The following is a 56,188-nucleotide window of genomic DNA, read 5'->3' as shown; positions in this document are numbered from 1 at the left end:
TTAGGCTGTTTCTTAGTCATCCAGCTTGGTGCCAGCATGTGGATGCGTGGGCAGCACTGGGCTGCCTCACCTTGGCCATGGCTGCTTGGGCAGGAAAAAACACTCCACAAGGATGGGCTCCCCTCAGAGGCTTGCATCTTCCATTAGTTGCTTCACAGCTTTGTTTCCTTGATGGCTCACAAGGAGCTCCAGTAGGGCAGCTCCAGGTCCATCAGCACTACACACAGCTGTGCAAGAACCAACAGGTATTGCACTCTTGGGGCAGAACATGGACCTCTGCCATCAGAGCAGCTCCTCCGTGTCATGCTCATGCTGTGGTGGTGCTGCTAGTCCCAGCAGAGCCAGAAGAACATCACACCAGACATTAACATGAAGCCAGCACATCTGCCCTGTCAACTGCCCAAGGATGAGGCCTAGAAGGACCTGCAGCTTGCCTCAGGAGGTCTGAGGAAGTGTGAAACCTGGAATGCAGCTTGAGAGCAGGCAGAGATCTTAGAGAACATCCATGATCCACTGCCTGCTGGCTTGGGCACCTGCTCCGAGTCTGGGGTCAGTGTCAGTCAGAAAGCTCTTACTCAACCTGGAGTCACTGCTCCAGCAAGAAATGTTCCATGGCCAGGGTCTTGCTGGTGGGGACAGCAGCTGAGGGAGCACCAGGAAGGCTCTGCAGCCTCTTGCCCCTCTTGTCAAAAGGCTATTTTCTTTCTGCTGAGCCCCAAGGTGGAGAATCCTCCTCCCTTGGAGATGCACCCCTGGAGACAGCCTTGAGCAGTCTCCAGCACTGGGGTGAACTCTGCTTGGAGCAGGAGCTCAGATAATAGACTTCTGGAGCTCCCTTTGCACTCAACACCCGTCTGAATCCAGAGCCTTGCTGAAGCCCAAGGAACTGTAATTTCTGTGGAGTGATGAGAAGGACCAGCACCACCTCCAGCACCCTCAGCCTGCCTGAGACATTGCTGCCTGCCCAGGGCACAGGTACTTTGGGGAGCCCAGGCCTCCTGCTGTGCTGAGCCTTAGGAAGGTCATAGGAACACAGAATCATGGAATGGTTTGGGTGGGAAGAGACCTTGCAAGGCCACCCAGTCCACCCCCTGCAGCCAGCAGGGACATCTGCAGCCAGAGCACATTGCTCACAGCCACAACCAACCTGACCTGCAGTGGTGCCAGCCATGGGGCAGCTCCCACCTCTCTGGGCAGCCTGGGCCAGGCTCTCCCCACCCTCAGTGTCAAACATTTCTCCCTTCTCTCCACCCTAGACATGAGGTCACAGAGCAGAAGGCTGTCCATCATCTGCCCTCCAGGACACACACAGTGAAGCAGGAAACTGGTTGTTGCCTGAGCCACCTCCCCACCTCAGGTGGCAGTGAGCCTGTGTCTCACTGGCCTTGCCAGGCCAGAGCTCAGGGGTGTCCTGGTGAGGCTCAGCAGAGGTCGGAGGGAGAGGATGTTCAATTAAAAGCTGCTTAGAGAAGAAATCCAACTTCCATCTGCCTCCCTGGGGGGACACCGGCCCCAGGCCAAGTGCGGTCGGGCAGCCAGGCTGCGGCCCAGTGTGGTCCCTGCCACAGAGGTGACTCCAGCTCAGCTGTCCCTGCTGCGTCCAGTCCCTGGGGATTGAGGTTGCCCCTTGGTGCTTCCTGATGGGAAGCTGGACATTTGGCTGGGCAGAAATCCCCACGGGAGCTCAGATGGCATCTAGCCCTGTGACACTGTGTCCTCCAGGCCACTCCTGCTCCTGGAGCTGGGGTGCGGGCTGCTCTGCCTGGCCAGGCTGCTGCCTGGGTGTGCTTCTCCATAGGGACACCAGCCTGGAATGGTGGCCCTGGGGACAATGGGAGGGAAAGGAGCCAGCACAGCTTCAGCCTCTTCTGTTGGAGAAACCCAAGTTTGTGCCCATGGAGGAGTTGGTCCTTGGCTGATACCTTCACTAGGAGGAATTTTGCCCAGGCAAAGAGATGAAGGATTCAGGCATGGTGTGGCTGGGAGGTTGCCCCTTGTGTCACTGTGCCTTGTGTGCCATCCCCCTCACACAGCTCCCCAGAACAGTGTCACCAACTGCTACCAGCTGCCCAGGCACCTCCCTGGTTCCTTCTCGCAACCGCAAAAAGCAAATCCAAACCTCAGCCCAACCTTGCCCAGCCTCCATCCCCTCGGGGTTTAATAGCTCAGGTTTGTGTCTCGGCAAAGAGAGAGGAGATAATGTCCGCAGAGCTCTTAATCTGCCGCCCAAAGAATAGCAGAGAGCAAATTAGGATCCACTCCAATTAATTTGCCTTGATGGGCAGAGCCTGGAGAGCAGCCACAGCTGGGGATTAGGAACAAAGGCGGTGCTGCAAAGTAGGTCGCTGCGGTTTCATAACCCCAGAAGAGGGCTCTGCCCGGCACCATGGGGGCTCCGAGGCACCCGGGGCCACCAGTCCCTGTACCCCACACAGGTTCAGCCTGATTTCAGCCTGGGAAGTTGCTTCAAGATCCAGGAGCAGCTGGAGAGCTGCCAAACGGAGAGGGACCTGGGGGTGCTGATTGACACCCGCCTAAACATGAGCCAGCAGTGTGCCCAGGTGGCCAAGAAGGCCAATGACATCCTGGCCTGTATTAGGAATAGTGTGGCCAGCAGGAGCAGGGAGGTCATTGTGCCCCTGTACTCTGCATTGGTTAGGCCACACCTTGAGTACTGTGTCCAGTTCTGGGCCCCTCAGTTTAGGAAGGACATCGAGACACTTGAACGTGTCCAGAGAAGGGCAACAAGGCTGGGGAGAGGCCTTGAGTACAAGCCCTATGAGGAGAGGCTGAGGGAGCTGGGATTGTTTAGCCTGGAGAAGAGAAGGATCAGAGGCGACCTCATTGCCCTCTACAACTACCTGAAGGGTGGTTGTAGCCAGGTGGGGGTTGGTCTCTTCTCCCAGGCAACCAGCACCAGAACAAGGGGACACAGTCTCAAGTTGTGTCAGGGGAGGTTTAGACTCGAGGTGAGGAAAAAGTTCTTCACTGAGCGAGTCATTCGTCATTGGAATGGGCTGCCCAGGGAGGTGGTGGAGTCGCCGTCCCTGGAGGTGTTCAAGGGGAGATTGGACGTGGCGCTTGGTGCTATGATCTAGTTGTGAGGTCTGTTGGAACAGGTTGGACTTGATGATCCTTGGGGTCTCTTCCAACCTTAGTTACTGTGATACTGTGATACTGTGATACTGTTCAGTTTAGGAGAAGAGACAAGGACGTCGTCCCTTCCTGTGGTGGGAAGGAATCCTCCCTCCAAGGACACTGAGGGGCTGGAGAAGGTCCAGAGAAGGGCAACAAAACTGGGGAAGGGTCTGGAGAACAGGGCTGGGGAGGAACAGCTGAGGGAGCTGGGGGTGTTTAGTGTGGAGAAGAGGATGCAGAGGGGAGACCTCATTGCTCTCTGCAACTCCCTGAAAGGAGGCTGGAGCCAGGTGGGGTTTGGTCTCTCCTCTAGTGACAGGCCAAGAGGAAACAGCCTCAAGCTGTGCCAGGGGAGGTGTTCAAAGCCAGGTTGGAGTTCAGTTGAGAAGCATCCCTGCCCATGGTGGGGAGGTTGGAGTAGATGATCTCTAAGGTTCCTTCCAACCTGAGCCTTCTGTGATTAGGACAATTTTCTTCACCAGAAGGGTTCTCAGGCACTGGCCCAGGCTGCCCAGGGATGTGGTGGAGTCACCATCCCTGGAGGGGTTTAAAAGACATTTGGATGAGGAGCTCAGGGCTATGGTCTAACAGCTGCACACAGGGAGATGTTAGGTCATGGTTGGACTCAGTGATCTCCAGGTGTTTTCCAACCAGGTGATTCTAATCTAGGTGATTCTATTCCAGGCCCTAACATCTTGTGATCCTGTGGCTGCAGGACCATCCCAAACCCTTGCCACAAAGCCTTGAACCCAGCAGTGGTGGGTGGCCATCAGCTGCTTGTCCCAGTTCTGGAACACCCCAAGAGCTTTCCCAGGGATTTGTGTCACATCCTTGCTGTCACACAGCCACTCTTGGCCTTGAGGATACCTCTTCGAAGGAGGGTTAGGGGCAGTGTGGTGGCAGTGGGTTTAGGGCAGTGTTCTGCTATAGCCACTTGCACCAAACAGCAGTCACTGGCAGCCCCACCGTAGCCCCGCACCCCCAGATCCTAGCCCTGGCTAGCCCTAGCCACTGCACAGGCTGTGCAGTGACACACTCTGGTGTCACCTACGTGGACTAGCCACAGGATGTGGTGACATAGCCAAGGGTGCAGGCCATGTGTGGTGACATGTGCTGGTGTGCAGTGCACATGGTGACACAGCCAAGGGTGTGGGGCACTTGGTGACTCCTGAGGCGTGGGACACACAGGGTCAGGCACCAGCACGTGGGGTAGGTGGCTGTGAGCACTCCCAGCTGGGAAGCTGGTTGCATGCCAACAGCACCATCACAGTGGCTTTAGTGCCCTTCAACACCTCAAGCCCACTAGTGCCAGCTCACAGAGGTGCCGGCAGGCTCTGCAGGGTCACTGCCTGGCTGGTGCTGATCCTCTTAGGCAGTGCCCAGCCACAGCTCTAATTCACCCTTAAAGACAGCTCTGGGGGGCAGGGACCGATTATCTCAGTGCCCAGCCCAGGCAGGGGCAGCTGCGGGCCAAGAAGGGCAGGGGCTATGCTTACCACATGTCCTGTGGGGCACCTGGGGTCCCCCCACATGGCTGAGGGAGGAGCAGCAGCCACTCTGCCCCCTTGGGATGCTCCTTGGCACAGTGCTCCAGGTGGCACTTCCCAGCCCTGGATGCTGGCTGGGGACCTCAACAGCCAAGTTGACATCCCAGATGACAGGGCTCAGGCACTGCCCCTCGCAGGGAGAGGCTGTGCAGTGAAGCAGGCCCTTGTTTGCCCCAGCATGAGGGCAGTGAGGGCCGACCTTCTCCCTTGCAGCTGAAGGCTTGCAGCCATGCAAAGGTGTCCCCAGGTCAAACCCACAGCCAGGGCCCATGAGCAGCCACAGGTATGCTTTGGGGACATCTTTGAAGTCACCCCAGGATCCAAGGGCACTGCAGGACCGGCTGCTCATGCAGCTTCTTTTTCTCCTCACTGCTGCCCACAGCTGAGTCTTGCTTGGCCTGTGGCAGGGTGGCACCTATGCTGGCCACAGGATGCTGGCATCGAGGTGCTGTTGACCGCTGCAGCAGGAGGGCTTCCCACTCACCAGCCAGACCTGCCTGCTGGTGGGGGCCTCGGGGACATGCTAGTGAGGGGCTGTTGTTCTGAGCAGTAGCTAGGGTGTCCCTCTTGCAGTTTCAATGTCCCTTTAGATGACAGGCAGGAGGTGATGGCTGCTCCATTCTGGAGAAGGGTGAGGTCACTTCATCAAGCCATGCTTAGGGGAGCTGTTTGCCATGATGAATTTTAGAGTGCTAGGAGAAGAAACTCTGAAGTTTGTAGTACAACAGCAGGAGGGATGGGAACAACAGCCACAAGCCCAACCAAACTGACCCCAGCACATCATCTTGGGTCAAGTCCAGCAAGTCCCACTGGGACCTGGTTGAGAGCTTCTGCTCCATTCTTTCACCTCTGTCACCTCAGCTCAAAACCCTTCTCTCTTCCCTGCAAACCCTCATTTTCTCCAGGGCCATCATAGGTCAGGTGCTGCTCCCCAGTGTCCTCCAATGGGGTGGTGGGAGGTGGCCAGGGAGCTGGAAAGGCACTGAAGTGGTGCTGTGCCAGGTCCTCACTGTGGTGGTGACATCACCAAACTGTGCCACCTCGATGCAGCCAGGAGCTCATGGGGACCTGGGCAACCCCACAGGCAGCCCCAGCTTGATCCTGCACACAGAGAGGCGGTGCACATGCCTTGTGCCCTGGAAGATGCCACAACAAATCCCATGTCCTTGGCTATGCCACCATGTGTCATAGAATCATAGAATAGAATCAATAAGGTTGGAAAAGACCTCAAAGATCATCAAATCCAACCTGTCACCCAACACCTCCTGACTACTAAACCGTGGCACCAAGTGCCACGTCCAATCCCCTCCTGAACACCTCCAGGGATGAGGACTCCACCACCTCCCTGGGCAGCACATTCCAATGCCTAACAACTCTCTCTGTTAAGAACTTTCTCCTCACCCCCAGCCTAAACTTCCCCTGGTGCAGCTTGAGACTGTGTCCTCTTGTTGTGGTGCTGATTGCCTGGGAGAAGAGACCAACTCCCTCCTGGCTACAACCTCCCTTCAGGTAGTTGTAGAGAGCAATGAGGTCTCCCCTGAGCCTCCTCTTCTCCAGGCTAAGCAACCCCAGCTCCCTCAGCCTCTCCCCATAGGGCTTGTGCTTGAGGCCTCTCCCCAGCCTCATTGCCATTCTCTGGATACGTTCAAGTGTCTCAATGTCCTTCTTAAACTGAGGGGCCCAGAACTGGACACAGGACTCAAGAGGCCTAACCAGTGCTGAGTCCAGGGGCACAATGACTTCCCTGTTCCTGCTGGCCACACTATTCTTGATGCAGGCCAGGATGCCATTGGCCTTCTTGGCCACCTGGGCACACTGCTGGCTTATGTAAGCTGCTGTCAATCAGCACCCCCAGGTCCCTTTCTGCCTGGCTGCTCTCCAGCCACTCTGACCCCAACCTGTAGCACTGCATGGGGTTGTTGTGACCAAAGTGCAGCACCCAGCACTTGGACTTGTTGGATGCCATCATGTTGGCCTCTGCCCATCTGTCCAGCCTGTCAAGGTCCCTCTGCAGAGCCCTTCAGCCCTCTAACAGACCAGCACCTGCTCCCAGCTTGGTGTCATCTGCAAATTTACTGATGATGGACTCAATGCCCTCATCCAGATCATCAGTAAAGATCTTGAACAGGATGGAGCCCAGCACTGGTCCCTGAGGGACACCACTAGTGACTGGCCTGCAGCTGCCTGTGGCACCATTCACCACCACTCTCTGGGCTCGGCCCTCCAGCCAGTTCCTAACCCAGCACAGAGTGTTGCTGTCCAAACCACAAGCTGACAGCTTAGCCAGCAGTTTGCTGTGGGGGACGGTGTCAAAGGCCTTGCTGCATGCTTAAAGGGAATGTCCTTTGTGCCCAGACCCCAGAAGCCACTGCCAGGCAGCAGCAGGGTGTTGGAATCCCCAGCACAACCCCCTCAGGGCTGTCATGGTCCCATGGGCTGCCAAGCGTGGCCGTGGGCAATGTGCTGGGGTGGGACAGAGCCACAGCACCCTGCTCCAGGGAGCATCTCCTCTCCCCTCCCTGGAGCAAATGTGGCACTTGGGAGTGGTGCAATTGGCATCCCACGGCAGAGAGCCAGAAGAAGTGTAAAAGTGTCTTTTAATATAAATATAAATTCATCTGGAGGGCTGCAGGAGAGGCTGATGCCCTGCAAGGGATGCCCAGGGGGAGGTGGACATGGTGGGGACCACGGGCACCTGTGCCAGGCCAAAGCTGGGGGAGTGAGCTGGGCAGCTGGCGGGCAGGGCTAGAGCCAAGGCAGCAGCAGCGGCAGGACCAGCAGGGCCAGCAGCTGGCGGCGCAGGGGTGCGGCTGAGCCCCGCAGCGTAGCCTGGTTGGTCTCGGCGGGCGGTGAGCCGCGGGCGCTGGCCAGGCGGCTGCGGGTGCTGCACAGCTCCTGCAGGTTGCCCTCGAACTGGATCTTGCGGGACTCCTGCCGCAGCGACTCCCAGATGGCCGCGGCATCTTCGGGGCAGCTCGACAGCGCCTCGTTGGCGCAGGCATGGAAGTCGTCCCAGGACCTGGGGAGAGGGGCGGGAGCTGGGGGTACCGTTAGTGGCACCACCCCGGCAGCTCCCCCAGGGAGGGGACACTCACCTGCAGATGTTGTCCAGCTCCTGAGCCCCTTCGTCTCCCTCTTCCCGCTGCTGCCGGACGCTCTGGGCCATGCTCTCCCCCAGGCTGAGGAGGCAGCTGGCGAAGCCCTTGTAGATGGTGTCACACTTCCCGGCCATGCTGACGGGCTCCTGGCTCACGACTGCGAGGCAGAGACAGAGCTGGGACTCCGTGCACCAGCCGTTAGTCATCGGCCGCCTCGCCCGGGGCAGCTGTCACCAGACAGGGGTGACACTGGGCTCTGAAAGGTGGTGTGGGGCTGGCAACCTGTTCTGCACCCACACCGGAGCCTGGCATCTTCCCGTCAGGCTCTTGGAGTGAACCTCCACTCCTGGCCCAGAGGAGTGGTGCACGGTGTGACACCCCCAACAGTGTTGCCACGGAGCACAGGGCAGGGGCAGCACTGTGGCAGACACGCAGACACTTCTCCCCATCGCTCCTGGGCTGTCCCTGGAGCCATCTGTCCCGGCCCTGATCCCCTGGCAGCACAGATTAATCCCTGACCACAACGGGGAAAAAACAAAGGCAAAGGCTCATCAAGCTGGGGTGGGGGAGAGAGGGGAGCTGGGGCAGGGCAAGGGGCAGGAGAGAGAAAGGGGCTGGAGAGAGAAAGGGGAAGAGGCAAGCCATGGGAAGTGTGGGACTTGTGGGAGGGCTGTGGGTGTACTCCCTGGTGCTGTCGGTGTTGAGGAGATGCTAAAAAAGCGTGAGGAGAGTCCCAACGGGGGTCCCCCTGCTGGGAAGCAGCCGAAAATTGCCCAGGGGTTGCTGAGGCAGCCAGGATGTCTCCAGGGAGCCCTGTGCCCTGCCGCTGGCATCCTGCAGCTATGCCCCTGGAACAAGGCCCTGAGCAAGGCGACTGCAGCCAAGGCTAGCAGCAGAGTGAGTCCAGAGCCCGGTGGAACACAGAGGATGTTCGGGGAGAGAAAGCCCCAGGGCTGCTCCGAGGAAAGTACCAGACTCACGCCAACCACGTGGGTCACAAACACCTTAGGTGTCAACGGGGAAAGGGGAAGCTGCTGCTCCTCATTCGAGCCGGCTGAACAAGGGCGTCTGCCAGCAGCCCAGGGACACACCAGCTAGAAGGGCCAGCAGATGCCTTCCCCCGGCTGGCTGATCCCTGCTGCGGTCTGGGTTTTGGCCTCCTGGGCTCCTCTAACGCCCAGCATGAACCCTCAGCTCCCTCAGTACGAAGCTGGACCGGTCAGATAGAACAACAGAATAGAATAGACCAGGTTGGAAGAGACCTTCAAGATCATCGCGTCCAACCCATCAACCAATCCAACACCACCTAAACAACTAACCCATAGCACCAAGCACCCCATCAAGTCTCCTCCTGAACACCTCCAGCAATGAGACAGGAGAAACCAGGAAAGGAAATCATCTCTGCTACCCCACTGCAAGTCCATGGGGAAAAGTCCTGTCCCTGGCTCCACTGGGAAGGGAGTCCCAGAGGACACCAGGGAGAGAGGTTCCCAGGGTGCAGTGGAGCATCCCTGGCTCCAAGGTGTTCCAGTAGTCGTCCTGATTCTGGGGAAGAGCCTGAATTATCCACCCTCCAAGGCTGAAAGCTGCCCCAGGCTTGGTGGTCCCTGTTCTCTAGCCCGAGCAGCGCTGGGACAGGTAAGCCCTGGGTTCCTGCAACCCTTCTCCAAGACACGGGTGCTACCGGGTACCAGTGCCTGGAGCCCAATGATGTCCTCCCCCTCGGCTCTGGGAGGAGCAGATGAGCAGGCGCGATAGTAGAGGTGCGGTGCTAGAGCACCGTTCCCAGCGGACAGGGAACCTTCGGGCCCCAGGTGAGGGTGGCAGACGGGGCAGGGCGGGGAGGGGCAGGCAGGGCTGGTTGCGTGGACTGGTCCGGGCTGGAGAGCCAGACCCGAGCACCTTCCCTGCCTGGGCAGAGGGAGCCCAGGCAGAGCCGCTTTGCTTGTTGGCCGGCAGCGGGGGTCCTGCTCCCATCCTTCAGCATCCCCCAGCCCCGACGGGAACATCCCAGGAGCTCCCGACCCGCAGGAGCACGGAGCTGCCTCCGGCTCCCGCCCCCTGCCCGTCCCGGGCACTCACCGAGCTGCAGGAGCAGCGGGCAGACGAGACCCAGCAGCCGCCAGCAGCCGCAGCCCATGGTGCGGACCCCACCGTGTGCTCCGCGCTCCGCCGCCCCCGGCAGCCCCAGCCCGGCCGCACCGCCCCCGGCCCGCCCCGGCCCCGCCCGGGCGGGTGGAGGCGCCCCACGGGGCCGGACTTCGGGCCCAGGAGGGAGGAGCAGAAGGGAATTGGTCTTTTCGCCGTGTGAAGCGGTACGGTAGCTCCTGCCTGGGGGAGCAGACAACCACCAGCACCGGCACCAGCACCAACGGAGCCCCCGGGCTCCCGTGGGAAGGAAAAGGAGCTGCACACTGCTGGACCTGCCCAGCAAAGCTCAGGCACAGACTCTGGGGCAGAGCTGGAAAGAGAAAGAGCAGCCAGCCCCTCAGCTCCAGCCTGAAGGTGGCCCCTCCAAGATGCTTCATGTCCTTCAGGACTGCTTCCAGGCCAAGCTTTCCCACCACAGGCCAAGAGAAAGAGGGCCCCGTTTTGGTTTTGTTTTTCCTCAAAAAGTTGTTTATTGAATTGTTCTTAATGTTATTCCAAAAACCCAAACCAAAACAACCAACAAAACAAACCTTCAGAATCTAGATAAAAAGAAAACCCCTGGTGTAAAGCCAAACTCAACATCTGACCCATGAACATGCTCCAAAACACAACAGAACCAATGGCCCCTAGGGTGCCTGCCCCTGACAACCCCCAGCACCTCCCCAGACCTGCCAGCACCCTGACCAGCGTGGGCTGGGAGGTGAAGACACCACAGAGCCTTCCCAGCTACTCCCCGTGCCAGGGAGGAGGAGCTGGAGTCCTTGACCAAAGTATGGCTGCTGGGTTCCGATCAAGGAGGAGACATGGGAGCAGCCCCCATGCTGGGGGCTGAGTGAGCACCTCCCTGCTCCTGTGCTCACTGACAGGGGCAGGAAGCCACTGTGCTCAGGGACAGAGGGGCAGGTGCAGGACACAGCCCACCATTGAGACTGCTGCGGAACATCAGCCAGGGGAGCGCTCGGGGACTCTGAACTATACACAGGGTGGCCTTGGAGACATCACACACAGCTGGATCGGGTTCCTGGCAAGAGCTCTTACCACACACCGCACGTGGTTAGTAACTAACTGCAGCTGCTGGGGGGCTCCCACGCAGCCCCCCACGGAAGCCAGGGTCTCCTAGGTCATGCCAGGGGTGACCAGGCCCTGCAGCATGATCATGAGGCGCCGTGCAGGCTTGCTCAGCGTGTTGTGGGGCTCCACCTGCAGGAACTGGAACAGCTTCTGCCGCACCTGGTTCATGACAGACCCCATGTGGTCTCGGGTGATGGGGTCACTGTGGTCCAGGTGCATCACCGCTTCCTCCAAGTAACTGAAAGGGGGAGAGTAGTGTTAGAGCCAACCCAAACATTGGATCCCAACTGGATTTCAGTCATTTCAGTACTGAAGGTGCACAGCTCTGCTCCCCCAGTCACCCAAGCTCAGTGCAGGGCATTGCTGCTACCAACTGCAGCAGAGTCCCCCCCAGCTCCTCTGCAGCATGCAGGGGCAGCCTCAGAATATGCTGCAGAGCCCAGCTGCACAGGACATCCCTGCAGAGCTGGAGGTAGCACTTGGCCACAGGCCATGCCTGGTTGCAGCTCTGTGGATGCCGCCTTTGATGTTTTTTTAGCATGAGGCAGAATTAGAATCACAGAATAGCCTGGGATCATCCAGCCCCACCATGGCCCCAAGTGCCACGAACACAGGGTTCTGGAACACCTCCAGGGATGGGGACTCCACCACCTCCCTGGGCAGCCTGTTCCAGTCCCTGACCACTCTTGCAGCAAAAAATTGTTCCTAATCTCCAACCTAAGCCTCCCCTGGCACAATTTGAGGACATTTCTCTCCTCCTATGACTGAGACGAGAGAAGAGCCCAACCCCATCTCACTGCAGCCTCCTTTCAGGAGGAAGGAAACATCCTCAGCAGTGAGGCTTACTTCATGTAGGGGGATGTTGAAGGCCTTCCAATGAGTCTGACCAGGAAGGGAAGGCAGAGAAGGAATTTTACCACTCAGCCTTTCTGATGTTCAAACAAACCATGAGTGTAGGACACCATGGCAATTGCAAATGCTTTTCACCAGCAGACCAGCCTCAGCTTCAGCTCCAAGTAGCAGCTCCCCACATAAACTCTTGGTGCGGTTTTTCTAGCTTGGGAACTTGAGTTAAAACCCTGATTTGAGTCAGATCCTCCTACTGGCCCTGATCAGAGCCCTCAGGTCCAAGTTAGTTTGTGAGGACAGGGGTTTGACTCACAGACTAAAAATGTCCATGGCAAGTCTGAGCACAGTCACTATGCTGTCACCCAAGCTTGGAACATCAGACAGATGTCCCTTCAGCAGCTCCTGGTGTCCCCTCCCACTGAACCCACCGCCAGTCATGACCAGAAGCTGCTGACACAAAGTCCAGCTATGGGCTGTGAACTGAGGAGACAGCTGCCCCAGGCCTGGTCAAAGCTCCACCTTCCACTTCCAGGCAGTGAACTGAAAGGCAGAGGAGGGGCAGGTACCCCTCAGAGCAGCTCTGGTGCTCTGACCACTCACTTCAGTTTCAGCTCTGTACGGGTACCCAGGTCAGAGGAGAGCTGCTGGATGAGGGAGAGCAGCACAGGCTGGGTCAGGGGGCAGGGGTGCTGCCCAAACACCTGCTGAGTGTCCACAGTTTCACAGACGTACAGCACCAGGTTGAGATCAGCTGCTGTCAGAGCCTGCAAGGAAGACACAGCTACAACTCACAGACTGTTCAGAGTCCCAGCGTGGTGGGGGTTGGAAGGAACCTCTGGAGATCACAATGGCCAGGGGAAACTCTCCACAATCTCTCTAGGCAGCCTGCTCCAGGTCTCCAGCACCCTCACACCAAACAAGTTTCTCCTCCTGTAAAGGTGGAACCTCCCGGGTTCCAGTCTGTGCCCTCTGCCCCTTGTCCTGTCCCTGGGCACCACTGAGCAGAGCCTGGCCCCAGCATCTTGCCCCCTACAGGTCCTTTAGCTCTTGCTGAGCATTGCTCAGATCCCCTCTGGGGCTGCTCTTCTCCAGGCCTCTCAGCTTTTGTTGTCCACCAGCACTTCTCCACAGAAGTGGTGCAGAGGAAACAACAGACAGCTGAAGAACACAGGACAGAGCAGAGAGCCCTCTGCCTTGGGCAGCTCACTGGGAGCACAGCTCTCTGCACACCCTGCTGTATGTGCAGGCAGGACCATGCCCAGACTCCATCTGCTCAGAGGTCACTTGTGCTTGATCCAGGCTGAGACCACAAGCAGGCAGAGGGCAGCAGGCTGCAGTCAGCAGTGTGCAGCAGGGCCATGGCTGCACCCTATGCCACAGCACTGCTCTCACTGCCAGAGGACTTTGTCTGCAGCAGCTCAGAGGGCTCTGCTGTACACTAAAGCGATGGCAAAAGCAAGGTCAGGCCCCACCTGGTGGACCTACCTGGAGAGGCTCAGGAAGCTGCTGCTCTTCAGGGGCACACCACATGCCACTGCTGCTGGCAACACAGCTCCAGCTTACCAGAGCGCTGGCTCTGTCCTGCCAGGGCATGGGCAAGGAGAGAAGAACTCAGCTGCCACCAAACCATGGGGCCTTGCAGGGCTCTGGCTGAACCTACTGGAGAGTGCAGCCCTCCAGCAATCCATCACCAAGGGTCTTCTCAGTTAGCTCCCACCATGGGACCATGTGGCCAGCTCAAGGAACCCTTTTTGCTCAGCTCCATACCCACCACACAGCAGTGCCCGCTGCCACGGAGCCCATGTACCTGCTGGAAAGCCTGGTTGAGGTGTCCCTGCTGCAGCATCTGCAGGATGTGGGTTTGCTGAGACTGGAAGTCCAGGTGTGTGGAGGGGATGGGAGTGCCGGCCGCAGAGCGCATGGCCTGCACGATGCTGGAGGTGACCGCTGCCTGCTGCTCCTTCATTGCCAGGCTCACCTCTCCTTTGATGACTCTCTGCACCTGGGCCAAGATGGTCTCCTGCATGCTGAAAATGCAACCCAAAGGCATCTCTGAGCACAAAGAGGTGAGGGACAGCACTGCAGAGCCTGTCCCAGACAGGAAGCACAGCACTGCTTGTTCTACAGTGTGGCTCCCAAAGGGTTAACCTCAGCTGCCCTGAGGACAGGCACTGGGACCTGCTGCTGTGGCCAGCCTGGTGTGTGAGAGATGCTGGGGTTCTGTGCAGGACAGGAGTGCTGGGGGGGCACTCAGCTTGGAGAGCTTTTACCAGCCCTAGCTCACAAGCAGGGCTGCTCAGCTCTGGGCAGTCCTGGGCAGCCCCAGCCTCCTACAGCAGCTCTGCTGGCTGCTGCTCTGAGGTCACACCTTCAGAATAACACACCGAGGCTCACAGGCTGCTTTAGGGGAAGAGACCTTTCAGGGTCAGCAGAGCACAGCAGAGGGGCAGAAACCCCTCCCTGCCCCTGTTGCCCACACTGCTGGGGATCAGCCCAGGACAGGCTGGGGCTGGGCTGGCAGCACTTGTTGCCAGCTCATCTCCAGTTTTGCACCCCCAAGTCCTTCTCCTCAGGGCTGCTCTCCAGCCCTTCATACCATCATAGAATGGTCCAGGCCAGAAGGGACCTCCAAAGCTCATCCAGTCCAACCCCTCTGCAGTCAGCAGGGATATCCTCCACTAGATCAGGTTACCCTGTCCAGCCTCACCTTGAGTATCTCCAGGGAAGGGGCCTCCGCCACCTCCCTGGGCAACCTTTTCCAGTGTTCTGCCACCCTCCTGGTGCAGAACTTGTTCCTCACATCCAACCTAAATCTGCTCTGCTCTATTTTGAAGCCATTGTCCCTGGTCCTGTCACTGCAGGCCGTTGGGAAGTCTCTCGCCATCCTTGTAGCCCCCTTCAGGTACTGGCAGGCTGCTATTGGGTCTCCCTGGAGCTTTCTCTGCTCCAGGCTGAACACCCCCAGCTCCATCAGCCTGTCCTCATAGCAGTGCTGCTCCAACCCCCTGATCATTTTCATGGCCTCCTCTGCATCCTCTCCATCAGGTCTATGTCCTTCCTGTGCTGAGGGCTCCAGCCCTGCAGACAGTACTCCAGGTGAGGTCTTAGCAGACCAGAGCAAAGTGACAGAATCACCTCTCTGGATCTGCTGGCAGTGCATCCTAGGATGCAGCCCAGCCTTTTGGGCTGCAAGCTCACACTGCCTGCTCCTGGCCAGCTTCTCATCCATCAGCACCCCCAAGTCCTTTTCCTCGGGGCTGCTTTCTATCACCTCCTCCCCCAGCCTATACTGACAGTGAGGATTGCTCTGGCCCCAGTCTGGACTGATACTGGGGGCTGTCCTGACTCAGAGCAGGACCTTGCCCTTGGCCTTCCTTTAACTGGGCCTGTGACTCCTCAGAAGCCCTTTCACAGTGCACCATTGCCCAAGAGTTATGCCCTCTTACTGAAGGCACAAAGCAGCAGATCTGCTCCAGCAGAGGCAGAGCATCAGGACTGCCCTGGGAGCACACAGTCCCCACAACCAGCAAGCCTGGTCTGCACTGAGGAGTCAGCTGTCCTCTGAAAAATCTTCTTGGGGCTTAAAATAACCTTGGCATTCTGCCCTCCAGGCGACCACTGAATGCCTGGCAACCCACCACCAGCTTGACACCAAGACTATGCTGCAGGCATGGCAGGATCACACCCTGAAACCAGGATGGCCAAGCATGAGTTGCTGCAGAGCAGCTGGGAAGGCAGACCAAGCTGCAGAAATTAGTGGTGTGCCTGAGGACACAGCTCAGGAGAAAATCCTTCCCAAGACCAGAAGGTGGCTTCAGAACAGACAGGTTAGCCAGAGCTGAGCATGCTTTTGGGCTGCCTGAGGTCCTTGTATCCTCCAGCATAGGACACTGAAGAGCAGGCCCTGAGCTCCCAGATGCAGCAGTGACACAGCTGGTTGCTAGAAACCTTCTGTGGTCTTCATTTTGTGCCCCTCATCCTGTCCCTGAGCACCACTGACCAGAGTCTGGCTCCAGCCTCCTGCCCCCAACCCTTTGGGCATCGATAACACTGAGAAGATGAATGCAGCCTGCAGCAGCCAGTGGCTTGCTCCAGCACCAGTGGACAGAGGCTGCGGGGATGCAGAGGACAGCTCTCAGTGCTGCCTGTGCCCACAAGGCCAGTGGCAGCTTACTTGCCCACGATGACGTGCAGCTGGTGCTGCAGCTCGCTCTGGACACCGGCAGCCACACTGGATGCCAGCTGCTCTGCGCTGCTCTGCAAGCTGCCCAGGACCTGCCGCAGCTGCCCCAGCAGCGGCTCCCGGGCCTCCTGCTCCCGCAGCTTCTTGTTCTTCAGGTGAGCCTCCAGCTGCTGGATATCTGCAATGAGCAGAGAGGAAAGCCTATGGAGATGGCCAGGGCAGAAATACAGCTGCCAGGGTCCTCATGTTCTCCAGCAGGACAGTGACAGAATGGGTTTGTGAGCAGAAAGAAGGGAGAAGACACAGATCCTGCCCTGGGCTGTGTCACACTCATCTAGCCCCACCATGCAGGAGCACAGGGCACAACAACAAAGCCACCAGCTGCCTTGTGACAGACAGCACAGTCCCTGCTGGATCAGGGCAGGAGGAAGGTGGCACTAGGGTATTTTATTTCACACACAGCATGAGATCTGCATTAGTGATGGAGTTCAGTGACAGTGAAGAAAGAGGAGGATGATTTCTGACCAAAGAATCATGTCTGTACAGATCAGAAAGTTGTATTTTTAAGTATTTTATGAACTAGTGTGATCAAAAGGGAGAAGGATATAAGCTCTGTGTACTTGTGAGGAAGAGTGCACAAAACCCAGCAGCAGGAGACACTGCTGACCTGCAGAGCTACAAAGAGCAGAGGTGAACCCCTTAGTTCTGCTTCCACTGCCCAGCTGTGGAATGGGGCACAGAGGAGCTAAGAGATGAAACAGTCACCAGTGGGACTGGGAGAGGCCAAGAGGGGAGAAGAGGCCAAGCTGTAGAGATAACCCAGGAGAAAAAGCACTCACACTCCTGTGTGCCCTGCTTGAAGGTGTCATTGATCTGCTGGAACATGGCCTGGCAGCTCTTCTCAAAGGCCGGCAGGACCACACTCTGGAAGGTTTCTCTGTAGGCTGCCTGGATGGGGCCCTGCAGGGTGTCAGCTGTTGCCCTCACGATGGTGTCGGTAAGGTTCTGGCAAGCACACAGAGAAGACTCCAGAAGTTCACAACAGCTTGTGACAGGCTGGGATGTGAACACAGGCTGCAGCTCTGGGCAGCACCCACACCACCCCAGGACAGCCAGGTGCCAGCAGTGTCAGCCCCAGCAGCTGAGCTGATGGCACCAGGAGAGAGCTCGGAGCACTGGCAGCTAACCTGGCTCACTCCCACCTGGAGGTACAGGGGAGAGGAAGGTGGGAGAAGTTGCTTCCCAGGAAAAGCTGCAACTTGGCTCTCCTTACCTTCGACTTCACAAGCTTAGTGATGCTCTCCTTCAGGGTCCCCTCCACAGCAGTGAGCTTGGCAGCCATGTTGTTACTCAGCTGCCCAGCAACAGGGTCCATGCTCTTTGAAATGCCTAGGGACAACACAGCCACGTCCAAACTGCAGCCTCAAGCCTCAGTCAGACTTCAAAACCCAAACCAAAATGGAGGTATGACACAGCCTGGCTATGGCACAAGCCCCAGCCAAGGCTGGATATTAGGAGAAACTTTTGCTAGGAGGGTGGTACCAGCTCTGAAAGTCACCAGAGGGGCTGTGGCACCTCCAGCCCTGAAGGCTTTCAAAACTTGTCCCAAAAAAAGCTGCCCTGTAGCTGACCTGATCTAGAATAGGGGCCAGCCCTGCCTGGCACAGAAGGCACCAAGAGCTGCAGGGGGCTTTCCCACCAGCACTGCATTGAACGTGCATGCATGGTGCCAGTGTGTCCAGGACAGGTACAGAAGAGTCTAAGCTTGCCCCACTCAAGCCTCAGCATCTTAGAGCTCATTAGCTTCTTCTGTCTTCCTCTAATGAACAGCCTCCAGCAGCTCTGAAGATGCCAAGCCCTGCAAAGCCATCCCCTCCAACAGACTCCTGCTGTTCCCAGAGCCTGCAGTGGGTGCCCAGTGCAGTGCCTGCAGGTGGCACAGTGCCAGCACTGGCACACGGGAGGCCCTCCTGGTGTGGGCTCCAGGCAGCAGCACTCACACTGGGGGATGGTCTTCTTCAGCTCCTCGCGGATGGTCCTGTCCAGGCGGCTGTAGAGCGCGGTGGAGAGGGACTGGGAGAGCTGCTGGTGCAGGTGCTCCTGCAGCTGCCCGTTGCGCTGCTGACCCTCCGTCAGCGCCCGCTCCAGCCTCCTCTCTGGCACCAGCTGTTAAGGAGCACAAGAAGGGCTCCTCCTGACCACAGAGGTGGACACCAGCCTCCCCTCCAGAGGCTTGAGAAAGAGAGCCTGCAGCTCTGCTGGAAGAGGGGTATGAGAGCACTGCTGAGGTGCTCCTGTCAACAGCAAGGTGCTCTGAATAAGCCAGCGGGACAGAAGAGCCCTGAAGGTGAGGGAGAAAAGCCAACAGCTACAAGAAGCTTGATGACAGAATCAGAGTCACAGAACAGACTGGGTTGGAAGGGACTCTGAAGATTTCAACAGATGTGCTCCCTGCACACTGAGGGTTAACCTGGCTGCCCCTGGAGGCAGCTCAGACCCCACAGCCCTCTGCCCAGCACAGGGGACAGAACAGGGAGGGTCAAGGTGAGGAAGCTCAGGGTTGAACTGCTGAGCACAGTGTCACAGCATATGGGACATCCCTTTGGGCAGCTGGGGGTGGCTGTCCCAGCTGTGTCACCTCCCAGCTTCTTGCCCACCCTCAGCCTGCTCACTGGTGGAGCAGCACGAAAAGCAGAGAGGCATGGCAGGGTAGCAAGAGCAAATCCATCAGTGTGCAGAAGAATGTGGCCTGCAGGTGGAAGGAGGTTCTCCTCCTGGTCTACACTGTCTTGGTCAGGCTACACCTGGAGTCCTGGCTCCAGTTCTGGGCTCCCCAGTTCAAGAGAGACAGGGAACTGCTGGAGAGGCCAGGGGAGGCTCCAAAGCTGCTGAGGGGCCTGGAGCAGCTCTGTGAGGAGCAAAGGCTGAGAGCCCTGGGGCTGAGAGCCTGGAGAAGAGCAGCCCCAGAGGGGAGCTGAGCAATGCTCAGCAAGAGCTAAAGGAGCTGTGGGGAGCAAGAGGCTGGGGACAGACTCTGCTCAGTGGTGCCCAGGGACAGGACAAGGGGCAGAGGGCACAAACTGGCAGCCAGGAGGTTCCACTTGAGCAGAAGGAGAAAGTTTGGTGTGAGGGTGCTGGAGGCCTGGAGCAGGCTGCCCAGAGAGGCTGTGGAGTCTCCTTGTGTGGAGAGCTTCCAACCCCCCTGGGCATTGTGCTCCTGGGCATGTTGCTGTGGGTGCCCTGCTGGAGCATGGGGTGGGACTAGGTGATCTCCAGAAGTCCCTTCCAACCCCTCCATGTTGGGACCCTGGGTTAAAAAAAAAAGTTGTGGTAGCTCATGGAGCAGCCATGCTCTCTGAAATGGCCAGCACACAACACTGAGACAAACCTGAAAACCTCACCAAAAAGCAAGGAGATCCAGGGAAGAAAGCAAGTTGGGGAGGCAGGAAAAACCAGAAATTCCAACCCCAGAGCATAAATTTGGACTCCAAACTTCTGTAAAAAGCTGTCCATGAAAACAACTTGACTGTCAAAGGGAGGGTTCAAAACTAATGAAGAGAGCAAGAACAGAAATCACTGCCAGGTCTTACTGGTCAGAAGTGCTGCCAGACACAAAACAGGCAATGAGGTCTCCCTTCAGCCTCTTCTCCACACTAAACAGCCCCAGCTCCCTTAGCTGCTCCTCCCCAGCCATGTCCTCCAGGCCTTTCAATCAGCTTCACTGCCCTTCTCTCAACGTGCTGCAGCCCTCAATGTCCTTCTTGGAGCGAGGGCCGCAAACTGACCCCAGGATTTGAGGTGCAGCCTCACCAGTGCCCAGTACAGGGGCACAATCGCCCAGCATTGCCAGGGCACCACTAAACCATGGCCCTCAGCACCGTATCTCCACAGCTTTGGAACTCTTCCAGGATGGGGACTCCAGCACTGCCCTGAGCAGCCTGGGCCAGGCCTTGACAACCCTCAAGGAGGAAAAAGTTGTTCCTCATGTTCAACCTAAACCTCCCCTGGGGCAAACAGAGACCTTTTCCTCTTGCCCCATCACTTGTTACTATGGAGAAGAGACCAACCCCCACCTGTCTCCAAGCTTCTTTTAGGGAGCTGTAGAGAGCAAAGAGGTCTCCCCTCAGCCTCCTCTGCTCCAGGTCCCTCAGCTGCTCCTCCCCAGCCCTGTGCTCTGGCACATGGTGCACACATGGGTGCAGAGCAGGTTACCCCAGGCTCACCTGTGCAGCATGGCAGTCAGAAGCTGTTCCTGGTTCAAGCACTGACTCTCTTTGACCAGGCAAAGACCATCCCATAGCCGCTGCTCTGCACCTGGCCCCTCCTGCTGTAAGGCCCCCTGTGAAGGGCACCTCCAGTCCACTCCAGCCTTGTGGCACTTAAGAGTCTGAACAAGCAAGTAGATTTAGTGGCTCCTCATTCTTCTCCATTCTGAGTTCCTTGCCCTTGGAAAGGGACCAGGAAGAACTGAAATAGTTATGGTGAACATGACTGCACCTACAGCCCAGGCCACCGAGATCCTTCAGCCTTCCGAGCCTTCCTCATGGCTCTTATCTGCCTCACAGCCTTCCACTGCCCCCTGCCATACAGGCCCTGCACACAAGGGTGAAGGATACGCTCCTGCTCTTGCTGGGAGTCCAGCACCCTCTCCACGTGGCCCATGAGAGAGCTCTGGATGGTGTCCAGGTGGTCTGTGAGTCTCTGCAGCAGCTCCACCTGGTTCTGCCGCAGCTCAGAGAGCTCTTGCTGCTGGCTCCTCAGGATGCACATCAGCTCCTCCTGGAACTCAGGGGTCACCTGGGGGTGCAGGGCACAAGTCCTCAGTGCTCACAGGACTGGACCTCAGGCAAGCTTTCTGCCAAGCATTAACTTCCCTGCCTAGGCACTGAAGGGTAACACACAAAACAGAAAAGGAGGCCAGGATAATGCCCATTTCCATGGCATCTGTCCCAAGAAATAAACTGGGAAAGCAAAGTACATAGAGCTCCTGCAGGGGGGGAGCAAGTGCATGCTCAGGACATCAGCTGTGCAGTGAAGAACAGGAGGGGGAAAAGGAGGGGAGAGAAAGGGGTGTGTGGGGCAGAGGGCACAGCAAGGGAGAACAGATCCTATTTGCTCCTGGTCAGGTCCTTAGGCTCTGTCCATAATGAGGTTCAACACTTCTGAGAAAGCAGCACAAGGAGCAGAGCTAGAAGATTTCCCAGAGCACACTCTCAGCTCTTTCAGTGGTTTCTGAAGAACAAGACAAGCACACAGCTCTAGCTCACTGTCACTCCACCTGCTCAGAAGGGCAGTTTAAGTGCAGACACATGGCTGAGAGCATTTCTGGCCCAGTAAGGAGCTGCTATCAACAGGGGTAAGAAATTCCAGCAGGTCAGTCCCACTGTGACCCTTCCTCTGCTGGGAACAGCCCATGCTGCTGCCAGCCCAGGCAAGCAGGGGTGAGGAAATGAATGGTGGTGTCTTGAATGCCATAGGGCTTGTCAGAAGACAGAAATGCACAGTGACATGCAAAAAACAAGGAGCCAGCATCGGGCTGGGCAGCACTGAGCAGCTCCTCTGCTGCATGAGGTAGAGAGCAAAGCAGCAACAAGGCCAACTGCAGCCCCACCTCAGGCTGCCTGGGCCCACAGCTTTCCCTCAGCTCTTCAGCAGGACAGTAACTAGAGCTGAAGCATGGTGCCCTTCACACAGACTGCAGAGCAGCTCTGACTCACCTGGTTGTTAGAAGATCTTGGTGACTGGTTCACATCCCTGGAAATACAAAAAGAAAAAGTAGCAGTGCACTTCTGTCCCTGAGCTGCTCGTAGCACCCAGGTACAGATCACACAATTCATGGCTGCTTTGGGTTTACACTCCACTCCTACTCCTGTTTTGCCTAGCACAGCATGAAGAAAGGAATCCCTCCGGCATGGCAACTTCATCATCTGCACTCTTCAGGAGTCCCAAAGAACAATGCACATGGGCTCATCAGCTGTGCCCAAGGTCAGAGCCAGGAAAGGCTTTGCCAAACCACCTGTGAAGGTGGTCTGATATTTTGTAGAGGAAAATTAAGGACCTGCTTGTGAGCTATAGAAATAACGAGCTTCAAAATCTAGAATGATTCCAGCTCTCGAGGTGAAGAAAGCAGTGATGCACCCCAGCAGAGAGAGCAGGCCAAGGAGCACTGCATGGATGTACTGCCTGCAGCCAAGTCCACATCTATGAATATTCAAACACTAGCAGATGGAAAGCAAACATTTGTTGTTCCCTGACAGCATCCATTCAGCAGCTTCCAAAGGACTGAGGCAGGAATAATGAAAGGCCTTTCTGAGGGCAAGAGCTTCTGAGTGTCACAGCACAGGACTACAGCCAGAAGCCTAACCCCAGAGCCTGTTCTTTGTTGTAATCTGCATGGCCAGAGATCCAGACCATGGAGCTATGGGAACACAGGAAGAGGAGAGAGCCCCTTGCAGAAGCTGTGCTGCTCTCCCCAGGCTGGCTAACAGACCACGGGCAGATCTCCCCAGTCATGGGCTTAAGTTAAAGACATTCAGATGGGGACCTTGGGACAGGCACAAAAGCAGCGACAGATTGCTGAACAAGGGCCCTGAGCCAGCACTCAGGTGTCAACCAGAACTGAAGCCACCTTAGGCCACAGTGTCACAGTTCTAATGAGGCATTCACTGAAGCTGGCAAGATGATCCAGAGTGCCCCCACAATGTGCCATTTACCTCCCACACAATGCCCTGAAGCCCAGGCTGTACTCCGGTCCCAGCACCCACTCGCACTCCCGAGTGGCAAGTCAGTGTCTGAGGAGCCAGCAGCACCTTCTGTGGGGTTACTGCTGCTTCCAGAAGAGGGTGAGGGGTGGGAGCCCCTGGCTGCTGCCCAGCCTCAGACCTTCATGTCCCTGCTGATGGCTGCAGGGTGGCCCCAGGGTGGCCCCAGCGTACCCATCATCCTTCTTGCCCTTGCGCTTCAGCTTGGGAGAGGCCCGAGGGGAGGCCTTAGCCTTCCAGTCTTTCACAGGCAGCCTCTGTGTGGATGCCTTGGCACCAAATCCACCTGAGGTAGAAGCCAAGCTTGCAACTTCATCATCATGGTCACTAGGAAGGAACAGCAGGGGAGAGGACATTACTGGATATACCAGAGAGCACTGTCTTGCACTAAGGGGAGGGGATTCACACTCTGCTCTTCCTCCACTCACACCACCTTCACCTCTAACAGAGGCCTCTACAGAGCTCCTTCCATCCAGGTCTGCTCAGGTCGAGCTCAAGTGCTGCACAAGACTGAAAGCGACTGCATGAGTGTTACAGCTTGAAGGGGGAACTTTAGCCTAGTCCCTGACTGCAAAGACTGAAAGTAAAATAAATGACCATTGGATACAAAAGGAAAATAATGCTCAGGTCTATAGAGCTCCTTGGCTTGCTAATGGGGTACAGAGCAGAGGCAGAGACAGTTCTTGCTCTCTCTTCTTCTGGTGCTTCTGCTTGCAACTTCCCTCTCTCAGCCTTGTCAGGAGATCTCTGTTCTGACTCCTATGTGAGGTAATGGGAAGGAGGGAGGGAGTGGGGGAGGAGGTGCATGGTCTGAGGAGTTAGTGTTGTCTATAAATTGTAACTACATTGTACATCTGTGGTATAGCTTCCACATACTCATTGCATTTCATGTTTCTAGATTGTAGTTTGCTTGTAAACAGAGGTTCATTTGCTTTCATTTGCTTCCATCCCAAACTGAGCTGGTCTGAGCCATTTATTTTGGGGGTAGTTCTCCAAATTAGCTGGGGGGTAATTTCAAACCCACCACAATGAGGGACCACCATGGCTCAGGCAGTGTGGTAGAAAGATCAGCTCTTGCTGCACACACTCAGGGGCACAGGAGCCCTGCAGGAGATGCTGACCCAGCAGGGCACCCAAGCACAGCACATCCTTCCAGCTGCACACACAAAGCACTTCATGCAGTGAGCATGGTGGGAGCAGAGGAGAAGCAGGCTGACCCCTGACTGGGGCCCTGCAGCTGCACATCTCAGGCTGAGTTTGAGTGTGGGTTGTGTTGGATGACCCCTCAGCTGCTCAACAGAGCTGAGCTAGCAGGCACACAGAACATGTCCACAGAGCTGGAGGGTGACTCACGAGAGAGCAAAGATGTCAAAAGCCAGAAACCAACTCCTGAGACCCTTGGTACTTTATCTAAGGCACAGTACTTGGCAACTGTTCCCTCACTAAGTTTGTACTAGTAATTAAACCAAGCTTGAGCCCTGCTCTTAGGAACAGCACAGTCAGATTGTTCCACACTGCCAATGCCCTCTCCTGGTGGAGATGCTGGGCTGCAGGCACACCTGAAGGCAGGAGACAAAGCAAAGACATTCAACCCACAAGTGAAGGCTTGCTAAGGACAGCAGCAGGAGCACAGCCTGAGCTGAGGCCAGGCAGGGCTAGAGGGGGCTGAGCACTCAGGTACCTTTGCTCTGCACTGGCATCCTGGCTGTCATGCTGCAGCAGCTGGTAGCTGTGGCGATGGTAGGCAGAGCTCTTGTGCTTCTCTTCAACCTCATCCCTTGGGCTGGAAGAAGAGAAAAAAATAAAATACTATCATGAAAGTCTCTTTCTGATTGAGCAGGTAAAGGGGGCTGATCTCTTTCTGGTGGTCTGCAGTAATGAGACAAGGACCAAGGGATACAACCTGGAACACAGAAGGTTCCACCTCAGCATGAGGAGAAAATTCTTTGGGTGCTGGAGCCCTGGAGCAGGCTGTCCAGAGAAATTGTGGAATCTCCTCATCCAGAGAGCTTCCCAATCCACCTGGATGTGTTCCTGTGTGCAGACTACCATGGGTGATGCTGCTTTTGGCAGGGGGTTGGACTGGATGATCTTTGGGCATCCCTTTCAACCTCTAACATTCTGTGAAGACCCAGAGAGCAGCAAGTGTTTAGAGGCACGAAACACTCAAACTTCTCCAAGTGTTTTTCTGGTGGCTCCAAGAAGGAAGAAGCAGCTCATCTTGCTTCAGACACTGATCAAGAACACAATCCGTGCAGGACAAGTGAGCCACTATAAACTGGGCAGTATGGCATCCTTTGGTCACCAGCACCATCCTGGGCTGGTGTTCCCTGGAGTAATACTGAGCCCTGGGGCAAAATCCATCAGGGCTGCGCAGATCTATTGAGGAGCAGAGGGAAGTGTACCAGTGTGACAGGTTGGGGGCATCAGACAGAAGAGAACTGCAAAGGCCAATCCAGCCTGAGCTGCAATGTCAGAAGTGACATCTTGGATCCAGTGAGGCCAGATGTGATCCTCTCATATGAGAAGAACTCCAAGACAGTGAGGTCTTGGCAGAGCAAATTCCTGCAGAGCCTCTGCTCAACAGGCAATGATGAGCAGAAGCAAACACACTGCCTAAACACAGCCTCAGTGCCCTCCCCAGAGCTAGCACATCCACGACCATTTCCTGAGGCAGCCTCCTCAGGTGTGCAGGCACAGGCTGAGGCCTTTCTCTTAGAAATCTGATGAGAGGAAACAGCCCTGGACAGTCTGAGGGGCAGCAGTGACATTACCAGCCTGCTTTCCCTGTTGGAAAGAAAGGATTGTGCAGCCCTGGCCCAGAAAGGGTCTGGAGGTGCCGGGAGCATCTTGCTGCTCCCATGGCACTGCCAGCCAGGGACACGAGCTCTGGGAGGAATCCTGCTCCAGCTGGCTCCTGGGAAGCAGACTGCGTGATGCTGCCCATCCTGCAGGCCTGCTCCATGGGCATTCAGCTTCTGACTTTGCAAGTACTTTGTGATGCCAGCATGGAGGCCGGTCAATAACCCCCAATTCCACCTGGCAGCTCTGTGCCAAGTGAATCCTTCCAACAGGAGCAGGCAGGAATGTGGCACCCAGGGCAGAATTTCGCCTGCAGTGGTTTAATTTCCAGCGTGAAGAAAAGAAATAATGTCCCATCTCAAGCCTCTGTTTCCAAGTGCACATGAAGACAACAAAGCAGACTTTTCACCTCAGAATCACAGAATGGGTTGGGTTGGAAAAGCTCTCCAAGATCATCCAGTCCAGCCAGCAACCCAACCCCATCATGGCCACCAAACCATGGTCCCAGGGCATGGGGACTCCACCACCTCCCTGGGCAGCCTGTGCCAATCCCTGACCACTCTTGCAGGAAAGATATTTTTCCTCATCTCCAACCTAAGCTGCCCTTGGCACAATTTCAGGCCATTTCCTGGGACTATGGAGAAGAGACCAACCCCCACCTCACTGCAGCCTCCTGTCAGGAAGCTGTAGGGGTTGCCAGGGTCCTTCACACAGATCCTTTAGGCTGCACACATTGTTGGAGCTGGCCTGGGAAGTGGAGGACATAGCAGGAACAGAGCAGGCACATGGCAAGAGGCAGTCAGCAGCTCCCTACAGGTCTCCTGCTGAGGGAAGAGCTGCTCTGGTTTGGTGACAAGTTGAGAGCCAGTAGCTGGGCAAGTGCAGAGGAACTGCCCCAGGCAAGAAGTGCCCTGTGCCTACCCCTCCACCAGGCCACCCCTTGTGGTGCCTACCCCTCCGCCAGGCTGCCCACCCCCCTCGTGGCGCCTACCTGTCTGCCAGGCTGCCCCTGGTCTCACGGGTGATGTCTGGGGCTGCCGGCCACGGCTGCACCCCCATGCTGTCAGGGGCGGCGCTCTCCTGCGTCAGAGCAGTCTCGAGCAGGGAGGGAGCGCTCAGCCTATCCACCTCGGGCACGTCCAGGGTGTGGTGGCCGTGCTCGGAGCCGTGCCGGGTGCGGGGAGACAGCAGGTGCAGGGCGGAGGCGGCCGAGGCCATGCTGTCAGCATGGGGCCCCAGCTCCTCAGGAGGCAGCCCAGGCGGGGCGGCCGCGAAGCTGCGCTGCAGGGTCTCGGAGGCGATCTCGGGGATGTCCTGGGACAGGGCTGTGGAAGCAGAGGAGATGACGTCCGGCGAGCGCTCACGGGTGGGAGAAGCCTGAGGCACCACCAAGGGCTCCACCTCCTGCAGCTCCAGGGCCAAAGAGGGGTTTCCTTGTACAACCTGGACACAAAAACCAAACCAGAGCCTTCAAGGTCTTCTGCAGACATCTCCAGAGCCTCTGGCACCCTGCACCACCCCCTCTGGAAACAGGATACGGAGGGGCTGGAGCCCAAAGAAGGGCAATGAAACTGGGGAAGGGCCTTGAACACAAGTCCTGTGTGGAGTAGCTGAGGGACCCAGGGCTGCTCAGCCTAGAGAAGAGAAGGCTGAGGGGAGACCTCATTGCTCTCTAGAGCTCCCTGACAGGAGGCTGCAGTGAGGTGGGGTTGGTCTCTTCTCCCCAGTAACAAGTAAGAGGACAAGAGGAAATGGCCTCAAGCTGTGCCAAAGATCAGATTGGACATCAGGAAAAATCTCTCCCCAGCAAGGGCTGTCAGGCACTGTCCCAGGCTGCCCAGGGAGGTGGTGAAGTCCCCAGCCCTGGAGGGGTTTAAAAGCTGCCTGGATGTGGTGCTGTGGGACATGGTTCAGTTGTGGCGGCTTAGCAGCAGTGGTGGCAGTGTGAGCTCCAGGCAAGTGGTTGGACTTGGTGATCTACAAGTTCTCTTCCAACCTCTACAGCCCTGTGGTTCTGTGTGCTCCCCAAGACTTGCACTGGCCTCTCAGCTGGGCTAACACATTTCAGCCAAAGCTGGTTTGAAGACACCTTCAAAACAGAAGGTCACACCAGCTTTACATCCCTGCTCTGCTCCCTGCCACCGAACATCTCTAGAACCAAAAGCTTATCTCCATTCCAAGCTTTGGTTACAATCTGCTTTGTATTGCACCTAGAAAGGAGAATTTAGCATCAGGAAATGATTGTTTCAGACCCATGAGGTTAGGAAGGAGGAAGAAGTCTCTCCAGGTAGCAGTGTCTGACGACATCCCAGCACCAGCTAGAGCTGGCTCTTGTTCTGACAAGCTGTCTGACACGAGGTCAGGTTCCACAGGCACAGACTAGCTGCAGGTCCATGCCAGCAGCTGTGTCTTTCAAAGGGTAGCTGCTGGCCTTGTTCAGATCCACAGAAATCTGATTTCATCTTGTACAGGCCCACAGAGAAGGCCCATAAGGGAGAAGCATTTGGAGCCTTACTGCAACAGGTGCCTTTGGTGTTAGTTTGTCAGGGAGGCCTGGGATGAGAACAGAATGGCTCCTAGGACTTGTCTGGAGACTGCTGCTGCTGCTGCTCAGTGTGAGGCTGGTGTCCAGCTGCATCTTGGGGCTCACAGTCAAGTCTTCTGATGGCCTGCAGAAAACAGAGACAAGCAAATCAGGCAGGACAACCTGATGATATAGATCTGCATCAAACACTTGAGGAGACAGGAGCCACAGCTTGATAGAGGAGCCCAACCAAAGTTCACTTAGTGAACTTCTCTGGAGTTCTCCAAGTACTTGCCCCTTCCACCATGGTCAGTCACTCCCTGTTTATTTTCACCTGCATCTCCTAGTCCCCACATAGCCCAGAGAAAGACAAAGTGGAAACAAAAAGCAGAGTGCCATTGCCATCCTCTCAAAAAAAAAAACCAGCAGAGGGGCACTGTCATCCCTTCAAATGTGAGGTGCCAGTGAGGAGGAACCTGTTACATCTTCAGGAATGGTCCCAGCTCCTACAAGGGAAATTCTGTGTGATGCTGCCCAACCCACTAGGACACCAGCAAGATCCTCCTAGCAGCTCCAAGCTAGCCCCTGTCCTTGGGATGCCCTTGGTGGCTGCAGTGCTCTTACCTGTAAACAATGGCAGCCCTTGGGGAGAAGCATGGAGAATAACACCACTGAGGTGCAGCAAGAGAAGTCCCAGGAGGCACAACCCAAACACTGCTGTTGGCCCCTTGGATGGCAACAGGCAGGCTCCAAGCTGCATCGGAGATGCAAACAGTTGCTCCCACAGGGATGCTGGGACTCAGAAGCCAGTTTCTAGCTCTGGTTACAAGCTCTTCTCCTACAGGGTCCAGCACAGCTCTGTGCCACCCCAAAGGACCTCCCCAGCTGTGCTGGTTTCACGCCACAGCCACGTACCTGGGCATGGAGGAGTCAGTGACAGAGGTGCTGCTGATGGCTGTGACTGCAGTCAGGGAGCTGACACTGCTGCCTGGGGACACGGCGAGCTGCAAGGAGGCACAGGGTGAGAGAGGAGCCCAGCAGGGAGCTGCCGCTGGGAATACTGCCCCACAACTCCCAAGGAGTCTCCTGGTGAACAGGGACTAGAAGAACACCATAGGTGGAGGTAGACTGCTGGGGTGCTCAGGTGCAGGACAAAGAAAAGCCTCAGAACAAGTCCCAGAAGGATGGGATTGGAAAGGACCTCTGGAGCTTCTGCAGTCCAAACCCCTGCTCAAACAGGGCACCCACAGCAACATGCCCAGGAGCACAATGGCCAGAGGGGGTTGGAAGCTCTCCACACAAGGAGACTCCACAACCTCTCTGGGCAGCCTGCTCCTGGCCTCGAATACCCTCACACTGAACAAGTTTCTCCTCCTGCTCAGGCGGAACCTCCTGGGTTCCAGTTTGTGCCCTCTGCCCCTTGTCCTGTCCCTGGGCACCACTGAGCAGAGTCCATCCCCAGCCTCTTGCCCCTCACAGCTCCTTTAGCTCTTGCTGAGCATTGCTCAGATGCCCTCTGGGGCTCCTACTCTACAGGCTCTCAGCCTTTGCTCCTCACAGAGCAGCTCCAGGCCCCTCAGCACCTTTGGAGCCTCTGCTGAACCTTATTTCCCTGTCTCTCTTGAACTGGGGAGCCCAGAACTGGAGCCAGGACTCCAGGTGTGGACTCACCAGGGCACAGGAGAAAGGCAGGACACATCCTTATCACAGAAGCCAGGACTTTTTATTGAGCAGTTGCTCTCTCAAAGCAAAGTGGTATTCTGCAGAGCTCTGCTGCTGCTCCCCAGTTTGCTCTTTGAGTTGGACTGGTCTTGTCAAAGTCTGCTGCCACTAGTGAGGCCAGAGCCAGGCCAGGCTCCAGGTCCTGCACTGCAGATAAATAGAAGCAGACTGCTCCAATGCACAGTACAGAGGTCTTGCTCCTCTAGCAGCTGGCCAGCAGTGAAAAGCAGAAGGGGATATGTTAGCCCCCACTGCTGTTTCTGGCTACCAAGAAACACTTACAGAGACCAGGTCAGCAGTGGCCAGGTTGTGCCCAGGTGGCCAAGAAGACCACCAGCATCTGGGCCTGGATCAGTAACAGTGTGGAAGGCAAGACCAGGGCAGGGATTGTGCCCCTGGAATGGGGAATGGTGAAGTCAGAAAAACTCCACTGAGCTGCTGGATTGATTGGGTCCAGAGGAAGCCACAAAGATGATCAGAAGGCTGGAGGACCTCTGCTATGGGGACAGGCTGGGAGAGTTGGGGCTGTTGAGCCTGGAGAAGAGAAGGCTCCAGAGCTGCATTTCAGTATTGGCAGGGGACCTTGAGAAAGGCTGAACAGTCCCTGTTCAGAAGGGCCTGTGGGGATAGGCCGAGGGGTAATGGTTTGAAACTGGAGCAGGGCAGTTAGGTTGGACATCAGGTTGCACAGTGAGGGTGGGGAGACACTGGAATACTGCTGCCAGCAGAGGGGTTGGACAAGATACCCTCTGAGGGATGGGGCCAGACTTTTGAGCAGGGCCTGCTGTGACAGGACAAGGGAAGATGGTTTATATTCAAACAGGAAAATTGAGAGTGGAGAGAATGTTTGACACTGAGGGTGGGAAGATCCTGGCCCAGGTTGCCCAGAGAGATGGTAGCTGCCCCATGGCTGGCACCACTGCAGGTCAGGTTGGTTGTGGCTGTGAGTAACCTGCTCTGGCTGCAGGGGGGGTGGGCTAGATGAGCTTGAAAGGTCCTGTGGCAGTTCAGGCTGGATGCCTCCTGTTAACAGCCACATAGTTACACCTCCCGTGTCCAGAGGCTCCAACCCAGTAAGGTGGACACAGGAAACAGCCTATTTCATACCCATAATATCCTGCACCCTACAAATCCATCTGCAAAGTCTTTCTCTTCCTTTTTCTTCCCCCTCTCCTCCTGTGGGAGACGCTCCCTATTGGGTAATGCTGGGGGAGTATCTCAAGGCCTCTTAGGCCTGGCTAGGCCTAATGCCAGGAGGAGAAGGCCGGGGAGGGGCAGACTCAGACCTGGCCAGCCTGAGTCCAGCCTAGCAGTGGAGGGTGGGGGGAAAGAAAGAACCCTGGGGGTTTTGGGTATACCCTCAGGTGGAGCAAAGGGAAGTGCTGGGAGGCTTTTGGGTGTGCTATAGGGGACTCTGTATGCTTTAGGATTCTTCTGTCACGGTGCTTGTAGCTTCTGTAAAACTCTTGTTGCTTTTTCCATTTAAACTTTCCATCACTTCTGCAATCCATTTGTGAGTGTCATTCTTTTGCCCCTTTCAGGGGCAAGACAGAATCTGTCCAGCCTCAAACCAGGACAGGTCCCTTCCAATCCAAGCCAGTCTGAGTCTGTGATTTAGCACATCCATATTGCTGCACAACAGCTCCACCAGCAGTCTAGCAGCTGGGCTCACAACCTGAGCTTGGGTCAGCTCAGCTGTTCAGATGTACCAACAGGTCTCTAGATCTACATTCAGCATGCAGAGAGCTTCCTGTGTGCTCTGTACTCAGCTAGTACAGCCCACCAGAGTCATCACTGCCTAGGACAGTTCCCAAAGGAATCAAAATCCAAACCCACCCCCTCCTAGCCCAGCAGTAACAGTGCTGCTGTTACCTGCTGAAGAGATGCACTTGGTGTCATGAATGCATCTGGAGTCATCAGCTTTGGTTTGGCGTCGTTTGAGAGGGACAGGAAGTCTGCCAGGACAGGCAGCTCTGCAATTCGCCGCAGGTCTGGCTGGGAGCCATGCACAGATCCCTTCTCAGATCCCAGCCCTTCAGTGCTGAGATCAGCCATGTGGTCTGGAAAGGCTTCCAAGGGAGAAGTACAAAGCACTTTAGAGGAACTGCCCCCAAGAGCCAAAGTTTCAACTCCACCTAGCAGGGACCTGTGCTATGGGACAAGCACAAGCCCTGCAACCTCCCAGCCAGAGCAAGCCCCAGCACACTGGAGTGGCTCTTATCAGGCCACAGATCCAAGCTTCCCTTCTTCCCTAAATGCAAGGCGGTGGCCAGAGTGCTGAACGAGCTGCTGCAGCTCCCTCCACACAGCTCTGTCCCCTCTACTCCCCAGGCTCTGCTGTCTCTCGCCACAGTGAGACCCAAGTCACATTTCTCACACACACTTCCCAGAGCAGCGTCCTCCGGGCTGCTCTTGGCCTCATGTTCCCCCATGCTCACTCCAGGCCTCCATCAGGCGGCTCTTTCTCAGCCAGTTCACATCAGAGCCCTTCAAGCAACACCACCATAGGGGCACCCACAGCTGCCCTCCTGCCTCTCCCTGCCCTTTAAGGGTCCAGCAAGCCAATGCCCCACACAGGCTCACCAAAGTCTTCCTGAGAGCCATGAGCAGGAATGGATGCACCCAGATCAGGGCTGTGAAGAGGCTGGAATCTGATCTGCACATCCTGCAGGGCCCTGAGGGATCACAAACAGCAGCTGATTATTTATGAATCACCAATTCCAAGTCTCAGAAGATTTCTCTTCCCCAAACTGATTCCCTGGGAATGCTTTAGGTCTCTGCCTGTGACACAAGCAGCAGAAGCCGATTTTCACCCAGCTGTGTCACCCACTTCTGGTGCCCAGGACATCACAGAGATGACTTCCGGCACAACTCCTAATCACTCCTGGTGACAAAAATACCAGCTTGGCCCAGCACCATGCAGGGCTCTTCACTGGCAGGGCCACACTGAACACATCATGGCTGGAAGCTTCTAAGGGTCTGAGCAGGTTTTGTGAGGAGCAAAAGGAGTTGATATGAAGTTGGGACAGGTGGGTGCAGGACTGGGACATCCCAGCCAGCTGCACATGGGAACTGCCGCCTGTACTCACTTGGTGTGCACACAGAAGAGCTTGATCAGCACGCCTGCTGCTGATTCGACAGCCCCAGCTCCCTGAGCTCCTTCTGTGAGGGAGACAAGAGGAAAACATGAAGTTGGATGGGAACTGCAGGCTAAATACTAGAAAACATCAGAGGAGATGACGCAGCACAACACAGCTTCATCACTGCTCCTCTTCAGAGCTGAACTGACCTCGCTTTGCTTCTCAGTGAGGGGGTGATCACAGCCACAGTAGCCTCAGTGAGGAGAAAACAGACAGCTCATGAGGCAAAGAGGGAACAGGTGAGGTGTGGAGCTCCCAGCCACATCTGGCTGCTAAAGCCAGAGGTGCTGGATGTGTTTTAAGACAGACACCTGGACTTCCATCACACAAGTTCAGCCTAGGGCTCAAGCCCCTTCCTGGCTGTAAAACAATGACAAGCTCTGCAAGGACCTCCCAGGACAGCACTGACAGCATCCACCCAACACCTGCACCCCACTCACTGCTGAGAGCGCATCCTGGCCTGGATCAGCAATGGTGTGGCCAGCAGCACCACAGCAGGGATTGTGCCTCTGTACTGGGCGCTGGCAAGACCACACCATGAGCACTGGGTGCAGTCTTTGGCCCATTCACTCCAAGAAGGACATCGAGGGGCTGGAGCAGGTTCAGAGAAGGGCAACAGGAAGGCAGGAGGTCAGGAGTAAGGCCAGGACTCCACCTTTCCCCTCAGCTCAGGCTACTTGCTGTGCTCACACCTGCCACAGCTCAGTGGTGCCAGGCAAAAGCAGCCTGCTGGCTTCTCAGACCATGCGCTCAGCCCTCTGATGTTTGCTCTCACAAGCAGTAACAGGGACACAACCTGTCAGTTTTCCCAGGAAGCCCTGCTCTCCTGGGAGCTCTTCCAGGGACCCTTGTCCTCCCTGTGCTGGAGGGAGACTCAGCTGCCCAGGGAGGCTGCCCCCCGCACTCTGTTGGGGGCAACACCACCAGCCTGGCACCGAGCAGCTCATCTTGGGCCTTTGTCAGTGTCATCTGCATGCACTTCAGTGCACAGAGCCCTGGAAGGCTTCTTCACAACAGAAACAGCTCAGTGGAGTCTCTGGTGAGGAGCAAGGGCTTCAGTCTGGGTTGGGAGGTCCAGGCTGGATGTCAGGAGTATTTTCCTTAGGAAGAGGTGCAGCCCTGGGACAGGGCACAGCCAGAGGGTCATGTTTGAGGGTCTTCAAGAGGCAACTAGATGACACCACAGGTGAGGTGATCTGCCACTACCAAGAATCTTGCTTCAAGCAGGAGATTAGATCAGACACCCCCAGAGGTCCCTCGGAACCAGTTTTGCTGCACTTCCTGTGGTGCTGCAGCTGCACAAGATGCATTTCCTGCAGATCACAAGTGACAGAATCATGGAGTTTGGAAGAGACCTTCAAGATCAGAAGGTTCAACCCTTAACCCAGCACTGCTAGGGCACCACTAACCCATGGCCCTCAGCACCACATCCCCATGGCTTTGAAACCCCTTCAGGGATGGGGACTTCAGCACTGCCCTAGGCACCTGGGCCAGGCCTTGACAATCCTCAAGGGGAAAAAAATAATTGCTCCTCATGGCCAGCCTAAACCTCCCTAGGGCAAACAGACCGTTTCCTCTTGTCCCATCACTTGTTACTAGGGAGAAGAAACCAACCTTTCATGAGAAAAGCAGAACCAGCCAGGAAAGACATCCTGGTCTCCCAGCAGGCCAATTCTCTTTGCCACCTACCCACACCCAAGTTGTCATTTTCCTCTTCTGCTGGGAGTACTTCAGTGTGCCTCAGCCGACAGCGGCTCACAGCCTGGATGCCAAAGCTTAGAACTGGGTTGGTGAGGAGGAACTCTGAGATGGAGCTGAAATAAGCTTTCCCTTCTTCTTGATTCTGCATCAGCTCCATCACATACAAGACCTGACAGAAGCAAACACAGCAGGTCAGTAGCTGGCAGAGCCGAAACCAGCAGCTGCAGCAGATTTGGAGCAATGGGAATTACACAAGGGAGAAAGCCAGGGCCATGTACATCTCAACCAGAACATGCTTGGGAGTCTCAGGAAGCACACTCTTCAGCCAGTGCTGATCAGGACCTGAATCCTACTGCACCAGACATAGGTTCCTCCAAATGAGAGCTTTACTTTAGCTTGAGAAACCACCCCCAAGGTCAGTCAGCTGCAGTATCACCATGTTTCACCTTACAGTGAAAGAGCTGAGGCCAGTCAGTGCATGTTTAGCTCCCACCATGCAAACCATACTCCTGGGCAGCAGATCAGACACACAGAAGGCCATTTCTGACCCCAGTGCTCACACAGCCAGCAGGACAACGCAGCACTTACTTTTCTCTGCACATCACTCAGGATCAGGTATTCAGCAGAGAGATCCAGGCAGACTTTCAGGCTGGGAAGAATGCTCATGGAGCTGAAGATGTCAGGAGAAAAGCTAGAGCCACAAAGCAGAGGAGTGAAGGTTAGCACAACCACAACTGCTGTTAGACTGCACTGCTTCAAACACCTCAACACATTCAGGGGATCACAGAGCCATCTAGTTTGGGCTAGAAGATCTGCAGAGGAGCCCTCCAACCCCTTGTCATCTTGTGACTCTGTGGAGTTTGGCAGAGAGTCCTAGAACGGGTTGGATTGGAAAGGACCTCAAAGATTAACCAGTGCCAACCCCCTGCCACGGGCAGGGACACCTCCCACCACCTCAGGCTGCTCAAGGCCTCATCCAGCCTGGCCCTCAACACCTCCAGGCAGGAAGCAGCCACAGCCTCCCCGGGCAACCGGTGCCAGTCTCTCCCCAGCCTCACTGCCAACAATTTCTTCCTCAGCTCCAGGCTCAATCTCCCCTCTCCCAGCCATTGTTCCTCAGCCTGGCACTCCCAGCCCTTGGCCAAAGTCCCTCCCCAGCTCTCTTGAAGCCCCTTCAAGTACTGGAAAGCTGCTCTAAGGTCTCCCTGGAGCCTTCTCTTCTCCAGACTGAAGAATTTACAGCCACAGCACAATGCAACCACTGACCAGAACAAAAACATCCTTGCAGAAATCAGTGCTGACTTCAGCTGATAGAGTTCATCCAGCAGATCAGGGCAGGATCTAGCTCCTGACCATTCAATTGCAAGATGACAACTTGATGCTACTAAGCACCTTCCACATTCACAAAGACAAGAGTCCATTCTACACACTAGCACCCAGAAAAACTCCAGACCAAAACAACCCTTCTCCCAAGTTTTGGATCTGCTGTGGAATGAGGTGGTCAAAGCAGCACTGAGCTGCAGGACAGATTCTTCTCACTTCAAGAGAGCAATTCCAAAGTGTCCTTAAGCATGACCAGAGACCACAGGTCCCCAGCAGAAAGGGGAACTGAGAGAACAGGAGCAAGGGGAGGGTTGGCCTCAGGCAGAGCTTGAGCTGCTGGGCCTATGAACAGGGGCACAGCTGGGGACAAGGACCTGGGAGTGCTGGTGGACAACAGGGCGACCACTGAGCCAGCAATGTGCCCCAAGGGCTAAAAGGCCAAAGGCATCCTGGGGTGCACCAAGAGGAGTGTAAGCTGCAGGTTCTCCTGCCCCTCTGCGCTGCTCTGCCGAGGCCACAGCTGGAGTCATGAGTCCAGTTCTGGGCTCCCTGGCTCAGGAAGGACAGGCACTTGCTGGAGATGGTCAGCAAAGGGCTACAGAGCTGCTGAGGGGCCTGGAACATCTCTGTGGTGAGGAAAGGCTGAGGGACTTGGGCTGTTTAGTCTGGAGAAGACCAGCCTGAGGGGGAATTTGATCAATGCTGATCAACACTCACAGGTTGGGTGGGAAGAGGATGGGACCAGGCTTTGTTCAGTGGTGCCCAGTGACAGGACAAGGGCTCAGGGGGCAAACTGGAACATCAGAAGTTCATCTGAGCATGAGGAGGAACTTCTGAAACTCAAGGGTGACAGAACCCTGGAGCAGGCTGCTCAGACAGGTGGTGAAGTCTCCTTCTCTGGAGACTTTCCAAACCCCACCTGGATTCATTCCTGAGTGAACTGCCCTGGGTGATGCTGCTTTGGCAATGGGGGGTGGACTCCATCTCCAGAGGTCATTTCCAGCCCCTCTCACTCTGTGATGTGGCTCAGCAAATGAGCCTTGTGGAGCAGAGGGACCTTGACAGGCTGGACAGATATGCAGAGTCTAAGGGCAGGAGATTTAACACATCCAAGTGCTGGATTCTACACATTGGCCACACAACCCCAGGCAGTGCTACAGGCTGGGCTCAGAATGGCTGAGAGCAGCCAGGCAGAGGGACCTGCGGGTACTGGTTGACAGCAGCTGAACATGAGCCAGCAGTGTGCCCAGGTGGCCAAGAAGGCCAATGGCATCCTGGCCTGTATCAGGAAGAGTGTGGCCAGCAGGAGCAGGGAGGTCATTGTGCCCCTGTGCTCAGCACTGGTTAGGCCACACCTCGAGTCCTGTGTCCAGCTCTGGGCTCCTCAGGTCAGGAAAGAGGTTGAGCTGCTGGAAGGTGTCCAGAGAAGGGCAACAAAGCTGGGGAGGGGTCTGGGGCACAGCCCTGGGAGGAGAGGCTGAGGGTGCTGGGGTTGCTTAGCCTGGAGAAGAGAAGACTCAGGGGAGAACTTATTGCTCTCTACAACTACCTGAAGGGAGGTTGTAGCCAGGTGGGGGTTGGGCTCTTTTCCCAGGCAACCAGCACCAGAACAAGAGGACACAGTCTCAGGCTGTGCCAGGGGAGGTTCAGGATGGATGTTAGGAAGAAATTCTTCACAGAGAGTGTGATTGGCCCTTGGAATGTGCTGCCCAGGGAGGTGGTGGAGTTGCCATCACTGGAGGTTTTTAGGAGAAGACTGGATGGGGTGCTTGGTGGCATGGGTTAGTTGATTAGATGGTTTTGGATGATAGGTTGGACACAATGATCTTGAAGGTCTCTTCCAACCTGGTTTATTCTATTCTATTCTAAATTGCTTCAGCTCTGTCAACAGCAGCTTCTCACCATTGGTGTATAAAAGGACAAGAGGGAAGTATTAGGGAGTATATGGTATTGTGAAAGAAGGAAGCACTCAAACTGTGCCATCTGGAATGCCTTCTCCTCTCCAGGCTGACCAAGTCCAACTTCCTCAGCCTGGTCATAGGGCAGAGGGCTTCCAGCCCTGCCAGCATTGTTGTGGCCTCCTCTGGCCCCACTCTAACGTCTTCCAACATCCTTCACGTGCTGAGGGCTAACCCAAACCTCTCAGGAGAGTCAGCACACCAACACTTACCGGACAGTCTGCAGGCAGGTCCAAGACACTGTGCACCACATCTTCAATTCTCTGTTCTGATCTGCTCCTGTGATGAGGAATCTCCAGAATGGAACCCTGTAGACAGAAAAGAATTAGGTTCTCTTCAAGATGTGGTCCTTCCCATAAGGACATTACACAGAAGGTGCTCTCACAAGCTGCCCACAGCTGATTTTGCCCAAATGTATCTTAAAGTTGTCAGAAGATTTCTGCTTGCATGGCTGCAAGGCTGCAGCTCTTCAGAACTTCAAGGCCACAAATGACTGAAGAGTTAATACAAATGTTCATTAAAAGCTAAAAAAAAGAAAAAGAAAACAAACTATTTTTACATCAGCTGCAGCAGGAGTTTGCAGGCTGGTAGCCAGCTAAACCTGAGCACAGCACAGACCGGCAGGGACTCAGCACTCCAGCAGTGCCATTGCTTCCTGCAAGTGCCTCAGGACCAAGGTCACTTGGGCTGAGCTCCAGCACGAAACAGTTAGAGGAAGCCCTCCAAAGGCAGAGTCAGAGGACACTGGTGCACCTGGCTCCCCAAGGCCAGGCTCAGGCACTTACTCTGGGTCCTGTTTTTTATGGTTGTCACAGAAGAGCAGGCAGGACAGAGGGCGACCATCGTGGGGCTTCCACTCATGGAGACACCTAGAGAAGACCCAGAGAATGCATTCAGAGGTGCAGGGAGCAGTAAATGAGGAAGAGGTTGGTGCTGAAGGGATTTCCCTTTGTCCACAGACCACACTAAACCAGCAGGCATGCAGTGTTAGCAGCTTGTAGCTCTTCACAGGCTTCTATAAAACCAGACCACAGACCGAGACTGTGGCCAGCAGAGCCACCTGCTGCCATCTGGTTTGGGGTCTGCACAAAGAGACTGGACACTAAAAGTCAACACTGAGGCACAGCTCAGAGGAGCTTTCTGCCTTTACTGTAACAGTGGAAAAGACTTTGGTGAGAGCCTGTGCACAACATAGAGCTCCTGCATCCAGACACAGCTCTCCGCTCCTTCCATGAGATCACCAAACCCTGTGCGACCTTCAGTGACAGCTCTTGGGCAACAAACCACTTTATAATATCCTGAGAAGGACTCCTGCAGGTGACTGTGGCTGGGAACTGCCCTGAGAGAAAGACCTGAGAGTGCTAGTTGGCAGCAGCTGAAGGTGATCCAGGGTGTGCCCAGGTGGGCAACAAGGCCACCAGCATCTTGGCCTGGAGCAGCAATGGTGTGGGGAGCAGGAGCAGGGCAGGGATTGCATCACTGTACTGGGTTCTGGCGAGGCCACACCTTGAGCACTGGGGTCAGTTTTGGGCCTCTCACTCCCAGAAGGACACTGAGGGCTGGAGCAGGTCCAGAGAAGGGCAACAAAGCTGGGCAAGGGTCTGGAGAAAAGGGCTGGGGAGGAGCAGCTGAGGGAGCTGGAGGTGTTTATAGTGTGGAGAAGAGGTGACTGAGGGGAGACCTCATTGCTCTGTACAGCTCCCTGAGAGGAGGCTGCAGGGAGGTGGGGGTTGGTCTCCTCTCCCAAGGAACAAGTGACAGGATAAGAGGAAATGGCCTCAAGTTGCACTAATAGCAGAGATTTAGGTCAGAAGAAACTTCCTCCTTGAAAGGGTTCTCAAAGCCTGGCACAGGTTCCCCGGGAAGGTGGTTGAATCCCTGTCCCTGGAGGGATTTCAAAGCTGTGGTTTTGTGGGACATGGCTTAGGCCCAGGCTTGGTAGTGTTAGAGAACGGTTGGACCTGATGATGTTCATAGTCCTTTCCAACTGCAAAGGCCCTCTGATTCTGTAACAAGGAAAGTGAGACAGAGGAAATGCTGCTCTCTGCTGCAGCATCCTCCATGTTCTCATTCTCCAGTTACCTTGGCTCATCCTGCCCCTCAATGTAGATCTGCCAGAACTTGACAAAGCCATCATGGCTTGCTGTGGCCAGCACAGTTCCATCTGGAGAAAGAGCTCCCTCGCTCAGGCACTGCACAGAGGGGAGAAAGGAGACACAGAGAAGTCATTCTACAGCTGCCGAGTTTCACAGGAAGAACTCTTCAACAACAACTACACTAATGAAGGGAGGTCAGAGTGGTTTCTAACAGGTGGCTTAACCCTCTCACAGCAGAGCAGATGACTCTCTTGCAACAGTCATGAACTGCAGAGATCAAGCTGTTGGGGATCTTCTGGCTTGTCACTACCACTGCTGCTTCATCTCAGTGACATAACTGTTTTGCCACCATCCTGTTCAAGGAGTGAGCCTGGACTCTTCCCAGTTGTTTCTTTTATATCAAAAGTATCACCTGCTGCATGCTCAGCTGCACTCTTATCCTGCTAGACTCACAGACAGAACTGCACTCACTGGGGAAAATATTAAACATCATAAGAATCAAAATATATCAAAAACATAATAAAATAAAGATGACTTTGGGCTTCAGTTTCTCTCTCTCTCATCCAGCAGCAAATCCCCAGCACAGTTAAGTGCTTCATTTCCCAGGAGATTTGAGAGAAAGCTGGGGAGGGACTTTTGACAAGGGCTGGGAGTGATGAGAGGCAATGGCTTTGAGCTGGGAGAGGGGAGATTGAGACTGGAGATCACAGAACCACAGAATGTTAGGGGCTAGAAGGGATCTCGAGGGATCATGCAGTCCAACTCCCCTGCCAGAGCAGGATTACCTAGAGCAGATCGCTCATCCAGGCAGGTCTTGAATATCTCCAGAGAAAGAGACTCCACAACCCCCCTGGGCAGCCTGTTCCAGGGCTCTGTCACCCTCACAGGGAAATTCTTCCTCCTGTTTCCATGGTACTTCCTATGCTCAGCTTCCACCACTGCCCCTTGTGCTGGCACTGGGCATCACCCAGCAGAGCCTGGCTCCATCCTCTGGGTACTCACCCTGCACATCTTTTTCAACAGCAATGAGGTCACCTCTCAGACTTCTCCAAGCTGAAGAGCCTCAGCTCCCTCAGGCTCTCCCCATAAGGAAGATGTTCCACCCCCTTAGTTATTTTCATGGCTCTGTACTGGACTCTCTCAAGAGCTCCCTGAGGTCCATCTTGAACTGAGGGGTCCAGAACTGGACACAACATTCCAGATGTGGCCTCACCAGGGCAGAGCAGAGGGGGAGGAGAACCCCTCTCAACCGACTGACCATAGCCCTTCTAATCCACCCCAGAATGGCTCTGGCCTTCTTGGCCACAAGAGCACATTGCTGGCTCATGGTCAACCTTCCATTCACCAGGACCCCCAGGTCCTTTCCCCCTTCACTGCTTTCCATCAGGTCAGTCCCCAACCTATTCTGCTCCATTGGGTTGCTCTTTCCCAAGTGCAAGACTCTCCCCTCACCCTTGTTGAACTTCATTCAGTTTCTCCCTGCCCAGTTCTCAGCCTGTCCAGGTCTGGCTGAATGGCAGCACAACCCTCCTGTGTCAGCCACTCCACCCAGCTTGGTGTCACCAGCAAACTTGCTGACAGTGCCCTCTGTGCCCTCAGCCAGGTCATTGATGAATATATTGAATGGTCCTGGTCCCACGACTGACCGCTGAGGGACTCCACTAGACACAGACCTCCAACTAGACTCTGTCCCATTGACCACAACTCTCTGACTTCTTCCCTTCAACCAGTTCTCAATCCACCTCACTCCCTGATCACTCAGACCACACTGCCTCAGCTTAGCTGCGAGGATGCTGTGGCAGACAGTGTCAAATGCCTTACTGAAATGAAGGTAAACCACATCCACTGCTCTGCCATCATCTATCCACCTGGTTATGTCCTTATCAAAAGCTGTCAGGTTGGTCAGACATGACTTCCCCCTGCTAAAACCATGCTGACTGCCCCTAATGACCTTCTTGTCCTTGACATGCCTAAAGACAGCACCAAGGACAAGTTGCTCCATCACCTTTCCAGGGATGGAGGTAAGGCTGACCAGTCTATAGTCACTTGGGTCCTCCTTCTTACCCTGTTTGAAGCCTGGAGTGACATTTGCCTTCCTCTAGTCCCCAGGCACCTCTCCTGTCTGCCATGACCTACCAAAGATGATGGAGAGTGGTCTGGCAATGACCTCTGCCAGCTCCCTCAGGACTCATGAATTTAAGGCTGTCCAGATGACTTCACTGTTTTCTAAGCTAGTCCTCATCAACTAAGGAAAGTTTCTCCTTTATCTTGTCCCCCTCTGGGGCCTCAGACTCCTGAGGACAGCCTCTAGCAGTACAGACAAAGAAGGCATTTAGCAACTCTGCCTTCTCTGTGTCCTCTGTGACCAAGGCACCACCTCACTCAGCACTGAGCCTGTGATGCCTCTGGTCTGAGCTTTTCTTGCAATGGATTTGAAGAAGTCTTTTCTGTTGTCCTTGACCTCCCTCATAAGGCTGAATTCCAAGAAGGCCTTAGCCTTCCTAGAGCCTCCCTACATCCTGTGACAACTGTCTTATACTCCCTCCTTCTATGATATGTGGACTCTTGTCTTCTACCTGAGTTTGCTTAGTAGCTCCATACTAAACCATATAGGTCTCCTGGCTTCCCTACTCTTTGGGATGCTCTGAATCTTGAGCTTGGAAGAGAAACCACCCCATCCTCCTTTAATTCTAGTCTAAAACTCTGAATGTTTTTGTCCTAGGATCCTTTTACCCCTGTGAGATAAGCAGGGCAAAAAAGATGAGGAAGAAATTCTTAGCAGTGAGGGTGGGGAGACACTGAAATAGGTTGCCCAGGGAGGCTGTGGCTGCCCCCTCCCTAGAGATGTGCAAGGCCAGGCTGGATGAGGCCTTGAGCAGCCTGGGCTGGTGAAGGTGTCCCTGCCCATGGCAGGGGGGTGGAACTGGATGACCTTTGAGGTCCTTTCCAATCCAAACCATTCTAGGATTCTATGAAACACAGCCCAGGATGCCTAGCAGGCCCTGGAAAACAGAGGAGGGCTCTTTCCAGAGCCCAGTCAAAGCAGATGACTACACTTTCCCCTCAGCTCTTCACACAAAGGCTATTCACCAGTAGTGTCTGCACACAGGGAGTAGGCTGTGGGTGCCAGTGTGGATGGGTAAGAAGCTGTGGTGTTTTACTCCAGCCCAGAGACAATGCAAATGGTCTGTAGGGATCAGCTGTGATGGCAGTGAGCAGGACCATACCGTGCTGTGGCCTTTCACTACAATGAAGCCTTCTTTGATGCTAGGCACTTCCACAGGCCAGGAGCTGTTGTTTGTTCGGAGGATGTCCAAGTCCCACACCTCTGCCTGAAAGACAAACACAACCCACCTTAATTTCTTCGATAGTGGGCTGAGCCAGGGGAGGATCTCCTACCTGCTTATCTTAGCTGCTGACACACCAGCCCAATGGCATGGCTGTGACACAAACCTTCCCACTTTCACCCAGCCTGGCCACCAGGTGCTTTCCTGGCACCCAGCCCTAGGAAGTCAGAGGCACTGCTCTTGGCAGTGGCAGCTGCTGCTCACCAAGCCCTCTCCCCTCAGCCTGAGGAGTGATGCCTCTGGCCCTTCACACCATTTCTGCTGGTCATGGTGAGCAGAACTCATCACTTTCCTTCCTCCAGAGTCCTGCAGAAAGGTCAGCATGACCTCTCCTCAGGAAGGAATCCCACAGCTCATATTAGAGGATTCCCAAGACAGATTGGACGCCCTACACCCCTAACCACATCAGCTCCTTCCTTTGCCAGCTCCCCTCCCTCTGATGCTAAGGGACAAGGTCTCCACAACAGGGTGCCCTTACCCTGTCCTCATGCAGCAGGGCCAGTGTCTGGCTGCCCTCCTCACCACTCTCCTCGCTGTCGTCGGGGATGAAGGGGCACCAGATGATCCTACGGGAGGGGTTCAGGGTGGTGGTCTCAGGACGCTTGATGTTCACCAGGATCTCCTCTCTGGTCACCACGGTTAAGGCATGGAACACTCTGGCTGTGCCACAGACACTCAGCATGAAGCTGTTGAGGCTAGGTCCTCTGCTAGGCAGGATCAGGGCTTGGGAGGGTTTGGATGGCAGGGAAGAGGCTCCTGCAGGGAACGCAGGCAAGCAGGGGAGAAGCTGACAGAGCAAACAGATCCTCACAATTCCCCTGCAGGCAGCAGACAGGGCAGGGCCAGGCACAACAGGGGCACAGAGCCACACCTGAACATGAGCCAGGAGGCTGAAGGGCAGAGGAGATGATCTTAGCTAGCTCCACACCGCTGCCACAGATAAGACAGAGATGGCACAGCACCCCAGGCTGAGAGCTCTGTCCACCCAGACAGATCAGATCCTGGGTAACCACAACCACCTCTGCTCCAGCTGCTTTTGAAATGATGCTCAACAACTGGGGCCCACAAGAAAGCTAGGGAAGGGGACTCCCCAGCAGAGTTCCTGGAGTCTCTTCATAAGGAAGTGTGGTGACAGGACAAGGGGTGATGGTTTCAGACACAGGGGATATTGGGAAGAAATGCTTCACTGTGAGGGTGAAAAGGCACTGGAACAGCTTTCCCAGAAGAAATGTGGATGTTCCCTCCCTGGAAGTGTTCAAGACCAGGCTGGATGAGGCCTTGAGCAACTTGGCCTGGTGGGAGGTGTCCCTGCCCATGGCAGGGCTTGGACCTTTTAGGTGCCTTCCAACCCAACCCATTCTGTGATTCTTTGAAGTGAGATGAAGGAGCTACAAGCTAAGCCAACAGACTGCCAAGCTTCCCGGAGCCTGAGCACTCACCCCTGGCAGTGGAAAGAGGAAGGTTTAGGGCAGTGAACCCAACACTGACAACAAATCTCAGGATCAGCAGAAGAGGAGGGATGACAGGTTGGGAAGGAAGACAGGAAGCAGGAGGAAAACCAGCTGAAAGCAGGTAAACAGGAGGAGAAGATGGTCACACACCTGAGGAGTTCCTCCCCAGTGCAAGGCACAGCCTGACACCTGCCACAGACACAGCCTTAAGCAGGAGCACTGAGTGTCACTGCTGGGATGTCAAGTTGGGTGTGACTTGAGGTACCACTTGTGCTGGCTATAGACAGAAGCTGACTGATCTGACACTCTGGAAGGTCTAGCCTGGACCTTTTCCCATGGATCTTTTCCCCCGGCCAAGGCCACAAGAGCAGCTGCAGCAGCAGGTTCTGCTCACACCCAGGAGCAGCAGGGGGGCCCTGCAGGATACTGGATTTTGTCCTTATCCATGGCCAGACGCCAAACAAAAAGGTTCCCAGCCTCATCCAGGCAGGCCAGCTGGTTGGAGTTGAGGTGAGCAAAGGCCAGGTCTGCCACGCCGCCAGTGAAGCCCTTCAGCAAGGTGCGCTCGGCCGTGCTGACGCTCAGCACCCGCACCACGGCCAAGCCATTGGTGGGAACTGTGGGAGAGACAGAGAAGAGGTCACCTGGGAACCACCTGACATCCCCACAGGACTGCCTTTGTCCAGCCATCAGCTTGTCATGTCCAGAGACTCACAGATGGGTTGGGTTGGAAAGGACCTTGAAGATCATCCAGTGCTTACCCCCTGCTATGCGCAGGGACACCTCCCACCACCTCACGTTCCTCAAGGCCTCATCCAGCCTGGCTTTTAACACCTTCAGTGAGGGGGCAGCTGCAGCCTCCCTGGGCAACCTGTGCCAGTCTCTCCCCACCCTCATTGTGCAGAACTTCCTCCTGATGTCAAGCCTAAATTTGCCCTCTCCCAGCTCAAAGCCATTATCCCTCATCCTGGCACTCCCAGCCCTTGGCCAAAGTCCCTCCCCAGCTCTCCTGGAGCCCCTTCAGGTCCTGGAAGGTTGCTCTAAGGTCTCCCTGGAGCCTTCTCTTCTCCAGGCTCAACAGCCCCAACTCTCCCAGCCTGTCCCCATAGGGCAGGTTCTCCAGACCTCTGATCATCTTGGTGGCCTTCTATAGACTGTCTCCAGCATTTCCAGGTCCTCCTCCTGCTGGGAGCCCCAGAACTGGGGGCAGTGCTGCAGGTGGGGTCTGAGCAGAGGGGCAGAATCCTCTCCCTGTGCTGCTGCTCTCTCTGCTCTGCATGCAGCTCAGCACACAGCTTCCTGCTGGGCTGCAGTGACCATTAGTGGCTCCTGTTTCCATGTTGCCACCAGCCTTCACAGACAGCACTGTGAAAGCCCCTATCAGCAGGTGCCATATTCAGAGTGCCCAGGGCAGCCCTCAAACATTCACCGCACTTCTGGGTTTGGTGCTGAAAGGCTTGGCCTGGGGCAAGCTCAATCCCTCACATCTTCTAATTCTTGAGCTCTGCAGATTCCAAGCTTTCTACTTTAAAAGAAGGCAACAGAAGCCTGACTTCTGATAATTCCCATGACTGTTCTCAGGAAAGATGCCTTCATTAAAACCAAGGCCTAAATCTTTAGCCCCAGCTTATGATGAAGATACCAAACCTCTAACACTGCCTTCAGCCACAGAGCATTAACTGGAAGCCCTCTGCTGTGAGGCCAGGCTGAGAGTTGGGCTTAGTCAGCCAGGAGAGGAGAAGGCTCCAGGGACACCTTCTGGTGGCCTTGCAGTACTGTAAAGGACTCCCAGAACGCTGGGAACAGAGTTTGGAGCAGGGCCTGTTGTGCCAGGCCAAGGGGGGATGGTTTGAACAGAAAGAGGTTGATTGAGAGTGGAGAGAAGGAGAAATGTTTGACACTGAGGGTGGGGAGAGCCTGGCCCAGGCTGCCCAGAGAGGTGGGAGCTGCCCCAGGGCTGGCACCACTGCAGGTCAGGTTGGTTGTGGCTGTGAGCAATGTGCTCTGGCTGCAGATGTCCCTGCTGGCTGCAGGGGTTGGGCTGGGTGGCCTTGTAAGATTCCTTCCAACTCAAACCAGCTTGGGATTCTGACTCCCAATGAAAACTCTCCTACACAATCACCCCTTCTCTCCCCACTAGCTCCAGCTTCACTCCCACTATGAACATCAACCCACCACACACCCTGACCTGGGTGATGCCAGATGTGTTTCATCTACTGTCAGTTACCTTCCTCTGATGCAACCTTTGCCTCTTTTGGTGATCCAGAGAGCAGAAGCACACAACTCACATGCAAGACAAGAAAGCATCTCACCTCTGACAGCATAGGCCAGGAAGGAGTTGGAGACAGCTATCAGATTGCCATAGTAGTATTTCTGCTCCCAGTCATATCTGGCCACAGGCTTTATTTTCACCTGCTCAGGAGAGGGAAAACAAGATGAGAAATGTGTGGAATGCACTTTTTCCTGGGACATGCCTGCCAAATGTTCCAGTTCCTCTGGGCAATGTCTGAGAGGCCTAGCAGGAAACTGTCCAAAGCAGCAGTTGGCAGAGCTGCAGGCTGGATGCCAGGTAGCAGAGCCCTGAGCACTTAGGGTTCTGGAGGCAGAGGAGGGGTTCCTTCTGTTGTAAGAAGGAATGCAGCTCACTGAGTATCACAGAACAGTGGGGGCTGGAAGGGACCTATGGAGGTCACAGAGTTCAACCCCCTTGCCAAGGCAGGGTCACCTAGAGAAGGTCACACAGCAACATGTCCAGATGGCTTTGGAAAGTCTTCAGACTCCACAACCTCTCTGGGCAGCCTGCTCCAGGGTTCTGAGTTACAGAAGCTCCTCCTCATGCTCAGATGAACTTCTGATGTTCCAGTTTGCCCACTGACCCCTTGTGCTGTCACTGGGCACCACTGAACAAAGCCTGGTCCCATCCTCTTCCCATCCACCCTGCGAGTGTTGATCAGCACTGATGAAGTCTCCCTTCAGGCTGATTTGCAGACTAAACAGCCCAAGTCCCTCAGCCTTTCCTCACCAGAGATGTTCCAGCATTGATCAAATTCCCCCTCAGGCTGGTCTTCCCCAGACTAAACAGCCCAAGTCCCTCAGCCTTTCCTCACCACGCTCCTCAGCAGCTCTGTAGCCCTTTGCTGGACCATCTCCAGCAAGTCCCTGTCCTTCCTGAGCCAGGAAGCCCAGAACTGGACTCATGACTCCAGCTGTGGCCTCGGCAGAGCAGAGGGAAAGGAGAATTTCCTTCAACCTGCAGGCCACCACACTCTTGGTGCACCCCAGGATGCCCCTGGTCTTCTTGGCCACAAGGGCACATGTTGCCTGAAGGGTAACTTGTCCACCAGCACTCCCACATTCTTTTCCCCAGACCTTCCAAACAGGGACATCAGCTGCATGGGCAGCAGGTTTTTGTTTGAATGCTGCTTTCCAAGAAGCAGAGCCTGGTCTCTTGTCCCAGGCAGCACCATGGCAATTCTGGCAGCACTGCACCCTTCTGTCAGGGCACCACAGCCATTCACTATCCCTTCACCACTGCACCCCAGGAACAGAATGAGACAACACAGGAAAGGCTAAGGATCAAGAACAGATCTCTCTGGTATTTGTTCTGAGTACATCTCACTGCTCTGCTGCAGCCTCAGTTCAAACCTCAGCATGCTGGCCTCCTGCAGCAACGATATGCTGGGTAGAGCCTTCCGGAGAGCAGCCCTCCCTCCACAGTAAAGATCTGCCAGGAAAGAAAGAACCTGCAGCAGAAGCTTTTTTGAGAAAGAAGGCACTTTCCCAGCTTAGATTATGGACTCATTCCTGAACATGAGGATAACTTGGCCAGACTTTGGAGTGACAGCAACCAGCAGCTGCAAGGCACCACTGCAATGCTTCCACCCCCTTTGTGAAGCTCTTTGACAAACTCCTGCCTAATGACAAGCTCCTATAAAATGGGAAAGAGAAGCCATTTCTGTTTAAATTATTCAAGCAGGAGCTGATGTGACTGAAGAGGAGACAGAGCTATTCCTTCTCTTGCTCCTCACCTTGTTACTCCCTCTGGCCTTACTGGTGATGCTGGAGTCACTGCTGGCCACAACCTCCACATCTTTTGCTGATATCACCAAACAAGTGGAGCTGTCATCACCTGAGAGGCAGCTGTTCAGAAAAGCAAAGGGAAAAGAGAACAAATCAGAGGCCTCCCAGGAAGAGAGCAGAGCTCAGCTCCCTGCCATTGACAGCCTCAGGAGGAGTGTCTGTGTACAGAGCTCTGACCTGAGCAACTCAAACTGCTTTCAGCTGCAGTCTCCCTTCTGGGGGTCACACCTGTGGGCCTGAGAGTGCCAAAGGCCTGCTCTGCCCAGTTCAAACCCCTGCAGGTATTTCAGTGGAGCACAGCCCGCTGCATTTGAGTAAAGCAGCCTGAACTAAGCCAAGGCTGGAAGGTGCAAGGAGACCTTAGCCAACCAACAGCACACACTGCTCATGGCTCCCATGGCTCGCTGCCTGCCAGCAGAGAACTCACACAGCTCAGCACAGCAGCTCTGACAGCAGAAACCAACACAGGGAGCCAAGCACACAGTGTGCACTGGCACCATGGCTCCCATGACAGAGCCCAAGCATTCCAGCCCTGCATGGTGTCTGTAAGCAGCTGAAGCACAGCCACTGTCCAAAGCACAGTGCTGGACAGGCACAGCTCCACCACAAGCTCAGGACAATCCAGCTCAGGATGATTTGTCCTTTTATAAAATGATGTGGACAGAAATACTTGGATGAGTGAAAGGTGGTGCTGCACTGGCAGCTGGTGAGTTACCCTTCAGGAGCACATCACAGAATGGCTTTAGTAGGATGGGACCTCAGACATCATCTCCAATATCCCTTCCATGGCCAGGGCTGCCTCTGCCCTACACTCAGCTGCCCAAGGCCTCATCCAGCCTGGCCCTGAACACGCCCAGGCAGGAGGCATCTACAACCTCCCTGGGCAACCTGTTCTTCACCACCCTGGTACTGAAGAACTTCCCAAGCTCCAGTCTAACCCTGCTCTGCCTCAGCTCCAAATCATTTGCTCTTGTCCTGTCTCTAGACACCCTTCAGGAAAAGTCCATCTGCAGCCTTCCTGTAGGATCCCTTCAGGTACTGGAAGGCAGCTCTAAGTTCCCCTTGGAGTCTTCTCTTCTGCAAGGTGAGCAACCCCTTGGTTCCTGAGCAGAGGGATGGAAGCCCCCACACCTCAAAAGCTACAAAAGCTGTGACTAACACCCGGGCCTCACAACTTTCCCCTGCACTCAGATCCCCAGCACTGCCCAGCCTCACCAGAAGTGATTTTTAACTCTTTTCCATTCATGCTCAGCCTGTTTCTGAGCAAACTTACATGACCTGCTTCTCCTGCAGGGCTGCCAGGGAGACGCTGCGGTGCACCGGCTTGGCCAGGGAGGGTCCATCCGCAGCCACCAGGGGGTCAGGCACCAGCAGCCCATTCAGGTCCCCGTTGTAGGAGTTTGATGGCCTCTGGTTCTCATTCACTGAGCCTAGGGAAAAGCAGGACCAACTGTGTGAAGCACCCTGCCTTCAGGTGGCTTCTGCCAGCCTCTGCTGGTCTACCAGTCAGAGTGTGCTGGATGGGGCGGCAGAAGCCTTCTCACGTGGGATACTCCACCTGGGAAACTTCCCTCCACACAGTCACAGCTCCTTCCTCCCACCAGCAAGCCCAGCAGACCAGAAAACCACCACAGAACAGGTACAAAGAGCTACAAGTTTGAGGAGCAAACAGTCTTGGGTCAGAAAGACAAAGCTGCTAATGCAGATTCACTCAGTCCAGGGCCAGGGTTATTTGTAACCCTTATGCCTGCAGAGACTTCTGAAGCCCACCCTCGAAGTGGGCAGCTGCAGCCTTTGGGGGTACTTTCCAAAACTGACCTCCAAGTGCAGGTGTGAGAGCAACTGAGGTCTGAAGCTCTACAGCTGTGCCCATGGCATTCCCAGAGCTGCACCTTGCTCTGCTAGCCACAGTCAGGCTCACAGCACTCAACCATTTCTGCAGGCTCTCAGCAGTGTTTTGAGTGGCACGTGTGTCCTGACCTCAGCTCTTTGGCCTAGTGCTAGTTGCCTGGTGGCCTCTGTGCTTTCTGAAGGATCTTAGGAGGGGGATGGACAGGGAGGTGAAGAGACTCTTCCATTTCCCTAGCAAGGTAAATAGCTGCAAACATCACTGCAGAGCAAGCCTGCTGCACAGCAGCCCAGCCCAGCTGAACCCTTCTGTCTCACCTAATGTCTTCACTGGGCTGGGAACTGGACTCTGGTGTACTGTTGCCAGGGAACAACTGCTGCTGAGCTCTGGCAAAACGGCTGCTGCCAGGCCCAGGAGCTCTGCTGCTACCAGCACACAGAGCAAACCTCCCTAGAGGTGAGGCTGAGGGCAAGAGGCACCTGCTCTGAAAGCAAGGCAAGCTTTGCTTCCAACCAGGCTTTAACAGCCCAGGAGGAGCACTGCTGCCTGCAGACATAACTGCAGCTGTTCCTCCACCAGAAGCCTGTGCTGCAACAGGCTGCTTCCCTCAGTCTATGGGAGAACAGCAGCACCACTCACAGAGCCTGGACGACGTGACCCTGTACCCACCCAACCCACCTGTGCTGTGCCTGCTGCTGCAAGGCTGAGATGTTTTCCCCATTCCTGCAGCACATGGTGGCTGCCTGGCCAGTTGCAGCTACATCCATCGACTGCAAATCACCTTTGTGGCCCAAAACAGGAAAACACTCACTGCAGAAAGAGCACTGAAGCTGCCAGAGATGACACATTCCTCATCTGCAGTGCTGCAGGTGGGGTCTGAGCAGAGCAGAGGGGCAGAATCCCTCCCTGTGCTGCTGCTCTCCCTGATCTGGGTGCAGCTCACAATTGCCTGCTGGGCTGTCAGCAACCACTGCTGGCTCCTGGGGAAGTTTGACACTATCTGACACCCCCAAGGCCTTCTCCTCAGTACTGCTCTTGAGCAGGAAGGAAGAAACACTCTCCAGAAACTGAAGAACACAACAGCAGGACAGTGATGATCAGGAATGGGCTTAGTGGGAGCCAGACAAGCTGAGGTGCTGCCTGCTAGTAGGTGTGGAGGCACAAGGAAGGGCAAAGGCTCAGCATTTAGCAGGTACAAGAACAAACCCAGAATGCTAACCCAGACTGGTAGATGCTGGCCTTCAAGGGCAAGGAAGCATGATTGTGTTCATACCTCCTCAAAGAGCAGGAGCAAACAGAGCTGAGATACTGAGCCCCCCTGAATGAGGAGCTCTGTACTGAACAGTGACCTCCCTGAGAAACCCCACAGGGGTGGGGCAAGCCCCTGGCACACCTGAACAGCAGCAGAGATTTCAGCACAGACTTAAGGATCCAGCCCACAGCACCAGCAGGACTCTCCCACAGCATGGTCCCAGCTGGAAGGTCCATGGTTTGTAAGGCAGCTCCCCTTGCTGAGAGGATGACATCAAGCAAAGGACAAAGGCTTCTGAAGAGGTTGGTGATGTTTGCCAAAACTGGGAGAAAAATGTGTGGAGGGAGACTTTGGTGTCAGCTGTACACCCTCCAGAGCAGGGAGTGTTTGATGTCACCTACCTGGAGAGCACCTGGAGTAACGCAGAGCTGCGTGCAGTTCCTGCAGTTTGCTTTGTGGCAGTCCCCTCAGAAGGCACTGCCCTGTCTGTGTGGGCAGGGAGAGCCAGGCTGCCACAGCAGCCAGAGCAAGACCAGCCCTATGCTGCAACTCAGGAGGCTGCTTCTCCTCTCTCAAAAGTCTTCCACAGTCCCCCAGTCTCCCTTTCCTCAGAGGCTGACAGAATTCTCAGAGACTTTGAGTTAACAAAGGTGTACTCTTGCTCTTCACCTTAGTACACCCAGTTCTTTCACATCTCTTAATCATCACTCTGGCAATGATTTCTGCTGGGAACCACAGCTCCTCACTGCTTGACTTCCTGTCCATTTCCTTCCTCTCCCTCACCACTGTCTTCATACACCTGGGCTGACAGAGAAGGTAAGGATAGGAAAGAAGAAAATGGCAACAAAGAAACCACACCTTTGCTTCAAGCAGCAAGAGAAGCTGCTTTGGGGAAAGGCAAGTTGCCTTGAGAGAGCCGAAACAACTCCAACCATTTCCCACTCTCCACACAGCAGCTCACACACTGCCTGTGAGAACTACCCAGACTTGCACTGATTCCTGGCAAGAATCATCCAGCAGCACCCAAGTGCTCCAGAAAAGAGAGAAATGACCTCAGGCACTGAGAAGTTTCTCTGTGGGTGGTCAGACTAAGGCAGCTGCCTTGCTGTAGGTTCGCTCCTCACCCCATGTATCTCTACACAACTCCCACAACAGTCCTGCACCCAAGCTTTCCTCCTTTTGGCCAAGCAGAAGGCAGCACACACAGCAGTTGTTCTGGAGGTAACACATTCCTGCTGACTCTTAGGGCATTTAAAAGCTACATTAACGCTGCCTTTCCCTCAGCAGGAGCACAGTGCTGGCATAGATCCTGCCCTCTACCCAGAGGCTAAGGCTTTTTTTACAAGCCATGCACGGTCTCAGCCTCAGTCAGACTGTTAACCTTGGTAGGTTTGACTGAAACACCAAGGTAGGTTCAAAAAGCTACCAGGAGGGTTGAGAGAGATGGGGAGTGGCAGCACACTTTACACAGCCAGCTGCTGTTCACCCCTAGTATTTTAAGAGAGGAGTCCACTGACCTCTGAGCAGAGAAACAGAATAGCTCAAAGAAAAAGGAAAAGACTCACAACTACTTCAAAAGACATCTGCGAGTCCATTTCACATTCAAATAAGATGGAGAGAGAAAACTTTGTGGGAAGGGTGGAGGTAGTACCCCACCCTTATCAGGCCCCAGGAGGCCTGATAACCCCTTCCTCTGAGCCCTGTGAAACCCTGGGGAAGAACTGCAAATATTCTTCACAAAGGAGGGAGCTCGACTCGAGGAGCTCAGTGCTGCTCAGGTCCCAGCGGGAACACCTTTCAGACAAAGCCCGCTCCGGGCAGCGAGCTCTGGATCCAAACCGCTCCTACTCTGCTCAGCTCCAAGAATCCTCTTCCTCAGCCTGACGCCTCTCTCTGCCCGGCTCGTACCGGCTTCCCCGCTGGCTCCCGGGCACCTTGGTCAGCGAGGCAGGGCCGAGCGGGACCCCTCTGGCCCTGGGCTGGACGGAGCCGGCACAGGACGATGCCACCAGCGCCTCGAGAGGCACCGGGCCAGATTCGACCCCGAAGCGCGGCCGCCTGACAGAGAGCGGAGCTCGGAGAACCGTCGGAAGAAGGTGTCGCAGCCCCGGCCCGGGACAGGGCAGCGCCGGGCCCTACGCGTCGGCCCCACCCTGCCCGGCCAGGCCCGCGGGCAGCAGCCTCCCGCAGCCGGGCCCCAGCCTCTCACCTCCCGGCCGGTCCAGTTTGAGGATGTCCCGTAGGTGCTGGGTCGCGTCCTCGATGTCGATGCTGGAGGAGGAGGCCATGGGGCCCGGCCCGCTTCCCGCCGCCCGCACAGCCTGCAGCACCGCCCCGGCCCGCCCGCGCTTCCGCCTCCGGTCCGGACCTTGCCGCGCCGGACGGAAACCGCGGCCGGGACGAAGGTTCCGGGCGCGCCAAGGGGCGGAGCCGCCGCAGCCCCACGCGGGGTGGGCGGCACGGCCAGCGCCGGCTGCCCAAGGCCCCGCCCTCAGTGGCAGCTTCCCCGCCGCTGTCCGTCGCCAGCTGCCTGGGTGCAGGGCGGGAGCTGCTTGCCGCAGGCCTCAGCGGCCAACCCCGGCCCCGGCCCCCGCCCCCGCGGCACTTCTTGTCGGCGACCTCCGGTGTTCCGCCGATCCTAACGCCAAGGCCCAGCACCGTGAGGCGGTGCCTGAAGGCTCCCTCACAGAACCAGTACAGGTTCTTTAGAGGGAAAAAACCCCTCTGGCCCTCGGCCATCTCCACACAGGCGTCCTGCCTCGGGAGGTGACTGTTGAGCTCAGCCTAGTTCTGTACCTAACCAGGGGTACAGAACCCAGGAGTTGAGACAAGTGCGTTCCGCCTCAAAGGGGCTCAGAATTGTCTCAGCAACACTGATTTAGCAGCAGTGGTGTTTGTCTCCTCCAGGTAAGCAGCAGAAGGCACAAAAAAGAGCCCCCAAAAGATCTCCATGACTAGGTTCAGGGGATAACTGCTCTGAACTTTTAATGGGCTAAAAGAAGCTGATTTGGGATAGGTTTTGACATGTGCCACATATCTCATCCCTTGAGCCTGACTGTTAAGCAAGCACTCTCTTGGCCTGCTGAGCTCATTCTGCAAGGCACTATGTTGCCTCCATGGGCTGGGTCGTTCTGCAGGGTAGGGTTCACAAGCCAGGACTATTCTTAGATCCTCCTCTGCCAGGCTTCATTTAGATCTGGAGCTGCACCAGATGGATCTTTGCTTCTCTCCTGTAAGAACTGATCTCGTGTGATTATTGCTGAGCACAACTTTCACAGCACAGAAGCAGCCACAGACCAGCCTTGTGAGGCAGGGAGGGCCTGCACATCTGCTTCCAAAACATCTGTGCTGATCCAAAGGCCAAAGCAGCTAGATTGGAGATGGGACCAGCGTGAGCACACCCACCCCAGGCTTTGCCCACCAGTCTCAGAAGAGTCCTCTGCACTTGGAAACCCCAAGGTCAGCAAGGTGTGCTGAGCCCTTTGAAAATAGGTTTAGCAAGGGCTGCAGGTGAAGCAGGTGGGACCCTGCTCCTGTGCTGGGAAGATTCACTTAATGAATCCCTTTGCTGGTGGAACACCACCACCTCCAGGGGGGACACACCACAGCCAGCCATGCAGAGACCTGCACTGCACACGTGGTGCTACTCAAATTGTAACCAAGGGGTGCTAGAAAGACAACACCAAGCAGGAATCTCACCCTGGCTTTAGAGCTGGACATAAAACTCCAGGAGGGAAGCACTGGACTGACCCCCTGTGTTTGCCTGTGAAGAAGATAACAGCAGTCCTATTGAGCTGAGGATGAACATCATAGATGTCATGGAGATGTTATGAAAGGACTCTACCAGGGAGAATGAGGGGTAAAAGTTTCAAACTCTAAGAGGGAAGATTGGATGTAAGGAAGAAACTCTTTACTGTGAGGGTGGTGAGGCACTGGAGTGGGTTGCTCAGGGAAGCTGCAGATGCCCCATTCCTAAGTATTCAAGGCCAGGCTGTTTGGGGCTCTGAGCAACCTGCTCTAGTTGCAGATGCGCCTGTTGACTGCAGGGGGCTTGAAGCAGATGAGCTTTAGGTCCCTTCCAACTCGAAGCAGTGTATGGTTGTATTATTAACTAAAGGCCACCGTGACTGTGGCCATCCTTGTGC

General features: G+C 55.5%; 2 protein-coding genes across 2 annotated transcripts; both read right to left on the bottom strand.

Annotated features, from left to right (window-relative positions):
* Positions 1–7,260: 7,260 nt before the first annotated feature.
* NRN1L (neuritin 1 like) lies at positions 7,261–10,002 on the bottom strand. Its single transcript, XM_054169920.1, has 3 exons — positions 9,866–10,002; positions 7,781–7,940; positions 7,261–7,704 (listed from the first exon to the last, which is right to left on the bottom strand). Exons 1-3 carry the CDS (start codon positions 9,921–9,923, stop codon positions 7,431–7,433), a joined length of 492 nt encoding a protein of 163 aa, XP_054025895.1. The 5' UTR covers positions 9,924–10,002; the 3' UTR covers positions 7,261–7,430.
* An 817-nt stretch (positions 10,003–10,819) lies between these two features.
* Positions 10,820–54,384, bottom strand: EDC4 (enhancer of mRNA decapping 4). Its single transcript, XM_054169918.1, has 29 exons — positions 54,253–54,384; positions 50,216–50,372; positions 48,891–49,002; positions 47,175–47,274; positions 45,290–45,479; positions 43,890–44,037; positions 43,292–43,396; positions 40,051–40,160; positions 38,754–38,837; positions 38,181–38,276; positions 35,276–35,378; positions 34,676–34,856; positions 32,936–33,008; positions 32,430–32,521; positions 31,719–31,915; positions 29,040–29,128; positions 28,116–28,269; positions 26,592–27,043; positions 24,480–24,581; positions 22,973–23,125; positions 21,755–21,791; positions 20,654–20,834; positions 18,038–18,193; positions 17,311–17,426; positions 16,877–17,042; positions 16,029–16,215; positions 13,662–13,881; positions 12,455–12,618; positions 10,820–11,243 (listed from the first exon to the last, which is right to left on the bottom strand). Exons 1-29 carry the CDS (start codon positions 54,329–54,331, stop codon positions 11,051–11,053), a joined length of 4,197 nt encoding a protein of 1,398 aa, XP_054025893.1. The 5' UTR covers positions 54,332–54,384; the 3' UTR covers positions 10,820–11,050.
* Positions 54,385–56,188: the final 1,804 nt, after the last annotated feature.

The sequence above is a fragment of the Dryobates pubescens genome, chromosome 19, assembly GCF_014839835.1.
Source record: "Dryobates pubescens isolate bDryPub1 chromosome 19, bDryPub1.pri, whole genome shotgun sequence".
Lineage (NCBI taxonomy): Eukaryota > Metazoa > Chordata > Aves > Piciformes > Picidae > Dryobates > Dryobates pubescens.
The sequence above is the reverse complement of the archived record's forward strand: the minus strand, read 5'-3'. Positions and strand labels throughout refer to the sequence as shown.

Coding starts and splice junctions, on each gene's coding strand:
- NRN1L (XM_054169920.1), bottom strand. CDS start 9,923: ATGGGCTGCGGCTGCTGGCGGCTGCTGGGTCTCGTCTGCCCGCTGCTC. Junction 7,941..9,865: donor CCCGCTGCTCCTGCAGCTCG/GTGAGTGCCCGG, acceptor TCTGCCTCGCAG/TCGTGAGCCAGGAGCCCGTC. Junction 7,705..7,780: donor GAGCTGGACAACATCTGCAG/GTGAGTGTCCCC, acceptor CCCTCTCCCCAG/GTCCTGGGACGACTTCCATG.
- EDC4 (XM_054169918.1), bottom strand. CDS start 54,331: ATGGCCTCCTCCTCCAGCATCGACATCGAGGACGCGACCCAGCACCTA. Junction 47,275..48,890: donor AGGCCAGAGGGAGTAACAAG/GTGAGGAGCAAG, acceptor TCTCCTGAGCAG/GTGAAAATAAAGCCTGTGGC. Junction 40,161..43,291: donor TAGTGAAAGGCCACAGCACG/GTATGGTCCTGC, acceptor CCCTCTGTGCAG/TGCCTGAGCGAGGGAGCTCT.